The sequence below is a fragment of the Phasianus colchicus genome, chromosome 21, assembly GCF_987193195.1.
Source record: "Phasianus colchicus chromosome 21, bPhaCol1.hap1.1, whole genome shotgun sequence".
Lineage (NCBI taxonomy): Eukaryota > Metazoa > Chordata > Aves > Galliformes > Phasianidae > Phasianus > Phasianus colchicus.
The window spans coordinates 228,370-292,141 of NC_143456.1; the positions used below are offsets into that span (position 1 = coordinate 228,370).

The 63,772-nt window shown below is 48.6% G+C and overlaps 3 protein-coding genes, 1 long non-coding RNA gene and 2 pseudogenes across 9 annotated transcripts; 3 read left to right on the forward strand and 3 right to left on the reverse strand.

Annotated features, from left to right (window-relative positions):
- Nucleotides 1-10,315: 10,315 nt before the first annotated feature.
- Nucleotides 10,316-15,668, forward strand: LOC149915282 (borealin-like). The gene is made up of 10 exons (XM_090122339.1): nucleotides 10,316-10,498; nucleotides 10,543-10,671; nucleotides 10,949-10,989; nucleotides 12,814-12,889; nucleotides 13,073-13,209; nucleotides 13,885-13,964; nucleotides 14,210-14,308; nucleotides 14,479-14,605; nucleotides 15,061-15,147; nucleotides 15,480-15,668. The coding sequence occupies exons 1-10, from the start codon at nucleotides 10,411-10,413 to the stop codon at nucleotides 15,522-15,524; spliced, it is 909 nt and encodes a 302-aa protein (XP_089978465.1). The 5' UTR covers nucleotides 10,316-10,410; the 3' UTR covers nucleotides 15,525-15,668.
- On the reverse strand, nucleotides 15,546-24,809 carry LOC149915283 (uncharacterized). The gene is made up of 3 exons (XR_016459195.1): nucleotides 24,335-24,809; nucleotides 23,173-24,103; nucleotides 15,546-16,569 (listed from the first exon to the last, which is right to left on the reverse strand). It is a non-coding gene; the product is annotated as an uncharacterized LOC149915283 (long non-coding RNA).
- On the reverse strand, nucleotides 17,728-19,096 carry LOC149915284 (olfactory receptor 10A7-like; annotated as a pseudogene).
- LOC149915285 (von Willebrand factor A domain-containing protein 5A-like) lies at nucleotides 24,201-30,677 on the forward strand (annotated as a pseudogene). The gene is made up of 7 exons (XR_016459194.1): nucleotides 24,201-24,428; nucleotides 26,194-26,258; nucleotides 26,848-27,095; nucleotides 27,210-27,432; nucleotides 28,161-28,301; nucleotides 28,402-28,516; nucleotides 29,217-30,677. The product of XR_016459194.1 is annotated as a von Willebrand factor A domain-containing protein 5A-like (transcript).
- Nucleotides 30,678-30,819: 142 nt separating this feature from the next.
- LOC116233220 (olfactory receptor 14A16-like) lies at nucleotides 30,820-41,500 on the forward strand. 5 transcript variants are annotated; one of them, XM_090122334.1, is made up of 6 exons: nucleotides 30,820-31,140; nucleotides 33,563-33,786; nucleotides 34,432-34,552; nucleotides 34,724-35,702; nucleotides 39,947-40,044; nucleotides 40,131-41,500. In XM_090122334.1, exon 6 carries the CDS (start codon nucleotides 40,154-40,156, stop codon nucleotides 41,171-41,173), a length of 1,020 nt encoding a protein of 339 aa, XP_089978460.1. In that variant the 5' UTR covers nucleotides 30,820-31,140; nucleotides 33,563-33,786; nucleotides 34,432-34,552; nucleotides 34,724-35,702; nucleotides 39,947-40,044; nucleotides 40,131-40,153; the 3' UTR covers nucleotides 41,174-41,500. The 5 variants fall into 5 exon arrangements, with proteins under 5 accessions (XP_089978460.1, XP_031455853.2, XP_089978461.1 ...); XM_031599993.2 differs by lacking the exons at nucleotides 30,820-31,140; nucleotides 33,563-33,786; nucleotides 34,432-34,552 and having other exon boundaries at nucleotides 34,573-35,702; XM_090122335.1 differs by lacking the exons at nucleotides 30,820-31,140; nucleotides 33,563-33,786; nucleotides 34,432-34,552; nucleotides 34,724-35,702 and adding an exon at nucleotides 35,714-38,814.
- Nucleotides 41,501-49,826: 8,326 nt separating this feature from the next.
- Nucleotides 49,827-56,671, reverse strand: LOC149915286 (uncharacterized). The gene is made up of 2 exons (XM_090122506.1): nucleotides 54,326-56,671; nucleotides 49,827-51,437 (listed from the first exon to the last, which is right to left on the reverse strand). The coding sequence occupies exons 1-2, from the start codon at nucleotides 56,256-56,258 to the stop codon at nucleotides 50,062-50,064; spliced, it is 3,309 nt and encodes a 1,102-aa protein (XP_089978632.1). The 5' UTR covers nucleotides 56,259-56,671; the 3' UTR covers nucleotides 49,827-50,061.
- Between the last annotated feature and the right edge of the window lie 7,101 nt (nucleotides 56,672-63,772).

Consider the following 63,772-nt stretch of genomic DNA (forward strand, 5'->3'; position numbering starts at 1 on the left):
GCCTGCACGCGTGGTGCGGGAAGGCCTTTGGAAACTGCTGGCTACAGGCAGCGTGCTGGCCAAAGCTCCGCTCTCTTTTTCCGGTGACTTTGCAAGGCGCTGGCTCAGCCGTTTGCACTCAGGGGCTGACTCTTGTGCGCTGCGAGGCCCCGCACGGCTCGCCTCTGTTGGTCTGGGAGGAAGAAGTCACGTGGGAAGGGAATGTCAGGAGGCCAGGCGCCTAACTGCGCCTAACTGCTCCACAGGAGCTTGAAACGTGCAGCTGCTCAGGGGTGTGCTCTCTTCTGCTTTTCCTCCTAGGTTTCGTGGGCCACAGCCCCACCAAAGCCCGTGCCCCCGCATACACGTTTCGCGGGACCAAACCGCCTGCGGCCGAGAGCTGCGGGCCAGGTCCCTGCTACTTTGTGGAGCCCGCCATCACCAGGAACGGGAAGTACGTGGCTCCGGGCGCCCACCTTTGCGGACGACCCACGACGGAGACCACCGTCACCCCCGGACCCAGTGAGTACCACTTCTGCAGCGCTTCCCCCACACAGGACGAGCACGGGGCGTTTGCCCTGGGTCAGCTCGCGCCCTGATGGAGCTGTAGGTCTTTTGCGAGAGAACACAAACGGCTCTGAGCAGCGATAAACGCCCTCGGAGAAGGACCGCTGCCCAGCACCACGGGCTGAGGGCACAAGGACCCCGCGTCCGAAAAGAGCAAAGAGCCATGGGCTGACAGGAGGGACAGCACGGCAGGACATAGTGGCGGGGCACGGAAAAGCGTCCCCGCGTGCTGCCTGGGTCCCCCAGCAATCCTGCAGCTCTTCAGAAGACCCTTTCCTCGGGCCATTGTCTCTGCGGCTGCAGAGGGAGACCAGCGCTTCACAGCTTTCTTCCTCTTCTCCTCCGCCCCAGGTGACTACCGCACCGAGGCAGCCAACAGGCACATCTTCAAGTGCCCCCCGGTGCAGTCCATGGCCTTCCGGCGGGAGCCCCTGCGGACAGACCGCCCTCCAGGTACGCCGACCCTGGCAAAGGCAGACCCTTCAGCCTGAGCATCGTCCAGGGACGGGCTGCTGCTCTGCACCAGCAGCGGGCCTACTGCGCAGCCTGCGCAGCGCTGGGGCCGCAAGCTTTCTGGCATGACCAACACCTCTCGGCCCGCAGAGGCTCCGGCTGCTCGGGCTCAGAGCTGCCGGCACTGGCCCAGTGCCAGAGTAGAGGGAGGAACTGGCAGAGGGGCGAGACCTCCCAGCAGCAGGCTGGGCAGGCTGCCCCTCTCCGCTGCTTCCGTCTCCTCCAGCCCCTTGCGCACACGCTCTCTGCTGCTCCTCCTGCAGGTCCGGGCACCTACACACTGCCCAGGCTGATGGGCCCCAATACGGCCTACACGTTGGCCAGCCCCTGCTACTCCATGAGGGGAAGGAGCCAGCGCGGCCGCTTTGACGAAGACCTCGCCAAGGTGAGCTCTGCTGCTCCTCTTTTCCATGTTAGCATCCAAAGCTGGGCTGCTCTCCCTGTGCCACAGGGGCTTCCAAGCCTGCTGCACCTTTGCTTAACGCAGGCTTCCAGGGAAAGAGAGAGCCTTGAATGTGATCCCAGCCCCGTGCGCCCATGACTCTCTTGCAGACTCCGGGTCCTGCGGCGTTGCCCAAAGTAGCTGTGGATGCCTACAAGACCAGGGCGCCCGCGTACACCATGGCGGCCCGACCAAAACCCGCAGAGGGCAAAGCAGCGAAGCCCGGGCCGGCAGACTACAGCGTAGGCCGGGTAAGGCAGCTAGCTGCTCAGCTCTTCCCCTCTGTTTCACAAGCACAGCCTTCACGCCTCTCCCCCTTCCCCCGAGGCTTCCTCCGGCCAAAGAGCTTCTGGCCGCAGGGACCAAGTGCCGGACAGCAGGCCTGCTCCCTGCCCTCGTGCCACCTCCGAGCAGAGGAAGGGACAGACAGCACAGCATGCAGCTTTTCCTCCCTCTGCTCCCTTTCCCTTCACGGGGCGTGCTGGTCCTTCACAAGCTCTTCTGGGGGACGCAGCTCAGCAGGGCTCCAAGCGGCACGCCCCCAGCGTAGGAGAGTTAGCTGCGAGGTCCCAGGTGCACATCCAGCCCTCTCCGAGACAGGAGGTGCCCGTAAGCGCACCTCCTGTCAGGCCAGCCCAGCTCCCTGAGCCAGCTCTGCTCCAGCTGCAGTGGCCCTGCGCTGGCGCTCAGCCCTGCCCAGAGAGGCACCCGGGACTGTCTGGCATCGGGAGGGGTGCGGGACAGCAGGGTGCGAGGGCAGCAGAGAAGACAAGGGCCCTTGTGGATCTGCCTTTCCTTTTCGCCCTTCCAGGTGACGCTGATCAAGCCCCAGGCGCCTGCATCCACTTTTGGAATCCGGCACTCCCTCTACACAACCCCTCTGATTGTGGAATAAAACAGCCAAGTCTGGAAGGCCGCCTTTGCTTTCCTGGGACGGAAGGGGACGGGAAGACACCAATCAAATGCCGATTTCCACTTGATTCCATTTCTCTCTATCGACTTGGGCTTTTGCCCATTTTACTCTTGAACGTTAACAATTGGAGTAAGTCATCAATAAAATCAACTCAACACCTATATGTATGCTTTCCGGTTACTCCTTTTTCCTCGCCGCTGCACACAGGAATGCACCAGCGCTTCCTGAAGCCTTTCAAACTTCAGTGCGTTGGAAACCGCTGATGCTTGCTTGGTCAGCCGTTTGCATTACTGATGTCTGCCACGTGCTGAAGTAAAGACTAAACGAAGCAAATAGCAAAGGGAGGCTGGCCGTGGGCGGTGCATCCCTTCCAGCGCCGACAGGTAGATTTTAGGGAGATGCTCGGGGCTTACAGGACAATGGTTCCAATGTTGGTCCGACCAGTTTATTGCAGATCTTAATCAGGGAGATGGGGAAGGGGAGGACGGACACTATTATGAATGAGGGGAACGGGGAAGGGAAGGGGGGCGATAGGACAGATAGGAAAGAAGCAGCAAGGAGTCTCTATAGAAAGCAAGAAGGAGATAGTCACCAGCGTGGATGCAGCGTGGTTCATAGTTCAGTCATTGATCTTCAGTAGTGGTGGGTCGTCGGGCATTGTTGTTCTGTTGACGACGACGGTGACAGCACGGCGATGATGGCAACTCCTTTCCAGTGGTAGTACCAACTTATAAATTTATAAGTCCAAAGTGGTTGAGTCAGTTGTTTTTGGGGTGAGAGCTTCTGGCTTTTGGATCTCGGCAGGAACTCCTTTTGTTCCCATCTTCCGGGCCTTGCCAGCAGATAAGAGGGAGCAGGGAGGCGCCCACTTGTATCTTGCCTTCACAGGATAAAATGGGATCATCCCCCAGTCTCCTGTAGCAAGCTGGACTTCTTTGGTCACAGCCTAGATCTTCCACCAGTAAACAGTCCTGAGCACTCTCTTCCGAAGGCAAACAGCTAAAATTGTCCACACAGTGATGTTGATTGCCACACGGCAACACCCATCACTCATCTCCTAAACAAGTCAGTCAGTCTCATCACAAGAAATACCTCAGGAAGCAAGCTTTGAGCCCAAACAAGATTGCTTGAAACTGCTGTGCAAATGACCGTTCCTGGTGGTGGGGAGAGAGAGAAAAAAGAAAGAAAGAAAGAGAGAGAGAGAGAGAGAGAGAGAAAGAAAGAGAGAAAGAAAGAGAGAAAGAAAGAGAGAAAGAGAGAGAGAGAGAGAGAGAGAGAGAAAGAGAGAGAGAGAAGGAAAGAAAAAGTAAGCAGAGGGAAAAGAGGGGTGGGGAGTAAGGGGGGTTAAATGTTACACAGTTGTTAGAAGGGACTTCTTGGGCTTGGTTACAAAGGTTGCCCTGATCTGTTGGACTGGTTCATCATCAGTTGAAGTGGTTACAAAGTCCATGGAGGATACCGCTGGTTGTATAGGTTGAATCCACCATGGAACCACACAAGGAACAAACACAAGAGTTGCAACAGCACACAAAATAGGATGCGTTTCACCCGTGGGCAATTTGTTTAGCAACTTCTTCATTATCATTCAATTTTTAGACAACAATTAGAATCATTCATTTTGCCACAAACACCAGCCGGTGGCTCTTCAGCAGTGGTGACACCAATGTTTCCTAACGAAGAAAAGGTAGAAAGTGAAAAGAGACAACCATCCATTTGGCAACAGCCATACATTTAACAAGAACCAATAATGACAGATCAATAAGTAAAACAAATAGAGCTCTTTGTGTCAGCTGCGTAGCCCACCCAGGAACTCCCAGTGGAAGCCAGGATCCAGATGGGAATTCTTCAGTAGAGGTTGTGGTGTTTCTCAACGGCCATACAATAGGACACTTCAGTTAATTCACCAAAAGCGTATCTAGTCCAATTTGACAGTATGTGGACTTGCCATGGAATGTTTTCTAAGATGATTTAGTGTGATGAGAACTCTCCACTTGAGCATTTCCAAAGCAATTCAGGTGCTGAGAGATAGAGCTCCTAGTTTGGCAAGTTCAAGTACTGTTACAGTCTACAGAACTTTCCACAGGAAAGCGTGCGACAGTAGAAAGCGTCAAAGAGGAGTAATCCCAGAAACATACACATCTCTTATCAAAACTTAGGCACTTTCCAACAGCCGTGTTTGGGATGGAGCTCCTGGGCTGGTGTGACACTGGAAAGCATCGGTGCAAAAGGCTTTATGACAGATTTCTCTTGTGCCCACATCTGACAGATATTAGATGGGTCCCTTGATTCATTTCCCAGTTTGTTAGGAATTTGGAAACACTGTGGAGGACTTACGTGCAAATCATAATCAGTTTGATAAGAAGCGCTCAAAGGAAATGCTATCACTGTGCAGGGAGTATCAGGAAGCGAGGATGACCTCTAAGAACTCTGAACCCAGTTGTGAAGTTTATCAGATCTGAGCACTGATGTCAACCACCACCCACACCCACACCAACGCAAAACATAACACTATTGCAACCACAACATGTCATCAAGAGGTATATTCAGTATTCTAGCGTGATCAGATCTTCTGTCACAAAACACGAATCAGCTATCAGCCTTTCTGTGTCCAATCAAGGTCCTGCGGGGATCTTCTGTAAAATGAAACAAGACACCGACTGGCCCTTTTTGGGCTTTGTTAATATGGTTAAAAAATGAGGGAACAATCCAGCAAGTGTTGATTTTATATTCCTTTTTCGGGGTGTCTTTAGCCTCCCAAGCACATTCGTTAAGGGATTCCATTAGGGTTAGGGAAACCGGCCTCAGGTTAGCTGAGTCAATCGACACAGTCTGGCCAGGGAGATAAGAGGGTTTCCCTTAGCTTCTCAGCCACTGAACTGTGTGTGACTCACAGGGATAACTGGCAAGAGTGGTGAGGCCTTTGGACAGAAGGTGTTAAATCGAGGATCTCTTTGTTTCGCTTTGTGGTGAGCTTTCTAATGCATCCACTCTTCACCGCCCCCACCCCGCTCACTTGGGAGGGGTGAAGACATCAGGTTTCTAATGGCTTGGATAGCCGCTCAGGTTCCTCGGGAGAGGCCCTAGGACCTGGGCTCAAGATGGTGCTTGCCTCAAGATTCTTGAGCCTCTGTTCTGGCCACCAGTTAACTAATGTCTCTAACCTGACAGTGGCTAATCCATTCATCAGATCTCGTGGAACACCCTTGTGCCAGCCCTGTGTCCCGAGACAATTACCCTTATGATCAATATGTCGCCTACCTGTTTTTGCTGACAGTGAGACCCTTCCAGTCCCACTGAGCTTTGGCCTAGGAGGCCTAGGGGCAAGGCTGACCACTGCAAGCCTCACTGCCCTTGGCTCCAATTTCCTGGAGGAAGAAACCGCTGGAAGAAACCATATTTTCTCCCATAGTTAATTGACTCCTGGGCAACCTCCCCCCACGTCCGTCCTCTGTATCCTGACCGCAGATGGTTAGAGGTTACAGTTTCCTCTAACACTGCCCGGCTTCTTTCTGCCTGAGACGTAGCCTGTATCTTTCCTTGCAGTTGTGTGCCTATGGGTTTCAATGATCCTGGAAGCCCCCTAGTTAAAGTAGGCATTCTCTCAGGATCAACAGGCATCATCATAGATGATTCATGGTGTGGCTGCAGCTCTCTATCATAACACCATTTGGAGACAAGCAGCCTTTGGAACAGTCTCTACTAACTGATCAACTGTTCCAGTAATAGCAACTCCAGTAGCAATGGGGGGTTGTTGCTGGAGGGGGGAGAAGCTGAGAAGCGAGACGACTAACTCCTGGCTTCTCCATTGCGCTTGGCACAGCGTGCCTTTGTTCCGCACCTTTCCTGTGGATATGACAGTGCGGTGGTTGTTCTGAAGCCTTGACAAGACTGCCACGGCTCTATTACGGTGCAGAACCAGAACTGTAAAGATCAGGGTAAGGACTGACAAGGCAGACTTCCTGGTGGGTGTCTGCTACAGACCACCGAACCAGGATGAAGAGACAGGAGCAGCACTCTAGGAGGTTTCTGGAGTGTTTGGAGGATAACTTTCTGACGCAGCTGGTGAGAGAGCCGACGAGAGGAGCTGCCCCGCTTGACCTGCTTTTCGCAATCGGAGAATGTCTGGTGGGAGATGTGGAGGTCGGGGGCTGTCGTGGACAGAGTGACCATGAAATGGTAGAGTTCTCAATTCTTGGTGGAGCCAGGAGGGGGAACAGCAAAACTGCTACCTTGGACTTCCGGAGGGCGGGCTTTGAATTCAGAAGGCTAGCAGGGGGAATCCTCTGGGTTTCAGACTTAGAGAGTAAAGGGGTCCAAGACGGCTGGTCGCTCTTCAAGAAGGTAGTCCTAAAGGCGCAGGGCTGGCTGTCCCCCCGAGCCACAAAATGTGCCGGCAGGGAAGAAGACCAGCATGGATAAATAGGGAGCTATTCTTGAGGCTCCGGGAGAAAAGAGAATCTACCTCCTGTGGAAGAAGGGACGAGTGACTCAGAAAGAGTACAGAGAAGTTAAGATGTGTAGAGAGAAAATCAGAAAGGCAAAAGCCCAGCTTGAACTCAACCTGGCCGCTGGGGTTAAAAGGAACAAGAAACCCTTTTAAAAATACATCAACGATAAGAGGAGGACTCAGGAGAATCTTCATTCTTTACTGGATGAGGCTGGGAATGTGACCACTGAGGATAAGGAAAAGGCAGAGGTTCTGAATGCCTTCTTTACGTCTGTCTTTGAAGGTGACACCAGCTATCCTCAGGCTACTCCGCTCTCTGACCCGGTAGTCTGGACTGGAGTGTGGACAGAACCCCCCGCGATTCGGGAGGACGCAGTCAGAGACCTACTAGTCCAGCTGGACTGTCACAAGTCCATGGGGCCGGATGGGATTCACCCGAGAGTGCCGAGGGAACTGGCGCAGGTGATAGCCGAGCCGCTCGCCATTATCTATCAGCGCTCCTTGTTGACTGCTGAAGTCCAAGAAGACTGGAGGCTTGCCAATGTGACTCCCATCTATAAGAAGGGTTGAAAGGGGGATCCGGGGAACTACAGGCCTGCTAGCCTGACCTCCCGGTGCCAGGGAAGGTTATGGAGCAGATTGTCTTGAGGGAGATCACGTCGCATCTGTGGGACAACGGGGGATCAGGCCTAGCCAGTATGGGTTCATGAAGGGCAGGTCCTGTTTGACCAACCTGATCTCCTTCTATGATCTAGTGACCCGCCTGGTAGACGAGAGAAAGGCTGCTGATGTAATCTACCTAGACTTCAGCAAGGCCTTTGACACTGTCTCCCACAGCACTCTCCTGCAGAAGCTGACAGCCCGTGACTTGGACGGGTACGCTCTTGGCTGGATAAGGAACTGGCTGGAAGACTGGGCCCAGAGAGTGGTAGTGAATGGAGCTAAATGCAGCTGGTGACCGGTCACAAGCGGTGTTCCCCAGGGGTCGGTGCTGGGGCCTGTCCTCTTCAATAACTTTATTGATGACCTGGATGAGGGCACTGAGTGCACCCTCACTAAGTTTGGGGATGACGCCAAGTTGGCTGGAAGTGTCGATCTGCCTGGGGGTAGCGAGGCCCTACAGAGGGATCTGGACAGGCTGGATAGCTGGGCTGAAGCCAATGGGATGAGTCTCAACAAGACCAAATGCCGGGTCCTGCACTTTGGCTGCAACAACCCCAGGCAACGCTACATGCTTGGGGCGGAGTGGCTGGAAGACCACGTAGAGGAAATGGACCTGGGGGTGTTGATTGATGCTCGGCTGAACATGAGCCAGCAGTGTGCCCGGGTGGCCCAGAAGGCCAATGGCATCCTGGCCTGCATCAGGAACGGTGTTGCCAGCAGGAACAGGGAAGCGATTGTGCCCCTGCACTCAGCTCTGGTGAGGCCGCACCTCAAGTGCTGTGTCCAGTTTTGGGCCCCTCACTGCAAGAAAGACATTGAGGCCCTGGAGCGGGTTCAAAGAAGGGCAACAAAGCTGGTGAGGGGTCTGGAGCACAGGCCTTATGAGGAGCGGCTGAAGGAGCTGGGATTGTTCAGTCTGGAGAAGAGGAGGCTCAGAGGAGACCTTATTGCTCTCTGTAACTACCTGAAGGGAGGTTGTAGTGAGCTGGGGGTCGGCCTCCTCTCTCATGTAACTGGTGATAGGACTAGAGGGAATGGCTTCAAGCTGCGCCAGGGGAGATTTAGAATGGACGTTAGGAAATACTACTTTTCTGAAAGAGTGGTCAGGCACTGGAATGGGCTGCCTAGGGAGGTGGTGGAGTCACTGACCCTGGAGGTGTTCAAGGAACAGTTGGATTTTGTGTTGAGGGATATGGTTTAGTGAGTACTACTGGTGATAGGTGGATGGTTGGACTGGGTGATCTTGGAGGCCTTCTCCAACCTTGGTGATTCTGTGATTCTGTGAGGTGTGGGGGCATCCTTGGAATCCAGCACAGAAGGACCGAGCACGTGCAAGGACGCAGAACCCTCCGCTAGTGGAAAGTGAAAATGTTGTTTCTGCATTGAACATGGAAAAAGGGCAATTGATCTAAAGAATTAAGCTGTAACACATCCTTGGCAATAGCTGATGTGGAAAGTAAGAATACCATATACATATTAGTAACATATTTTAGAAACATAGTTACCGAATTACCTAACAAATTCTTTCTCACAAAGCTGCAATAGATTTTAAATGTTCTAAACAATGTGGGTAATAGTATTCTGAACTAGGAAACATACTGTAAGGTTGTTCATTGGACGGGCAGAAGTGAAATACACGCAACAAACTTTCAAGGAGTCAGGGCCTTTACACAAAGCAGAACTGTCCCACTCTGTGGGAATGTTAGGGTGCCACAGGCAGGCTCCAAGATACTCCCCTCTATCCTCCTTCCGAGCTTATCTCTATGCAAGGACAGATGAATGATCAGAACAATGACCCAGTGTAAAGGGCGCAAATGTTAGGGGGGTAATTAAACAATTAAGAGGCTATGTTTATGTTTATGTTGTAAAACAGACATCCGAAAGTTATGACCAAATGTTTGTTAAGAAAGCAATTGTTAGAAGGCAATTAACCAATTAAGATAGTTGTGTTTGGGCGGCAAAGATTTGTGTTTACTTGGTATTTGTATGATTAGTGAAGGGTGGCAAAAGAGTGTGAACCTGCAGTACTCAGCCAGTGAGGAACCAGGGGAGAAAGAGATAAGCGTTGGGCAATAGGGGATAAAAGACGTAACACTGTTTTCTCTGTGCACTCCTGCTTGCAGGAGGCCCGCCATTGCAATTGCGAATAAAATTTGCTTTATCAGAGAAACCGTCCTAGAAAATTATTTGGATATTTCCAACACGCTGGTGATCTCAGGGAAAGTACTGAGTACGTGCGCACCGTCTGGTTCTTAACGCTAGGATAGCGCACAGCGTTATTCGGAGAAACGGGACAGCCGCCGCCTGTACCAAGCGCCTAAGTCTGCAGAAAAGCATCTGCTCTCGGCAGCCAACGCCCGGCTTAGCAAGGTCAGCTCCGCAGCTGCGGATCCAGCAGCCCGCGAAAGCACGTCGCTTTTAACGCAGCTTGTTTCCCTTCATTCGATTCGCCTCCGAAAGCTCCTCCTTGCCCGCGCCCCCAGCCCCGCCCGGGGAGCCCCGCCACGGGAGGCTGCAGGCGCCGCTAGTAGTAACGCTCCGCGTCCCGCAGGCCCTCCGGCGCGTCGGCCAACGACGGGCAGCGCGGCCCGCGTGGCCCGCGCCGCAGCAGCTCGGCCAGGCCAGGCCCGGCTCCGCCGCTCGCTCCTCGTACGGCCGCAGCACAACGGCCGCGCCGGCCCGGCCCCGCCGCGCCCGCCATCGTCATCACGCCGCGCCGGGCGTCATCACGCCGCGCCGCGCTCCCATTGGCTGCGCCGCCGCTCGCGGAGCTCTGATTGGGCGGCGGGCGCGCGTTGGGCGGCGGTTGAACGCGGCGCGGGCGGGCGGTGCTGTCGCGCCGTGCGGGAGCGGGGCTCGGTGCGCTCGCGCCGCTCCTCGGCCCTCATGGCTCCTGCCCGCAGGAAGGCGGCCGCGGCCACGGGCGCGCGCGGCAGGAAGCTGAGCGCCTTCCTGAAGGACTTCGACCGGGAGGGTAGGCCGCTCGGGCCGCGTCCGACGCCGCGTCCGTCCCCGCAGCGAGGAGCCGGGTCGAGCAGCTGCGGGCGAGCGGGGAGCGCCTGGTCAAGGAGATGGAGAACCTGTACGACGTGGAGCTCCTCCGGCTGCCCGTGGCGCTCCGCGAGATGAACTGGCTGCAGTTCTTCGGTAGCGGCGGGGGGCGCGGGCTTCCCCTGGAGCGGCGCTCGGCGGCCGTCGCTGAGGAGCGGTGGGACGCGGCGTGCGGGGCTCGCGCGAACAGAACGCGAGTGGGCGCGGGCGGGTGCGCCGCCCCCTCTGCCCGGGGCCGCTCGCTCGCCGCCGGAACGCCTGCTGTGCGCCGCCCGCTCCTGCGGCGGCGTTGCGGCGCGGCTGCGGGTGTTGCGGGAGCTGTCCCGGCTGCGGACCGCAGCGACGCTTCCGAACGAGTGCGTCTTCTTTCTAGCTGAAGGGGGAAGCCGGAAAGTCCTGGAAGAGGCGGTGACGGTAGGTATCGGGCACGAATAGGAAACTTTCCGCGGCGCGTGGTGCGTTCCTGGAGGAGACGAAGGCTTTGTGTATCCGCAGGAGCGCTGCTGCGATAGCGCGGGTTACGCACGCGGATCTTAACTGCGTTGAGGCTTAGCGGGAGGAGATGCTGTGGTGTCCCCTGCAGGGTTTGCATGCTCGTGCTGCTCCTTGCCCGGCTTTGCGGGCCTGCTTAGTTTCACGCTAAGGGATCGCTGAGGTTGGAAAGGACCTCTCAGGCCGCTTCCAAAATTCCTGGATGATTGCGGTTTCCCCTCTGAGCCCGTTGTGTAATCACCGCAAGCCGCTTACTCCAAGTGGCATCAGAAGCACGTCATGTGGAGGGGGCCTTTCCTTGAAACGTCCAGTTTGAACTGGTAATCAAGGTGTTAAAGGGAGCCGCGCTTCAGTGCTGATTGTTGACGAAGCAGCTCCTCAAACTCGCTCATATGCTGTTGGGCTGTTGGGCCAGGCCCCAAATAAATTGTGCCTCCGTAGGTGTGCTGGGGCCGCAGCCTTCCCTCTCTTCAATACCTGCCTAACCTCTCAGGGTTCCACGGGAGTTTGGGAGGGGAGTTCCGTGACACCGGGAGTGTCTGCTTCTCTAAGTTTTCTCCTGAGTTCCTCCACACCCTCTGCCACTCAATGTTACCCGGCTTTGCAGAAGATCCCGCCGACCGATACTGATACTGAAAAGCACATTCCGAAAACATGACAGTGTGAACAATGTGATTGTGTTGGTTGGGACGTTCCAGAAATGTCCAGAGATGTTGAGGGGGAGAAAAGGAAAAGCGTGGGAGGAGGGAAGCTTGGAAACCTGTTGAAACATCTCTCTGCCCATCGACAGATTTGCTGGGAAGGCAGTGGGGGGCATACAAGCATTAGCAGCCTCGGGAGTGTAGCTTTTGAGGCTCAAACCGTGGCACGCTGTAAACAAAGGCCAGACGGGGGACCCAGCTGTGCTTTTGGGGCTGTTGTATGTATACACCCTACAGTGATGGGCACGCTCTGGGCAGCGTCTGCCAGTACGCCTCTCCCAATCCTCTTTGCATTTTAACATTCTTCAGGGATGGTCATAAAGAAAAAAAAAAGAACCAAACACGATATAATCACTCTCCATTGGCTGCTCCATCATCACACACAGAGATCACCGTTGTCTTCTCTCCTGCTAAGGTTGCTCTGCTCCCCTGGAGTCATAGAATCATAGAATCACAAGGCTGGAAACGACCTATAAGATCATCTAGTCCAACCGTCTTCACACTACCACTGCTACCACAAGCTACTAACCCGTATCTCGCAGCTCCTCGTCCAGACGCCTCTTGAACACTGCCAGAGATGGCGACTCCACCACCTCTCTTGGCAGGCCATTCCAGTGCCTGACTGCTTTCTGAGAGAAAAAGTTCTTCCTTAAGTCTAACCTAAACCTCTTCTGGTACAACTTGCGGCCATTTCCCCGGGTCATTTTGCAGAGCCCCGCGCTGTAGGGGTTTGCTCCTAGGTCTCTGGAAGAGCACGCGCCTCTCAGTAAGCTAAAGCGTTGCTGTGGTGGTTGAACAGCAGGGAGTAGGTGAAGCGTGCTCGCAGCTGCCCAGCAAGGCGTGCCGGCACTGAAGGGCACCGTGATCTGTTATGTCCAGAATAATGAGGAAGGAAAAGATTGAGCACAACAGAAGAACGTAAAGATACAGTTACGTTAAATAGTTATATATGTGAAATAGTTATAAAGATTTTGCCTGCAACCTTGACTTATCACAAACTCGCGCTACTGATCATCCTGACAATATTATGACTTCTTAATCCTAGGCAGACTTGGGAATAACAGAAATAAACAAGCTGACAGCAGAATTTATCCAGACTCCCTTGAAAATCATCACGAAAGGTCAGTAGTTAACATTCTGTGAATGCTGATTTGGTTCTTAGCTACAGCCTTCGCTACGTTTAAAGACAAGGACGTAATTCTACCTTTATCCCTGCGACCTGAAGTAGTTTTACTTGCTTTAATTATGTCACGTTAGGTTTTTTTTTTCCTGTCTACTTGAATAATGCTTTCTTCTTTTTGTAGGAAAATCTAAACAGGGTGTTGAAGCTACTGAAGCAGCAGCAGAGGTTCCTTCGCTTCCTCCAGCAAAGAAAGCAAAACACGATGACCAACTTCTTCTGGAGCAAGCAGCTGCAAGTGCTAGTCCAAGAAACGGAAAGGTAGGTAGCTGCTCTTTGTGATGGCTTTTATTCCCAGGATATAAACTATGTACCGAGACGATGCTGATGCCTATGATGGGACAGCTGTGCAGGATGCTGTAAGGGTGACTTTGAAAAAGCTGTTGCTTCCTGATCATCCCAGTGATGCTGGAAGCTGGCTTTCGTTGGCAGGTAGTGCTGGTACTTGTGGCAAGCAAAGTGACTGTGCTGCAGGTTACCTCTGCTTTTATTCCTGTTGTACTTCTGCGCGTGAGAGTCTCATCCTTCTCATCTGAGCGGGTGTCTTCAGCGTTGCTGTATGTAGGGAGTGATACTCCCTAGAGCAGAACGGTCTGGGTCACGTTGAAAATATTTACCAATAATGGTTTTCGGTTTTGTAGTATATGAGTTCTGCTGTGGGCAATGGTAAATACATGAACCGTCCTAAGTCAGAGTAGAAGTTAACGTGGTCCGTTATCCTCCTGAAGTTCTACAGCTGAGCTTCGGGGAAAGGATGTGAGAAGTAATACTCAAATGGGGAAGGTCTCAGAAGTTTGTCCCGTGGCTTGTTTCAGACTCTTGTGCTGCAGGAAGGAGCCTGCTGAGCCAAGCGTTTCGTATGGGAGCATTTGCTCGATGCGGACTTGGCTGTCACAGGAGAAGGAAATGACTGACTTGGCAGCTAATGTGTTTCAGGTGAGGACGTCCACTAAAAAAGCACCAGTGTCCAGGAGCAGAAGACCTCCTTCAGCAAGAGTGAAACGCAAGAGTAAAAGGTAACGGCGATGAGTTTTGTGGCAGGATTTCAGAAACAGAGAGTAAAGGTGCGGTGCTAACGTAGCTGCTGACTGGGGTGGTGCGTGGCCTAGCAGGCTGGGTGATGTAGGCATGCCGTGCTGTAGGGCGATCTGTGAGAACCTTGGGTTGTCTCATCTAAGTCTTTGGTAAGACAGTGCTTACGTGTCTGTTAAAATTATTCTTCCGAGAGCAGGGCTCTACTTACATGCTTCCTTTTAAGCAGATCAAGCAAAAGCAGCTTTATCACTCCAGCTACTGGCAGAAATCTTGATCTCTGTGCTCGAGGAGGCGCTTCCATCGTCACACCCAGGTCTGATTCCAGGTTTGTATTCTATTGCATTTCTCTGTAAGTGCCTTGCTGCTTGCTCCTTACGTCTCGGTTGTCTATATGCGGGATATTTTCCAGCAGCGCTTTGAACCTGCAGTGGAAGACTTTTGGTCCAAGTGCTTTAAGCAATTCCAGTAAAATTCCTCACCTGTTGCTTTTTCCAGATTTTTCAAGACGCCGGGTTTGCGCACACCCACAGTAAATGAACGTGTTTACACCATCTCTGCTAATGGCAGCCCCCTTGCTGATGGCAATGATGTCTTCATTACCGTTCCTGTTGGAGGAGGGGAGGTAAAATCAAATTTGAGTCTGTAAAATCCATGCAGCAAGGAGAGCCTGTGCCTTCTTGGAGGCCTTATCAGTTTCAAGGGACTCCCTCCTGTTCATCCATTTTCGCCCGCTTACTTGTGCCACCGCAGCTTATCAGGAGGTAAATGTTGCTTAAAAAGAACCTGAAGAAATTATTAGTCACAAGCAGGAGCTGTCTAGGAATTCTGGTCTAAGCAGAATGCAGACTGTTGCTTTCCTGCGCTTTTGAGTAATGCTGAAAGTACCTTCTGTTCACGGCGGTACATCGGGATGAGCTGGTCATCCAGGTACAGGATGAGCTGGTCAAGCTGGATGCGGCTCTTGGCACGTACGCGGCCTCCCCGTGTGCATGGAGTTGTTTTTTTTTTTGCTGCTTCTAGCTGCTGCAGCTAAACAACCGTGAAACCTGAGATTTGGTGGTGTTTGGCTTCTTACAGAGTATTCGTTTAACAGCAAGTGGTCTGACCAAGAAGAATCTTCTTCGTCTCAATCCAGGGGCACAAGGCATTATGAAGAATCTGTCTGTAAGTCTTTCCTTTTTTTTTTTTTCTGTTCGGGACCTGAAGCTGTAATGCAGCATTGTCTCTGTCCTTAATTGTTGTCCTTAACTGTTGAGGTACTGAGCTGTAACAGAAGATTCTTATTTCAAGTCTTGTATCTTAACTCCTACCGTTGGTGAAGAAGCATGAACTGGGAAGGGAAAGAAGGATAAAACCTCATACTTGTAGAAAAATAACTGTTGTCAGCATTTTGAGAAACTGAATCGAAACTAAAGGTGTCTTCTGCTTCGAGTGGAAAGCGGAAGTGGCTGTGGGTTATAATCTCTTTGGCTATTGATGAATTTCTTTCTTTCTAGGTTCGTCTTGCACGAGCTTGTAGCAGTGCAAAAACCCATAGGTGAAGAGCAACAAATGTCAACACCTTTTGTAAATGTGGAACTACTATAAGCTACAAGTACATTTTATTTGGTGTCTTATAATTCTGTGAGCATTCATTTAAACAAAAGGAAATAAAAAGAAAACAAACAGCAAAGCAGTTAAAACCAGTGCTGTGTAACTGACAACGCTGTTAATATTCAAACGTCCTTTTCCAGCTGTCAGAGTGATTTGGTTGTAGCTGGCATGAATCACAGTTACCTGGCAGCTAATAGCTAACCACATTCATCACCCAAATCCATTTCCCATTTTGTCTGAGCCCCGTGTGCCTCCAGGGAGTGGCTAAACAATAGTTCTTTTCTCTGCAGTGTATTGCTTGTGCACACTACTAGAATCCCTTCTGCCCCTTCTGCAGCCCACGTGGCAGTAGCGTTTGGTTTAACCAAATTGGAATTTCCCTCTGCTATTCAGTTCAAGTGTTTCAGGCAATGCAGGGAAGCTGATTCCCTTCCTGGAACAGAATCTCTGAGTGTAATGCAAAAGCGCCAGCGCTTCTTCATTAAGATTTTCTGGTCCTGAAGGAAATATACAGAGGCAAATTATGATGAATTCATCCAGTGGAGAGTCACTGGTATTACTGCGGGCAGCTGCCCTACAGAAGCAAGGTCGTTCACATGAGGCAAGGAGACTGGGGTACAGCTGCAGACCAGTTTCTCCCGAACAAGGTTCTTCTAGCTATGTGCAGAAGCTCAGGCTGAGGCAGTTTACTTGTGTTCCCAAGTAAGCAGGAGGCCTTTTTTGCAGGTCAGTCGCCTGTTCAGGCTGTGCTCTGTATTTGCCCACATATTCCATGACCGCAGCTTGTGGTGGGAAGATGGCCATGGCACAGAAGAGGTGATAAAGGTTTGGTGGAGAATTATTAAGGTATCAGGATATTGCGTTAAGCATCTGGAGACCTAGGCAGTCTATATGTCGGGGTTAAACTGACAGGCAGCTCAGCACCACACTACCTGTGCATTCCTGCCCTGCCACAGTAGGATGGAGGAGGGAGTTGGGAAGGAAAAGTAAAACCTGTGGGTAGAGATAAAGAGGGTTTATTAGGAAAATAAAAATGGGGGAAAAAAAAGAGTACACAAAACAAGTGACACACAAGGCAATCTCTCAGTACCAGCAGACAGAAGCCCAGCCAGTCCCTAAGAACTGCACTCCCCCTGGCTAACTTCCCCCAGTTTCATTGTTCATCAAGACATCTCCTAGCGCAGAATTTCCTTCAGTTTAGCTATCTGTCCTGGTTCTGCCCCTTTCCATGTTCCCGAGCACTCTCAGTCTTCTCTCCAGCAGAGCAGTCTGAGAAGCCAAAATGTTGACTTGGTTCCCTTGTCATATATCAGCCTTAATTTTCACCATGTGAAGGTTAAGTTTCCTAGTAGCCCAAGTAGACTGGTAAAACCCGTCTTTGGTCGCCTGAGAACCTTTGTATTTTTCAGAGGTGTCACTAGAAGGAATGGCTTCAGCAAAATTTTTATCACGAAAGGAACTCTTGAGACCCAAGCACAGATGTGCAGAACCTTCTCTTAAGTTTAATGGGTTGTGGGCGATGTTTTCCAAAGCACTGCCTGGCACCAAAGTGAACAGTGAACAAACCAACCATAAACACCTCTAAGAGGGAAGCAGATGACCACAGTGCAGACTTAATAGCAACTGTTAGTAAATGTTAGTAAAACTGTTAAAGAAATGTTCACAAAAGAAAGTAAATGCTTTCAGCATCTACAGGAATTTACTACAAGAAGGTTTCCACTTATTAATCCAAAGAGTCTTTGCTAATTACAGGTATTAAATGCAGTCAGCTTCACTTTCCTTTTTCTTTGTTTGTTAGCTTTGTTTTGTTGGTTGCTGTTGAAAACTTTTTTAGCTCTCCTGGTTCTCTGAATTGAAATATAAATAATAATGATTTCCAGAAAGAAAGAAATGACAGAGAAACATTCACGCGGAATTTACATCACGGAGTCATGGTACTTTAGATCTGAAAGAAAGGATGAGAGATGCAAAATACTAATTATTCTGTCTCAGGTCCCAAGATACCTTCCTGGTGACTGTGCTATATGAAATGCTTAAGTCTATCTGGAAGCAAGGAATGAGCATCAGTTCCTCTGCCTTGTTAGAGCACCTCTGGTATGAGGAAAGGCTGAGAGAGCTGAGCTTGTTCAGCCTGGAGAAAAGAAGGCTGTGGGGAGGCTGGATTCTTTCAGTACATACAGAGAGCTTACAAACAAGATAAGGACCAAGTTTTCACACAGTAAAATAATATTTCTTAAGTGAGCGCGTCAGCTGAATCTCCTGCAATGAAAGCAAGACCTTCAGACCCAAGTGCCCAAATAAGCTGTGGCATTGAGGTGATTTTGACTGGCATTGAGCTGATTTTGACTGGTTTGATCTAAAGGAAATGTCTAGTTACATTTCTTCCTCACAAGGAAGAATGAGAAACTAAAATTTTAAATGACTTACTACTGAAGGCAAGAATAAAGACAAAACATTCACATCTATAAAACACCTATTTTTTTTAGTGAGCTAGCAACCTTACACAATGACCTATGCCAGAAATAGCATTTTAAAGCTCCACATTCATGTACAATAAAAGATTTTCTTCCTCAGGTCAGCTATAGTTTTAATTAGTACTCCTTTCACTTCTTTATTCCTCAGGCTGTAAATCAGGGGATTTAGTGCTGGAATTATAGCTGTGTATATGAGAGAAAAAAATTTCTTAATGTCTTGAGAGTAATTGAGAGTAATTGACTTTGGGCCGTAAGTAAATCAAGCTCCCACTGCCATAATAAAGAGTTACAACAATAAGATGTGAAGAACAGGTGGAGAAGGTCTTTCGCCTGCCCTCTGCAGAAGAAATCTTCAGGATGTTGGAGATGATGCAGGCATAAGATACCAGGATGAGACAAAATGGTGCAAAGATGACCAGCACTGCGGTGGTAAGTGTCTGCTTTTCATACAAAGAGGTGTCAGTGCAGGAGAGCATAATGAGTGGAGGAATGTCACAGAAGAAGTAGTTAATCTTGTTGGGTCCACAGAACCACAAGGTGAACACCCAAGCTGTCTGCACCACGGATACTACATTACCACTGCAGCATGACAGCAGGACTAGGGAAAGCCTGGCTTTGTTGTTCATGATGATGGCATATCTAAGGGGGTTGCATATGGCCACATAGCGGTCATAGGCCATAGCTGCCAAAATGTAGCATTCGGTGGCCCCCAAGAAAATGACAAAGTAGAGCTGTGTGGCACAGCCCACATAGGAAATTCTCCTGCCCTCTGACAGGAAGCTTACCAACATCTTGGGAACGACAGTGGATGCTGTGGAAATATCCAGGAAGGACAGGACCCGGAGGAAGAAGTACATGCGCATGTGGAGGGTAGGATGCGCTGTGACCAGGAAGATGAGAGGGTTCCCAGTGAGGGTGAAGGTATAAATCAAACTGAATGAGAAGAACAGCCAGTTCTGCTGCTCTGGGTGGCTGGACAATCCAGAGAGGACAAATTCTGTCAGAAGAGTATGGTTTTCTGGTTCTGGTCCTTCTGCTGGCTTCATGTGGGAGGAATCAAATGGATGGAGCACTGGAGGGCCGGTCAGACCAGAGTGCTTCAGTGCAGCTGGCAACCAAAACATCTACAGTCCAAAGATTGTTACCTCCAGTCCCATTCCTCTGGGTTTTTACATGAGACTGATCAGTTTGCTGGGGCAGTCCTAAAATACACATCTGTGTTTGGCCAGGGGATCTAAAATATTTTTTTCAGTGAGGAGATTCACAGACTCCTGTGTATGATTTTATTTATCTTCAGTAAGATAACCTCATCAAGGAAAGCCATAAACATCATACAACAGAAAGTTCCAGGCCCTATAGACATCCATATGTCTTTCCACAATGAAACTCACATGTACTGTATGGAGAAAATGTAACAGTGCAGCAGTAATAAACCTCTCAGACACGCTTGTGTTTGAGGCATTTAATGTAAATGCAGAATAAATGATTCAGCATATCCAAAGCTATATATTAACAGTGTACAAACACATTAATCTTTAAATAAATACCATAAAAAAAAAAACAAAACAAACAAAAAAAAACACACACACAAAAAAACCCACAATATAACGATTATCTAAACTTAGGGAAAATAATGCTGAGTTGAATTCCATTTACAGGTAGAAATACAAATATTCATATTCAGGTGTTTACTCCCACTGTTCATTCTCATATGCCAGCTGGACTCCCCATGCTGCACAAGTTTCCAGATGATTCTTTGTCATGTTATGTCAGTGTGTGTGTCCTTGAAGCAATCTGAATTGCATGGCTGGGCTCAAGGAACTCCACCCCACCCTAAAAGCTTTCCTTTTAGGAGGAGGTTGTCTCATTCAGACAGTTCACTTCTTCACCTAGTTTGATAGTGTTGATGATGTCTCAGGAAAGTCCAATCGTTTTTACTCCTTAGAGCCACTTGACTTGTTTTTCAGCAACACTGGCAGAGCGTTCAGAGTTTTTTATAGGACTAGTCTGCCTGCACACAGAAGTCTGGATGGGATTCTGAAGTTTCATTCAAGTTTGCCCTGATCTGAAAAGAAAGTCTGTCCTTGCTTGCAAACATATCTGCTAGGGTCAGCAATCTAGCTCCTAAGAGGTTTTCTACCACAGTTTTGTTGATGTTTCTTACTTGTTGGGTCATATGAGAACTTGATATGATAATCCATGCTGTAAAGGAATTCAGGAGATCTTTTAGGACAACCTCTTACTCAATTCAGAGTCAGTTATGAGGTCTGACCAGGTTGCTTAGGGCTTTGTCTAGGAGTATTTTGAAAATCGCCAGGGATGTAGACTACAACTATTTAGTGTCTGACTTCCAATGCAGTGCGTGGAACCTCTTTTTTTCATCAAATCATAGAACAGCTTTGGTTGGAAGAGACATCAAAGATCATCTAGTTGCCACCCAATAAAGCAGATTGCCTTGGGCTCCATCCAACCTGATCTTGATCACTTTCAGGGATGAGGTGTCGGCAGCTTCTCTGTTCCAGTGCCTCACCACGCTCTTTTCAACTTGTGTCCACTATCTCTTTCTCCTGCTATGCACTACTGTGAGGTTGGAAGGGATCTCTGGAGGTGGCTTGGTCCACTCTTTCTGCTCAAGCAGGGACATCTGGAGCAGGTTGCCCAAATCATGTCCAGGTGACTTCTGAAGATCACCCAGGAAAGAGATTCCACATCTCTGGGCAACCAGTCCCAGAGCTCCATCTCCTGCACAGTAAAGAACTGTTACCTGATGTTTAGATGGAACCTCTTGTGTTCCAGTTTCTGCCTGTTGCCTGTTGTCCTGGCACTGGCGCTACTGAAAACAGCCTGGCTCTGTCTTCTTTGCATCCTCACTTCAGGTACTGTTAGACATTGACAAGATCCTCCCTGAGCCTCCTCTTCTCCAGACTGAATAATCCCAACTCTCTGTCCTCATAGAAGGGGTGCTCCAATCCCAAGATCACCTCCACAGCCCTACACTGAAGTCTTTCAAGTATGTCCAGATCTCTCTTGTACTGAAAGGTTCAGAACAAGACACAGTACTCCAGCTGTGTCCTAACCAGTTCTGGGTAGAGGAGAAGGATCACCTTTCTTGAAATGCCGGCAATATTTTGCCTAATGCAGCCAAGAATTTCATTAGTTTTCTAAGTGGCGAGGAACCATTGCTGACTTTTGTTCAGCTTGGTGTCTACCAGAACTTTTCTGCAGTGCTGCCTTCCAGCTGAGTGGCCCCATTATGCACTTGTGCCTGGGGTTGTTCATTGCCAGCTGCAGGACTTTGCACTTCGTGCTGAACTTGTCAGATACTCGTCAGCCCACCCTTCCAGCATGTCAAGGTCCCTCTGAATGGCTGCACAGCCCCCTGGTGAGTCAGGTCAGCCACTCCCCACATAGTTCTGTGTAATCTGTAGATTTTCTGAAGGTGTACTTTACTCCAATGTCCAGATCCAGTACTGCCCCCTGGGCTACTCCACTCCACTCATTACTGGTCTTCAGTCTGACTCTGCAGCACTGACCACAACCCTCTGGGTTTGGCCATACAGCCAGTTTTTGACCCAAATAACCGTCTGCTCCAAAAACTCATAGTTTTATTCTCCGTAAACTCTCCTTCCTGGAGATTTGGTAACTACTGCCCACATTCCCAAAGCATTTGCACTCCTCGCAGGGATCAGCGAAACTGTCTGCTTCACCAGCTCCATTCTACAGATCTGTGTTATTTTCTGCCTGGGCTGCAGTGAATATTTCATGCAGTCTGTCAGAGTTTATGACTGCTAGTTAGCTGTATGCTTCCCACTGCACTAAGCATTTGCGTGAGCAGCATTCTCTCTACTCAGCTAGCCCTTTGCTCATGGGTTTGTGGTTTTCCAGCCATTCCTCTTCCAGTCATTCTGGTTAGCACTTTGTCTTTCTTTGGCTGTAATTTCAGTCACGTTTTTTGAAGCACTGGTTCTTTGACTGCTCTTGCCTTCAATTCCACCTCTATGGTTGACATGACAGCTTTCATCACCTTTATTTTTCTTATTCTTGGATCATGTTCATTTTCCCTTATCACCTACACTTACAACTTACTTTACCAATGCAGCTACTGTGTCTTAAAGGTCTCTGTGCGAGACAGTTGTCTGCACTGTTGCAGTAAATGGAGTAGGCTGACTTTTAGCTCATAGAGTAGATGGCTAGAGAGTTCCTCACTGGGAACCTTCTCATCTTCCTGGTCACAGCGCATCCTACCCTCCACATGCGCATGTACTTCTTCCTCCGGGTCCTGTCCTTCCTGGATATTTCCACAGCATCCACTGTCGTTCCCAAGATGTTGGTAAGCTTCCTGTCAGAGGGCAGGAGAATTTCCTATGAGGGCTGTGCCACACAGCTCTACTTTGTCATTTTCTTGGGGGCCACCGAATGCTACATTTTGGCAGCTATGGCCTATGACCGCTATGTGGCCATATGCAACCCCCTTAGATATGCCATCATCATGAACAACAAAGCCAGGCTTTCTCTAGTCCTGCTGTCATGCTGCAGTGGTAATGTAGTGTATTTTTATCTTTTACCTTGACTGTTTTTAATTGCCCTGATAAACTGAAACAAATCAGGAAATCAGATGTATCTCAGAGTGTACTTCATAACTTTGTGCTTTGTCTGTCCACTTTTTGTGGACACTTTTTTTTTTATGAATTACTAATTAGTAACTCAGCATTCATGATACATCACCTTGTATCACTCTGGGGATGGAGGTTTTTTCCTTTTGTGAATTTTTAACCTTGCTGCATGGAAGAAATATGCATTATTTCATTGAGAAAGATACTTTCTCCACCCTGACCCACAACATCTTTTAATAGATGAGCATCTCGTTATTTGACAGGGGCGGAAAGGCAAGAGAAAAACTACATTCCAGTCTTTGTTTCCAAGGAAAGAAGCAAACAAACAAAGAAGCAAACAAAAACAAAGACATCTTTATACAGTAAAGTCATTGCAGCAGAGATTGCAGTTGTCTTGGACAGAAACCTCATCACCCAGGAGATAATGTCATTGGTATTCTACATCTCTCTTCCACTAGTTCCTTTTGCCACGAATAACAGTTTTTGGCAAAGTGACTGAAAGCACTTACCTGTAAGAGATGCCAGGACACAGGAGTATTCATTTAGGTAGAGGGAGGAAAATCCATGTTTTCATCGAGCACGCAGACACAACTTGGAGCAAACTCATCATTTAGTCTTCCCAGAGAGGGTAGGAACAATATGCGTTGTTTGGTGGATTTACCTCAACAGAAATAAAATATCACAATGAGCATGAAAATACCTCTCTTGGGTTTCATTTTCACTGAGCTTCCTTGCTGCCTTCTAGGGACAAATATAGAAACAAGTACGATTGCAAATGTACGAACTGCCTGCTTTAGAAGTAGAGATCTTGCTGAGCCCTTGGTCCTGACTAAGAATTCTAACTTCCTGGGGCGCAGTGGGTAGGTTGACACGCCAGAGCTTCCCATGTTCGTGAGAAGACATCACAGAGTGTCACTGTTGTGGCAGCTGACAGAAATTCCAAGTGGGAGAGAATCTGACAGGCTTCTCTCAAATGGGTTCCATCTTTGAATTATCTTACATCTTATCCTCTCGTTCCACCAGTTTTGTTTTTTTCCTCATTGCCTCTCATCCTGTCATGGGGTGTGAATGAGCAGAGTCTGGCTCCATCTGTTTGGACTCATTTCCTTTCCTCCTTTATTATTTAGGTGAGTGCACTCAGAATATTCTAGTTAATCCTGATCACGGGTGAGCTGTTGGCATCCACACATACATCATGCACCTGCAAATCCAGCAGCAGAACTTCTGTACATTGCATCCAGGGCACAAGGCAGCTCTCTGTGATAAGTCCCCTAGTTATTTAGCTAAAATACAGGTTTATCTGTCTTGTCTCTTTGGAAGACACCAGGAGGAGCTTCCAGGCCACCACACATAGATACACAGAGATTTCCTTCAGACTTGCAGTCCCTGTAGCTGGCTATGCCTGGAATGCTGCCAGGGTCTTCTCTCAGCCATCAGATGCTGAAATAAAAAGCACTGTGAAAGAATATTTTAAAATACAGGGACTGCCGAGACTCCGATGGAAACACATTCTCCAGCCCTCAGCCCATCTCAGCAGGAAGGCACGGCCGCAGCCCTGCTTCGCAGCCCTTCGTCCCTGAACGAGCATTTGGCTGCATCCCTTCCCAGGCAGCCGCCCAGGCGCTGCAGCAGGCAGCTCCCCCTCTGCCCGCAGCTTCCTGCAGAGCTCACCCCTCCTCCTCTGTGTTACAGCAGGGAGGATTCCGCTCCTGAGCCGCTCCTGTGCCCGTCTGCTCACTGCTCCTGCTGCAGGCTGCGTTCTCTGGTGAGTTCCTGTCTGCATCCATCCTTCCAGCCGTGTGCTGTTTCCATGTGCACGATCCTTTCTCTGTGCTTGCCACACCGCGGCAACAGGCTCACTGGCTTCTGTCTGTGCCTCTCTGTCTTCTGTGCCGCCGTGTCCTGCCAGGCCAAGGGGTGCAGGAACAATGTGACTGTGCATTTATGCTTCTCTGGGCAGTGCGTGTGTGTGCATGTCTGTCCCTTGCTGCTCTCAGGGCTTCTGCACGTGACTAAGGAACAAGTGTGCCCTCAGAGAGAGTGCAAAAATGGAATTGGTTTGAGGTGATCAGTTCCAATGGTGCCTGCATGTCTGGGGCCTCCACAGCTGACGACAAAGATATGCAAGTTAAGGTCCAAATTCTCCTTGAGACATATACACAGAGGTGGTGATATTCAACAATTCAGAATTATACAGAACCAGAGTGTACAGGCTTATCTATTTTCTTAATGGATTCCTTAAAGTTGATCATTGGTAAATCAATAATGAGCAAGGAATCATATGCTTTGTCAGTGGTAACATTCACCAGTTTATTCTTATGACTTGGGCCATTCAGGCACTTCCTCCTCCTTTTCCAATTCCCCCAGAAGGTCCTCTGATTGAATACCTTGCAGCTGCCCCCGCAGCAAGGAGCTCAGACTGTGTCTTCAACAGTATTCCTTTTCCATACAGGCATTTCTCACTGGGACCTGCTGACTGCAGTGCTGGGAGCTGCTTATCCCAGTAAGGACACTCATATGCTTTAGAGCATCATTTATAAATGACTTTTCCTATAGCTAGCACAGTAAAGAAATTGGGTATATAAAAAGGATGATAGAACCATAAAATTGCTGAAGGATAGCATGAAACATGGATGTTTGGACATCCTGTCATTTCCAAGATAGACACATGGTGCCAACATGTATAGCACAGGACCTATGGGAGACAGTCATCATTCTGCAGAGGCAGTCAGACTGGATTTCCTTATTTCTGTGAGGCCACTCACCTGCTGTATGGCTCCACGATACAAAGCTATGACCACTGAGCTAAGGCTCTGAGCAGTTTAGATCAGTGATATGTGCAAGGACTAGCTGTCTCTAGATACCCATCTTTAGGTGCTGAATTGACCTATCAATCACGAATTTGGCAGTATTTAGCATCCTTTCCCTCGCATTCTACATTTGCTTATCAGCTCCTTCAGTGCTTGCTTATCTGCCTTCCGCTTCCCTGGATGGCCATCCGTGTATCCAGCTACAAATTTATTCATCCGTTCTCCTGCCCAGTTTCCTATATCTTCACATTTCCTACCATTCAGTCCTACTGCCACCAAATACAGCCCTCCCCAGCCAGCCAGCAGTGCCACCTTCCTCACACCCAGACCATGCTTCATCTGTTCTGCCTGTCCAGCCCTCTGTCCATTTCATCCTGTCAGCACTGGTGCTGGTTTTGTCTAGGTGCAACTGTCAGTGCTCAGGCCCAAGCTCATGCTCTTGCCTCGTGTCTCAGCCTGTGACCCATCATTTATGCCACTTTCCCTGTGATCTCACATGAATTAAGCACCGCCACAGCCTAGAAACAAGAGAGATTTTTGGCACCTGCAATTCCCATTCCACTAGTTAGTCTCCTATTAATCTGCTCAAAGGCTCTTGAGAGAGGGACAAAATGGTATGTGATGGCGAAGAGCCATCTTGGCTGTGATGTATATTGGTGGAAGGGGCCCACTTTTTGTCATTAGATCCTCGTAACTCAATGTATGCCCTTTTCCACACAGAAACTGTCTTCAACCAGTCAGGATGAGAGTAAGTGGCACCCTGAGCAAGCAGAGGAGGTACAGAGGTGAGCTGGGGTCAGGAGGGTGGTATCTGTGAAGAGTGGGGAAGATTTTTTCTGGAAAAATGATGTGGAAAGGAACTCTTTTCTTGGATGGCTGAGAGGGAAGCACACCTTACCATGTTCTGGAAACTTGAGGATGTGGCCTGTAAGCAGCCTTCACTGATTCTGAGTTGCATAGCAAAAGAAGTGTGGCTCATTTCACCCATAGTGCTGAGGGCTTTCCAGAGAAGCCATCAAGAAGTGGGAGGATGTTACAGATTTTCTGTGACTCTGCCTTTGATGCTATGCTAAGCGCCCCTGATACGGTCCCCCCTTCCTTTCCAGCAGTGCAAAATGAGTAGTACATCTGATTAAGTTAATCTCACCAGAACATTAGTCTCAAAGAAGGTGGTGGCTTAGATAGATGAGGATCTGTGGTCCCAGGGAAACATGTTGGCTGCCTTGGGGACTTTCTGTTGCTATTTGTCAGCTCTGCAACAGCATTTCTGTGGCAGGTTTGAGCACACAGCTGTAGACCATTACAAGCAGACACCTGAAAGTTAAATTCTCTACAGGCATTCAGGGAGTCTTACAACTGCTGTGTCTTCCTCAGGCTTGTTCTCGAGAGGAACATGGTTCTTTTCTTCCTATCCCGAAATGGAGCTTGAATCTGTGACAGTAAATGTAACCATCCAGGACTTTGTGGCCGATGTGGTGTCTGAGATGTTCTTCTGCAATAAGCAGCAAATCTCTAGGGAGATCATGTTCATCTTTCCTGTGGACTCTGACACTGTTGTACACACCTTCCATGCCACCACGGGGGACACTTGTGTTGAAGCAGTGCTCTGGGACAAGAAGGAGGTACTCCAATGGAGTCAGGAGGAGGTGGGGTGGACCTGGAGTTAAGTTTGGAGAAAAGAGAATGAAATCCATGTGAGACCTCAGCGACATGTTTTTCTCCATTTTTTGTGGCAGGCACAGCAGCTGTACAAAGCCACTCCAGGCATGGAGAATTTGAGATATCTGAAGGATCAGTGGGCTTTTTGGGGTCCAGTGTTTGCTTGTTTCTTGGGGACTGTGCCTCCTAACAGAGAGGTGGCCATCAGCTTGTGCTATGTCCAGGAGCTTCCACTGAATCCCGATGGAGCTGCCAAGTTTTGCTGGCCAAAGAAGCTATTTCCCCAACAAAAATTCATCAGTGAGTGATCCAACAAGTGTATCCATGAGGGAGAAGCACACTTCTCTCAAGTATCCCTCTGGGAAGGATCCTATTCCTACATACATGGCACAGTTAGAGAACCTAAAAATTCTCCCCCATGTGTGCCAGACAGAAGTCCTCCAATTCTCCCCATATATCCCCAGGCAGGAGATCCCTGCAGATATCTATGCACAGCCCCCCATGACAGATCATAGAATCATAAAATCATATCATGGACTGGGTCAGAAGGGACCTCAAAGATCATCTAGTTCCAACCCCTGGCCATTTGCTGATTCTCACCCACCAGCTCAGGCTGCCCAGGGCCCCATCCCACCTGGCCTTGAGTGCCTGCAGGGATGGGGCACCCACAGCTCTGGGCAGCAGTGCCAGCGCCTCACCGCCCTCTGAGGAAAGAACTTAAATGAGTATTGTTACCCAGGCCATCATTGGGAATGAGGGAATCCTGCTCCTGTCCCCCAACATGGTGAATCTCCTTGTCAATCTTCCAAACATTCTCCCAAATCCTTGCCTTTTCCAGTTCTTCTCTTTGCCTTGATAGGATTTCATCAATGACCTCCACACACGTCTCACCTCACTAAGACTACCTATATTCTTCCCCTCGTAGACCTCTCTTACCATTTGTCCAGGCTTCTCTCATCACCCCACAGTCACTGTCTGCTGCCATAGGTTCTTGCCTTTCAACTTCTCACACCTCTTTGTCCCTACAGGACGGCACCTATCCGAAGAGGAGATCAGAAGACCTGCACTTCAGAATCTGTCTGCAGTCAGCCCGTGGTGTGTCACATATCAGTGTTAACAGCAGCTGCACCCCACTGCAGTACACAGCTCCAGATCAGACATCTGCTGAGGTATGGCCCTGAAAGATGCCAGTCCCAAAGGAGGAAATAAATGAAGGATCTGCAGTCTGCTGATGATTCTTTTTCCTCCACACACCCCACTCGTTCTCAGGTTTCATTGAAATCATCACCCTGTCTCTCTGATAAGTTGGAATTGTTGGTGTATCATGGAGGGCCTCACAATCTCAGCGCTGTGGTGGAGAGCAGAGACCCCAAAGCTGCACCTGGTGAGTGTGGAGGTCAGAATTGAGCACCAGGTGTTGGGGAGACTTGAAGAGTCTGAGGAACATTTGGGCAAGAACTTTATCAAATTATAGAATCACAGAGTATCCAGAATTGGAAGGGGTCCACACTCATGTCCAACTCATGCTCCCACACAGGACTACCTAAAATTAAACCACACGCCTGTGAGCATTGTCCAAATGGTTCTTGAACTCTGGCAGCTTGGTGCTGTGACCATTGCCCTGCAGAGCCTGATCCATGCCCACCACCCTGTGGTGTAGAACTTGTTCCTAACCCCCAGCCCGACCCTTCCCTGACGCAGCTCCATGCTGCACCCCAGTCTACAACTGGCCCTTTTGGCAGCCAGGGCATACTGCACAGCTGATCATCAGCTTGTCACTGACCAGAATCACCAGATCCTTTTCTATGGGGCTGTTCTCCATCTTCTCGTCTGTAAGTCTGTGCATCCATCTAAGATGATCCTATCCCAGTTGCAGAATTCAGCAGCCTGCTGCTTAAATTTCATACAGTTGGTGGTTGCCCACCGCTCTAGTTTATCACGGTGCCTCTCCAAGGTCTCTCTAGGATGAAGGGAGTCAACAGCTCTTTCTCATTCAGTATCATAAGCTGGAGCTGAGGGAAATGTGTGTGACAAAAGCGAAGAGACAAGGAAAAGTGTTGCAACCTAAGAATCTTCCTCCTAAGAATCTTTCCTCCTGTTGGGGGACCCTGTGGTGATGGTGACACTGAAACCCAGCATTCCTGAAGTGATGCCCAGCCCTGGCCATCTTGGGGAATTCATCTTTGTCATGGACCGCAGCCTCTACCAGGATGCACAGGTACCATCTGAGGATATCATCACTATGGACTTATTTCTCACGCCCAGGTAGTGGGCAGTCAAGCTGCTTTACAGGGGCAGAGGTTCTGCCTTGCTTCCTCAACTGAGCTCTGCCCATCCCTCTTCCTGTCCCCAGAACACACTGCTCTTCCTCCTCAAGAGTTTGCCTCTGGGTTGCTACTTCAACATCTACAGTTTTGGGGCCACTTTTGAAGGCTTCTGTCTGTGAGTTGGGGGTGATGATAGGGCAAGGGCAAACGCAGCATGACTTTTCTAAGTGAAAGTATGGGACAAACACTTTCTAGATGGCAGCTATAGTGCAGGATCATTTAGATGCAGTGATAGAGTAGTTCTCCTTTCAGGTTGCTTCTAGAATACTGGTAGTGAGGTAGGGAATGGTCATATGGGGATAGCTGTGGACCAGATCCTTCCTCTCAAACACACTGCATGCTCTCCTGTAGGCAAAGTGTGGAATACACACAGAAAACCATGGACAATGCTGTGGGATGCATATCTTCCATCTGCCCTGATCTTGGGGGCTGTGATCTCTTGGGTCTCCTAAGATCTATCTACAGCACCCCCTTCCTTTATGGACTTCCTCGCCAGGTAGCAAGGGACAGAGGGTTGTCGGAGTGAATGGGTGTAAACAGTGGGGCAAGGGCAGATTTTAGAGCTCAACATGAGTCATTCTGCTAACTTTTGTATTGAGAGTTGCCACTGGGACATTCTCATGGCAAAAAGTGACACCATCTTTGGGTGGGCAGCTTTGGAGAGTTTCTGTGGAATTTACCTGCACCTGGGGAAGATGGGTCTTACTTGTGGGGGGCTACTTTGTGCTGAGAGATGTCCTGATTGATGTTAATGACAGGAGATATACAATCTCTTTCTCTCCCTGTTTCAAGGCGAGTACTAAGGGAGAGAGTAAGGGAGTGAGTTGGGGAAGTCTGCCTGCATTTTAGAAGGGTGTCTTTCCCCTGTGGGGAGCCGTGAAATCTTTGATCCCCTCTTCTCTACCTCAGCTCTTCATCTTCATCCAAAGGAAGGTCTCCAGTGAAGAGCAAGCTATCATGGCTGAGGTTCACCGTTACCGGGACTACCATCGGTAATGAGGGAGCCCTGTTCCTGTCCCCCAGCATGGTGACTCCTCCTTTCAGTCTTCCAAACATTCTCCCAGATCCTCATCTGTCACGGTTCTTCTCTTTGCCTTGATGGGATTTCATCAGTGACATCCACACACACATCTGTCTTACCTCCCTAAGACCATCTATACTCTTCCTCTAGTAGACCTTCTCTCAGAATTTGTCAGGCTCTTCTCAGCATTTTTCCTCTTCCCTTTCTAACCTTCCTCTCATTTTCTTTACAGGCGTTTCTGTTTTCCTACAGACAAGTGTGAGAGCTTTTATATTTCCCAGGCCATTGCTCTGGAGACCAAAGGCAAATGTGTGTGCATCCACTCCAAGATGACTATGATATCCGAGTTAATGATCCACTGCCTTCAGTGCTCCCCCTGTTCTATTGAACGCTTCCTACAGCTCTCCTAGATGTGCAAGGAAATCCAAATACCATCATCCACCCCAATTCAGAGACTCTCTCCATTGGTATGTTCTCTTTGCATCCTCTCATCAGGCAGTGAAGTGCCTGCAGCAGGCCCTGCAGCCCCTGGCAAGTGAGATCTCACTACACTGGGACCTTCCACCAGGCTTGGAGGTGACAGTGATCAGAAGAGCTCCTGAGACAATCTTCCAGGGACATCACAGCATCATCTATGCCCAGAATCATGGGCAAGCACAGGTAAAGTGACTGCTCGGATCCAGGAATCATATGTTCCCGGGCAGAACTAAAAAACCCACTCCCTGTTTCACCTCCTCAACACTGAGACTCCTTCACCTCTGCTAGACGGGGGGAAACCAGTATCATGTCTCTGTGAGTTCCTTTCTTTCCCTCAGAGATGTTACTGCCTCTGCTCCTACAGTGGATATCTACTAATTTAGTGAATCAGTGAGTGAACCTAAGTAGCCAGTCCCCCAGTGCCCTGCAGATGAACTTTTCTGTGGTTCTTTTACTTGTGCCACCAGGATCCAGAGGTGGATGTGGCAACTGTGACTCTTCAGTATCGTGTGGGCAGCCAGCCTTTCATTACACACTCAGGTTCTCAATGTCCCCGTCAGCAGATTACAGGTAAGAGGGTAATACCATTGCCCACAAGGCAGAGGGATATTGTCTAGGGCTGGAAGAGGGAAAGCAAATATCATTTGCATGCACACCCTGAAAAGAGAAGACACTCTGGATACCCAGTGCTCACACCTTATCCCCTCTGCCTTGACCAGGGAGAGGACCTGGGTGACCACTGCCCCACTGCCCCCTGCTCTTTACTCCATGTCTCATCCATGTCTCACTTCCCTCCTCAACATGGAAACAAAGACTAATTCCCTTCCCTAGCAGGTTTCCTGTGCACTGCATAGCCATGATGCATCTGCTATGGAAACTGGCCTGGCAGGGGACAAGCAAGTCAGAGATGGAGGACGTCTGGCACAGTGCAGTTAAGCTCAGCCTCAGCCTGGGGGTCCCATCTGCCTTCACATCAGTTGTGGCAGTACGCATGGAACGGAGGGATACTGGGCACCGTGGTAAGGCCAGAAAAAGCAGGGATAGGACTGGGAGGGGAAAGTGAGACTTGCTGGTCTGATGACTCCTCACCATCAGCAGCCCCCTATCCTGTGGGCCTGACCAGCTTTTTGCCTCTCTAAAATGCCCCTCTTCAGAGACTGTCAAGGTTCTTCTGGCTCATGGGCCTGTCACTGCTCTTTCATGTGGACAGCAATGACACTACCAGGGATAAACTGGAGCCCTGGTGGAGAGGCTGAAAACCATCAGAGCTTACATTACTTCTGCAAATAGGTTTGCTCTTCTAATGAAGAAGAATGCAAAGTAAGTGCACTGGGGAAGACCAGAAGAAAATTGAGGGCACAAGGGATAGAGCAGATGTTTAGGAGACAGAGGAGGTTTTCACGTTTCCCCTGAAAAAGCTATGTGATATTGGAGGCATCTCAAATGTTTGTAGAGAAATGCACAGAGAATGGGGAATAGATAGAAGGAAAACTGTACTGCTGCAGAAACATGATCTCTTCAAAATTAAAGAAATCTGGCGGGTAGTTCTCTGGATTGGATTTTTTCTGTGGATTGACAAAATAAGGCGGATGGATTGAGAAAATATAAGGTGGGAAGCTAAGAAGAATGGGTCACACTTGATGCAAATGAGTGGCTAGAATCACAGAATGGTTGAGGTTGGAAGGGACATCTGGAGGTCATCCAGTCCTAACTCCGTACTCATACGGGGTCACTGAATCTGATTGCCCATGACCACGTCTGGAAGACTTTCAAGTACTCCGACAGAGGGAGACTCCACAGCCTCTCTGAATACCTGTTCCAGCGCTCTGTAGCCTACGCAGCAAAGAAATGTTTCCTCTTGTTCGGATGGAAGCTCCCGTGTTCCAGTTTGTATTCCTGTAATCTTCCTGGGATCCACAACTCACTATCTACACATTTCCTTTTTTTTTTTTTTTTTTTTTTTTTTAATTTTAGCTTCATGAGGAAGTCCTGACTCAGTCACATTGGTCTTTCTTTTCCATTGTCCAATTTCTTGCATGTTGGAATTGAGAGCTCTTGTATCCTAAGAAAAATATTTTTAAATATATCCAAGATCTCTTCTTCTTTATTGCTGAAAGTGATTTCCCAGGAGATTCCATCCATCAATGCTTCAAACAACTGAAAGTTTGCCTACCTGAGGCTCAGTGTCTTGCCTTTTAGCCTGGCCTATACTCAAAATCATCACTTCTCCTGGGGCGTGATGAATGCAGCCCATGCTACATCTAGCCCTCTTCACTGAGTTCTCTGTATTGTTGTAACACAGTAACATGTCTCTTCTTGCTGACTGTGCTTTCTATCCTCTGGATTAGGAATCTATCCTCAACACAACCCAGGAGTGTGAGTCCCAGGGGTCTCTAGACTGCTTGCAACTTGCTGTACTTCTTTCTTCCAGAAGACGTCTAGGTAGTTGAAATTTCCTACCAGGATCAGGGTCCACTGGCATGATGCTTCCTGTGGGTGAAGACATCCTCCCCCTGTAACAAACATCAACCACGAAGTTTCCTTTATTGAATTGACTAGCCAGTGCTTATCTCAAAGGGACTATGTGAATATTTCTGTTTTCCAGAGCAGGAGTCTTCTCCTGAAGAGCAGATGATGGAAGAACCAACAGCTTTTAACACCAGTTGGGACTGGACAATTTCACCACTGTCAACAGAACTGTGTAACTTCTCCAGTATCAGGGTAGTAGTGGCACTCCAGAAAGCAAACGGGTCCTGGGCCCTCACCTCAGCCCTGATCTCTGCCTTGGGGCTCAGGAAGGCTGATGTTGAGGGACAAAGTCTCAGTAAGGTAAGTAGATCAGTGTCAAGTGTGGGAAATGTCACAAGCTGAACTTTTCTTAGCTCCAAGTTTACAGTCTGAGTTGAACAGGAGATGAAAACCTTCAGTATATAGAGCCTCCCTACTTGTGGAAAGGAAAGATTGAATCAGCACAGATGTCTCTTTCATGGTCTGATAGTAATAGGACAAGAGGCAATGGTTTTAAACTAAAAGAGGGGAGATTTAGATAAGGTGTTAGGAGGAAACGTTTTACTCAGATGGTGATGAAGCTCTGGCACAGGCTTCCCATAGAAGCTTTGGAAGCCCCGTCCCTAGAGGCATTCAAAGTCAGATTGGATGGGATCCTGGGCAGCCTGATCTGGTGGGTGGGAGCCTTGCCCATGGCCAGGGGATTGGAAGTAGATGATCTTTAATGTCCTTTCCAACCCAAGCCATTCTATGATTCTGTGATTCTATAAATCCAGGTCTAAATCTATGAGACTATGAGTGTATGATTCTATGATCTGGAAACTTCCTGGCTTTGATGGTTTTAGAAGCCTAGAGAAATTTTTGTGTGTGGAGGTCTTTTTTTCAGACAAAGCTTTGTCCAAAGGTTTATTTTTCTTTCTTCCCACTAATTGTTCAATCTCTTCTCTCCTCCTTCCCCCTCAGTAGGATGTGAAGCCAATTTTGGCCACAGTTTTGGCCTTAGTGTGGTTGCACCAGTATAAATGGAGGGTATCCTGGTCAGAACTTCTGGAGGCCAAAGCTCGTAGGTGGCTGTAGGACAGAGCTGGTAAGATTTTGCTTGGAAAATTCATACTATGGGCCTTTCCCAGAAAATGCACAACCAATTTCCGTGTTCCTCTTTCCCCTGCTCCTGTGTGGCAGTCTATGGGATAGTCAGTACACACTATCTTCCCTTTCTGAGTAGTGTACCTTCTCAACATTTTCTTTCTACTTGCAGAGTTACATCTGGATGAATGTCTGGAAGCAGCAAATTCCCTCCTAGGCTGTTTTGTAGAGCCCACCATCTTCAGGATCTCAACTTCCCCATGCTACAGGGGGTGGGCAAGGGATACAGCTGGGACAACTGATGAAGAGAAGGGAGGGGGGAGAGGAGGGGAAGAACTTGGGCAAGTTGGGGGTGGGGTCAGGGGATGTTGTCTTCCAAGGTAAAAGCTGCTTAGAAATTGACTGGATGATTTCTTGTGGAAGATGGTGATCATCTTTACATCAGAAGTTATTGCCTATTCATAATTTGTGTTTGTTTTTTTTTTTTTTTTCCTCTTTCCTCACTTACTAAACTGTCTTTATCTCAACATGAGTTCTTTTGCTTTTGATCTTCTTATTCTCTTCTCCGTGCTGCTGTGGGAGTGAGGAAACTGAAACATATATGTTCTGTGTAAACCTAAGGAAAGATTTATGCAAAGTATGTGAATATGCACGCTCTTCTATGCTATGTCAGCCCTGGCCATTATGAAGCTATGTAGAGATCCTCAGTTTACAGTCTGAATCAAGGATCAGCGCAGTCCACACAGCACTACCCCAAAACTAGGAAATAAATAGTAAAGAGGTGCATTCCTTAAACATGGGGCCAAGTAAAAAGTTTTCGTAACTAGTAAGCTGCTACAAAATGTCCAGAGCAAGACATCCATATGCAGACAGCTTCACGAGAATGAAAACTGACCTGGGCTAACTCCTTGTATGATAACCGCTGAGTCACAGCCTGAACCATTGATTGAGCACCTGGGCAAAAGACCCAGTCTACCTGGGAGCACAGGTGAAGGCAGTTTACCTGTGTGACAGGAAGGGGTGGAGCCTGGCTGCACCTCTCTTAGACCTCATTTAAGGGCTGACTGTGACTGACTGCTGGCTGTTGTCTCTTCTTGGAGATCCCTCCTTGGTGAAGCTTTCATTTGCAAACCTAGATTCTTCAGGTACAGGTGAGCAATCTTCTTCCCTTCCTTTCCCTTATAGTACCTCTCTTTTGTGCCAGCCCTTTTGTCATCATACCTTTGTTGTAACCCCTTTCCTATTGCACTGATCTGTCAAATTGCTACATTCCCTGGTACCTTTTCTTTGAATTGTTTGCTAGTGCAAACTGGCACAAGTAAAAGTGACTACAGAATATCAGTTTGTTTTACAGAATCACAGAATTGTAGGGGTTGGAAGGGACCTCCAGAGATCATTGAGTCCAACCCCCCTGCCAAAGCAGGTTCCCTATACCAGGTCGCACAAGTAGGTGTCCAGGTGGGTCTTGAATATCTCCAGAGAAGGAGACTCCACAACCTCCCTGGGCAGCCTGTTCCAGTGCTCCGTCACCTCACCGTAAAGAAGTTCTTGTGCACATTTGTGTGGAACTTCCTATGCTCCAGTTTTTGTCCATTTCCCCTTGTCCTGTCTCCACATACCGCTGAAAACAGTATGGCCTTGCCACTCTGCCCTCCACACCTTAGATATTTATAGACCTGGATCAGGTCTCCTCTCAGTCTTCTCTTTTCAAGGCTAAACAGGCCCAGCTCCCTCGGCATTTCCTCATAGTAGAAACACTCCAGCCCTTCACCATCTTTGTGGCCCTCCACTGGACTCTTTCCAAGAGATCCCTGTCTTTTTTGTACTGGGGAGCCCAGAACTGGACACAGTACTCCAGATGAGGCCTTACCAGGGCAGAGTAGAGGGGGAGGATCACCTCCCTCGACCTGCTGGCCACGCTCCTTTTAATGCACCCCAGAATGCCATTGGCCTTTTTGGCCACAAGGGCACACTGCTGGCTCATGGCCGACCTGTCATCCACCAGGACACCCAGGTCCCTCTCCGCAGAGCTCCTCTCCAGCAGCTCATCTCCCAACCTGTAGCGGTGCATGCGATTGTTCCTCCCCAGATGCAAGACTCTACACTTGCTTTTGTTAAACCTCATCAGGTTTCTTTCTGCCCAGCTCTCCAGCCTGTCCAGGTCTCGCTGAATGGCAGCACAGCCTTCAGGTCTGTCAGCCAATCCTCCCAACTTTGTATCATCAGCAAACTTGCTGAGGGTGGCCACTATCCCCTCATCAAGGTCATTGATGAAGATGTTGAACAAGACCGGACCCAGCACTGACCCCTGAGGAACACTGCTGGTTACAGGCCTCCAACCAGACTCTGCACCGCCAACAACAACCCTCTGCGCTCTGCCAGTCAGCCAGTTCTCAGCCCACCTCACTGTTGAAGGCTGTTTTGAGCATGGCAGTCACAAACTAATAGTTTTTGATCCCTGAAAAAGTGAAGAGGGAAGTTAGCAGAACTGCCTCGTTGGATTCCTGGAGAGCAAACTTCCTCCTGTTTAGGAGACTGGTTGACAGAGTCCTTTGGGTATTTTCCTGATGGTCAAAGGTCTTCAGGAAGGCTGGACACCCCCCAAGAAGGAAATGCTAAGGTTCAGGAACAGGCCATTCCCATGCACCAAAAGGTGAGCTGGCAGGGAAGAAGACCAGCCTAGCTGAATAGAGAGCTAAAACTGAGGAAGAAATGGAGAGTTCATGGTTTTTGGAAGAAGGGGCAAGCCACTCAGGAGGACTACAAAGAGATCATGAGTCTATGCAGTGAGAAAATCATAGTATCACCAAGATTGGTAAAGATCTCTAAGATCATCTAGTCCCACCATCCATGTATCATCAATATTTCTCACTAACTCATGTCCCTCAGTACATCTAAAATGAGAAGGGACAAAACCCTGCTGGAGCTTTATCTGGCTGCTGCATTTAAGACCACAAAAATGCTTCTGTAATTACATCGGCAACTGCAGAAGAATCTCTATCCTTTATTGGTTGTGGGGGTAAATACAGTGATGAAGGATGAGATAGTTAATGCCACCTTTGCCTCAGTCCTTAGTAGAAAGACCAGTTGTTCTCTGGATACCCAGCATTCTGAGCTAGAAAATAGGCACAAGAATCAGGAACAGCCATTGTATTCCAAGAAGAAATGGATAGCGACTTGCAACAACTCTTAGATGCACACAGGTTTATGAAACCAGATGGGATCCATCCAAGAGTACCAAAGAAGGTGGCTAACGTGCTCATCAAGCCACTTTCTCTCATTTGTCAGCCATCCTGGCTATCTGGGGAGGTCCCAGTTGACTAGAGGTCAGCTAAGGAGGTGCTCATCTACAAGCAGGGCTACAAGCAGGTAACTACAAGCCTGTCAGTCTGATTTCAGTGCTGGGGGAGGTTATGGCATTGGTTGTCTCGTGCCATCACACAGAACAAGCAGGTGGACAGGCCCAGGCAGCATGGATTTATGACAGGTAGATCCTGCTTGTCTAGCCTGGTTTCCTGCTATGAAAGACGATCTGTTTAGTGGGAATGGCTGTGGATGTTGTCTACCTATATTTTAGTAAAGCTGCTCCTGGAGAAGCTCCACATACTCCTGCATAAACTGCCTGTGGCTTCTATAGGCATAAGCTTTGCTGGATAAAAATCTGTCTGGGTCGCAGGCCCAGATAGCTGTAGTGAAGGGAGTTCAGTAGTGAGGCCAGTTCTTTTATATCTATGAATGATCTGAACAGGCTGCCCAGGGAAGTAGCTGTATCATCGCTCCTGGGAGTATTTACAAGATGTGCAGTGTAGTGCTTAGGGGGACTTGGTATAGTGGTGGACTTTGCAGTGTTATGTTATCTGTTGGAGTTGATGGTCTTGGAGGCATTTTCCAACCTAAATAATTCTATGACCAGGATCTGCTTTCATTTCACTTGACCAAAAGGATTTCCCAACAGGCTCCAAGAGGATGTTCCCAGATGTCACCCCTACTCCCAGAATTATTACATTACAGCGTGCAGACACCTTGGGCCAGGTCTGGCAATGAAGTGTCACCAGGAGTTTTTGTATTTGTACAGCTCACTGCTATTCCCTATCTCTGTTATTTACCATGGAATCCCAGGAGCAGCTCCTATGTGGCATGCAGCAGGGCAGGGCCACTGCAAGTGGTGTGGAGAGAGGAGAGATGGGAGAGGTGTTAAAGGCTGTGTGGAGTGCAACAATAGAGAACAGCTCTGAACAGGATGAACCTTTGGATCCTAGCACAGTGAGTCTTGGGTTGAAGGACAATGTATAGGGGGTTATCGAAGGGCAAAGCTGGCACGTCCAGTGACTATTATCTGTCAGGATGGCTTTCCCTCTTCCTCTAACTTAGATTAGAAGGTATTGTAGAGAACTGCATTTATGAGGGTATGTTTAAAGAAGAAGATGAAGGCGTGAGATACTTGAAGGGGAAGGCATTTTCTGAAGCCTGTGACTTCAAATTCCTGCTGCAGAGGGAAGGCAGGTGTTGTGGGTATGGAATATCAATCTACAGGAGAATGTGATTCCTAGAACATTGCACTGACAGATCAATATTGTTGGTGATGAACTGCAAAAATTTCCTGTTCCCTCCCCCTCCGCTTTGACCTACAGACTGCACTAGCATCACCTTCATTATGCCATTGAGGTTCTTCTGAAGTGATCTTTAGGATCTCTGGCACTGCACTCTGGTGCTCACAAGGATCTGTTCCTTCCTTCAGGATACCCCGTCTCCAAGACATTCCCTTGTCATTCCCTGGAATTCTTGTTAAGATGCAGGTTGCCCTCCAGAAGGGCTCACCTCTCTTGTAGTATCTGCGTGTTCTCTCTTAGCCCTATATAGGAGTCACCTTGCTGCTAAAGCCATGGATGGCTCTATATGGGAATTTACAGTGAGTCCTCTCTGTCTCTGCCTAAATGAGGAGCGCTGAGACCCTCCTCAGCTAAAATGAGGCTGGATGAAGGTTTTGTTCCTCTGCTTTTGGAACCTGGATTTGTCTGCTCTCAGCAGTGTGCAGGTTTTTCTCAAGGAAGCGCACAAGAGTAATCATCCTCCTTCTCAAAGAGGTGTCAGCACAGCTGAGACCAGGGCTGATAGACAGAGTGGCTCTCTTCACTTTGCAGTAAGGAATAGTCCCTTTGCCTATTGGGACCCAAAAGCTTTCACTTGGAGTGCAAAAGCAATGCCAATGCTTTCTGCCTTAGCACTCCTCTGGTGTGGTGGGGCAATTAAACAAATGAAATCCAACCTTATGGTGCTGTCCTGTAGTTGGGTGAATTGGTAGGGACAATGCTGGAAAGATTTTTGATATCGTGAGGGTATTATGAGTGGATGTGTTCTGAGGTCACTGCGTGTTCCTATTTACCTACTGCTGTAGGCTGAACAGACTCCTGCAGTGCTCCTGTTCCCTGTGATGACCTTAGTGCCAACCAGAGCTTAATCAAGAGAGAGACACAATATTCTCTGAAAGACAAGGTACGCTGGGGGTCTTCTGTGAGAAGAGTTACAGGATTTGAGCAGAGAAGCATCTCCTAATTTATGGCCTTTTCCTCCCTGGACAGGTCCCTGTGCCCAGGCAGAGCAGATGTCCAACAGCAGCTCCACCACTGAGTTCCTACTCCTGGCATTCACAGACACACGGGAGCTGCAGCTCCTGCACTTCTGGCTCTCCCTGGGCATCTACCTGGCTGCCTTCCTGAGCAATGGCCTCGTCATCACAGCTGTAGTCTGTGATCATCATATGCACACTCCCATGTACTACTTCCTCCTTAACCTTGCCTTCTGTGATCTGGGCTCTATCTCCACCACTCTCCCCAAAGCCATGGCCAATTTCCTTTGGGACAGTGGGGCCATCTCATACACAGGATGTGCTGCACAAGTATTTTTTCTCTTTTTCTGTACTACAGCTGAGTGTGCTTTTCTTACTGTCATGTCCTATGACCGCTACATTGCCATCTGCAAGCCCCTGCACTGCGGGACCCTGCTGGGCAGCAGAGTTTGTGCCACCATAGCAGCAGCTGCCTGGGGCTCTGGGCTCCTCAATGCTCTGCTGCACACTGCCAGTACATTCTCACTGCCACTCTGCCAAGGCAATGCTGTGGACCAGTTCTTCTGCGAAGTTCCCCAGATTCTCAAGCTCTCCTGCTCCAGCTCCTATCTCAGGGAAGTTGCTCTTCTTGTGGTTAGTCTCTCTTCAGCATCTGGGTGCTTGGTTTTCATTGTGCTCTCCTACGTGCAGATCTTCAGGGCTGTGCTGAGGATGCCCTCTGAGCAGGGCCGGCACAAAGCCTTCTCCATGTGCCTCCCTCATCCGGCTGTGGTCTCCCTGTTTGTCAGCACTGGCACCTTTGCCTACCTGAAGCCATTCTCTGTCTCCTCCCCATCCCTGGACCTGGCTATGGCAGTGCTGTACTCGGTGGTGCCCCCAGCAGTGAACCCTCTCATCTACAGCATGAGGAACCAGGAGCTCAAGGGTGCCCTGCACAGACTTTTCAGAAGTAAACATCTGTCTTTCTTCTTCTGCAAATCATTCATAGTAAAACTTTTGATTGTCAGAACCTGTCATTTGCTCATGTTGGCTTTCTTCCCCTTTGGTTTTCTGTGAAAACATTCTTCACAGAGAAATGCCACTTGTCATTCCTCCTCAGTACCTAAACAAAATAAAGGGCCTTACAACAACCTGAATAGAGTTGATTCTTTTCCTAGTAGCTGCTTCCTATTCCCAGTCTCACACATATGATAGAAATGCATAGAATTCCCCCCACCCCATGTGTCACCATGTGGTTTTACCTGTGTTACCATGAGGAGAACATGAGAAAATGTGATGGCAAATTTACCTCAAATCTAGACACATGTACTGTGAAGAAAAAAAGAGCAGTGGAGGATTTCCAGGATAATTATTGCTCCCTCTCTATTGGACAGTCCCACAGAGAAAAGATATTATTTTAAATCGGATCTGCTCATAATTAAATGACTTCTGGTTTGTATTTACATTATTTAAGGAATGGTTTTCCTCTATTCCTCCCATAGAAGAAAATAATATTAGAGGAAACAAGTGTACGCTGCTGATCAGTTTGTGACTCTCAGGCTGGTGTCAGTGGCAACATTTTGGTTTTCTTCCATCCTGGGATGATCGGCACAACACCAGGCCAAGCACTGGGATGCTACAGGGGTGTGGGACACTGCTTGGCAGGGGGGTTGCACCCACCAGCATTATCAAAAACCTGGTGTTTTTGTAAAATCAAGCAGCTACAAGTCCGAGACTTAGACCAGAACCTTCACTTAACGACCAGGTCCATGATTCCCCTGTGGCCAGGGGTACTTCCACTGCTGCCTTCTTCCTCTGAGGACTGAGTGAATAGCTCATGTTCTATTAAGACAGTCTGAGCCCGGGCTGTGGATGTCCTGCATGCTGACGAGTAAGAATTGTATGCCATCTGCAGAGGGTCCAGGTGGCTGAAAAAATTATGCAACTGAGAATTCTAAAAATGGTTTGCAGCTACATAAAGTGCTAGAAATTGTAGTTCATAAGCGACACTGATCATTAAATATATATATATTCACACACATACATAATAACTCTCTAATTACAACTATGCCACTGTGGCCAATCCTCCTGCCAAGGATCCCTAAGAGAACTCAGCTGACCTCTGCAGCACTGGGTGACAAAAACAAACATCATTAGAGACAGCTTGGATTTGGCACAGAGCTGAGGACCGTGCTTTCTTCTTCTCATAGACCTTATCAGTTTTACTTTAAATGAATAAATAAAACCTTTCTGTGGCTGTCTGCAGCCAATTCTCTAAGGAAAGCAGGCAAAAGTTGGTGCAAAAGAGCTGTAACATCCAGCTTTAACAACAGCAAAGAAATCAGAGGTAAAGAAAAGTGAAGCAAGTCTCAGGTGACCAATGAGAGAAATGGCACACCTGTGGAGGTGAGCAATCAGATTGTCTATACAGTGTCCATCCTCCAGTGACTGTTTTTCCCACCTGCCCAGATCTCCTTACGAGACAACCTGGATCAATATCAGTTGGGGAATGTTGCTATCACTATTTGTCTAAAATGAAAACCAAGGAAAAACACCTGGAAAAATAAAACATTCTTTTTTAGTGTGTACTCATTTTAACTGCACTCTTGAAATCTAATTAACCATGCATCTCTAAGACTAGATGAAAATGGCTTGTCAAGGCATTCTGCACCTTAATGAGTCCCATGGTGACAAATCAATGAGCCTCAGGTATTGAGAGGAAACTGATGCCACCACTCCAGAAGATAGTCAGAAGGAAATGCTAAAGTGTCTTGAAGTATTAATGGGACCCAGAGAGGGCCATTACTGACATAGCCTCCCCATGGACTCGTTAGAAAAGATAACTGGAGGCCATGATTACAGGTAGGCAAGGGCACTTGATACACGGCTCTGATGCTGAGAAAGCCTTTGGTTTATTTGATGAAGCAAAAAACCTGAGGTTTGCCCCCCAGACCTTGGGAAGGGAGATTTCTGTTCCTCATCAGGGCCCTTCCTGGGCAGTGGGATGTAGGATGTGCAATACTGAATGAAGGATAATCAAACAACACCTCCAGTATCACCAGGAAACAACAAGGTCTCAGTGCCATGTGGACTACGCGTCTCCTCATAGGCTTCAATAACAGAGACAGGTGCCAGAGCAAAGGGGGCAAAGATCTTGGTGCTGTCAGGGCCTTCCAGCCTCACCAGTGCACTTCACCGTAACCACTGCTGTCCTACACTGTTCCACACATGCCCACATTCCCTGCAGGATGTAGCCATCCACCCCACTTTTCCAACTTGCTCTCAGTGTCATTTCCATACCCTCACCACTATCCTCACCAACTGGTCACTGAAACACAAAGGCATGGGTTGATCACAGACTCCTTGTGTGACTTCTGACACCACAGCATCACCCTTTGAGGGACATTTCTTCTATCTCCTCATGCACAGTCTTCACCTTCAAAGTTGCACTTCTGTTTCCTATTGCAAGGAAAGGTCCACCATCTCAGAAACCACACCTCAAGCAGATGTCCCAACCCATCAACTTTCTTGCCGTCTGTCTGCTGACCCAAAAGCAGTTGTTTCGCCATCATCTCCCAAGCCATATACCTGTCGCTGGCCTTTCATATGCTCAGATAGACATGATCAAGACATACATCTGTCCTGTTGCATGGCAGTTAGCATGGGTGCATTCCCTGCAAAGGGGAAGAAACTAAGCTAGCTTCCAACCCTGAGGTGACAGACTATAGTAAACTACAAGAAAAGGGAGGCTGGACTCTTTTCTGTGCTCAGAGAGAAGTGCCTTTATACAAGGGACATGAGGCTCTGGGGGTGGAAAAAGGAGAGGTTAAGTGGAAAGGACAAGGAAAGGACAACCACATTAAACTTGACCAACCAATTAGTACCTGTAATAGAATCAGTGACACCAGAAAAGTGTGAAGGGTGTAAGTAATTGGAGAGTGCTTAATGAAAGGACCGAAGCACCTGTTTGCCACTGGGAGGAACTATGGGTGTTGCAACAGCGTCAGCTCTGCCAGATGCAGCTGACCAAAGACATCTGTTGCCGGGTCCTCCTCCTGGGGGATCTGAGCACCCCAAAATTCCATACTCCCCCCCTCACAAAAAGCTGCATTTCATCACGGGGAGAACTTTTTTCCCCACTTTTCCCCCCAAAAAGCCAACCTCACGCCACCGCCTTCTTTTTGGCAACGACCTACTGTGGGGTTGGAGTGACACCAGTGGTCTCGCCCCACCCCCCAATTTTTGGTGTGGGGGACATGGGAGGGACACGACACGAGTGTGGGTTTAGTGGGAAGGGGTTTGGGAGTGAAAGCACCTGGCAGATCCACCTGAGGTCCCACCAGGTGAACGGCCCTATGGCTATAATATCTGTGGCAACCGGTTCACCACGCATGGCAATCTGAAGATATTCACTACCACCAGCACAGACAGAAAGTCTCCTGCCTAGCCATGAGCCCCTAGACCACCAAAAGGGGCCATCTGGCCTCCAGCAACACCCAGCTGGCCTCCGGCAACAACCAGTTGGCCACCAGCAACAACCAGTTAGCATCCAACAGCATGCAGTCACTTGTCAACACTCATTTGGCCTCCAACAGCACCCAGCTGGTATTTGGAAACACCCAGTCGGCCTCCAGCAACAATCAGTTGGCATCCAACAGCATGCAGTCACTTGTCAACACTCAAGTGGCCTCCAACAATACCCGGTTGGTCTCTGGAAACATCCAGGTGGCCTCCAACAGCACCCAGTTGGCCTCCAGCAACATCCAGGTGGCCTCCAGCAACATCCAGTTGGCCTCCAGCAGTGTGCAACTGCTTGTCAACACCCAGTTGGCCTCCAGCAACACCCAGGTGGCCTCCAGCAACATCTAGTTGGCCTCCAGCAACACCAAGTTGGCTTCCAGCAACACCCAGCTGGCCTCCAGCAGTGTGCAAGAACTTGTCAACACCCAGTTGGTCTCCAGCAACAACCAGTTGGCCACCAACAGCACCCAGTTGGCCTCCAGCAGCACCCAGTTGGCCTCCAGCAGCACCCAGTTGGCTTCCAGCAACACCCAGTTGGCCTCCAATAGCGTGCAACCACTTATCAACACTCAACTAGCCTCCAGCAACAGTTGGCCTCCAACAGCACCCAGTTGGCCTCCAGCAACAACAGGTTGGCCTCCAACAACACCCAGCTGGCCTCCAGCAACACCCAGGTGGTTTCTAGCAACACCCAGGTGGCCTCCAGCAACACCCAGGTGGCCTCCAGCAACACCCAGGTGGTTTCTAGCAACACCCAGGTGGCCTCCAACAGTGTGCAACTGCTTGTCTACACCCAGTTGGCCTCCAGCAACACTCAGCTGGTCTCCAGCAGCACCTAGTTGGCCTCCAGCAACAACCAGTTGGCCTCCAACAGTGTGACGCCACTCATCAACACCCAGCTGGCCTCTAGCAACAATCATTTGGCTTGCAGTAACAACCAGCTGGCCTCCAAGAGTGTGCAACTGCTTGTCAACACCCAGCTGGCCTCCAGCAACAATCAGCTGGCCTTCCAAAACATACAATTGGCTTCCAGTAATACCCAACTGCTCATCAGCACACGCAATTGCATTCAAACTGGGTAGTGTACAACAGCCCTGACTTATGAATTAAACTAGAGAGGAAGGTGGAACAGCCACAGGCATTTGAAACACATCTTTACTGCATCGTCTTTTCACATTAAGCATGAGGTTAAGGGCTACGACAGCATAGAACAGTTGCACAAACAGCACCAGGGAGAGGTGCAGCTGATTCTTCAGCGACATTTGTTTCTTTATTTAAGGTCAGAGATTAGCAATGGGAGAGGCAACAAACAGGGCCACAGATCTGATTTTGGTTCACCACTGTAGGTCCCTGTTTGACGTGTGTTTGCACGAGGGGAAGAGCAGGCTGAAGGGTGGGAGGGAATGCTGTGAGCACAGCCCCAAACCAGCTCACGCAGCACACCAACTGCTCAGCAGAAATCCTTGAACTCTACATTTGACTCTTAGGATACTCACATGGGAGTAAAGTCCATTCTCTGAGCAAGGCCAGACACCAACATCACAAATGATCCCCCTAAACCTTCCAAGTTTAAATTCACAGTCCCAGCCTCAGTATGTTTTCTCATACAGTGGGGGTAGCACACTGCATTCTCCATGCTGCCATCAACCAAAGTGCATTTGCTCTTACCATACATACACAAGCTGTCTTTATCAGAGCACAATACCACTGAAAAATTTTCCAATGAAAGGCAGAGAATTCAGAATGCCTCTCCCTACATTTCCAAGTTTCTCCTACAGTTCAACCTCTGCTTTCTTTCTCATCCCACTCCTCCTGCTCTCTCCCATGTTAGATCACAGCCCTGCTGGTATCACTTTTCCTTGCCATCCTGTTCAGATGCTAACCTGCAGACTGGCCTAACATCCTGCACCTGCACCCACACATGCTGCTCGGGGACACGTGCTTTCCCATTTGGATACCAACCCATCTGCTCCCTGATCCTCCTGCTCCAGCATTCTGTCACTGCATACACACTCCAATGTAATCACAGTCAGCAGAGCATGCAACTTGCATAGCCTCTTCTGCAAATGAAACTTCCTCTCTGCTCCAATCTCCCGCCATCCTGTTCCTGTACAGTTCCAAGAATGCAGGTGAAAACAATTCCATTAAGCGTGCAATACTGCATGCTTTTAAAATGAAGACAAAATTAAATACAGCATTCCCCTGGAGTGTATTAGAACAATAGAATAAATACACTCTACCCGGTAGATTCAGAAAACAGATTTAAAAACAAATAAAATTAATCTCTGTCTTTACCCAGAAATTTAAGATGCTGTATTCAGAACAGAAAGCATGTTACAGATATCTTTAAAAAATTATAAGTAATGAGCAAATCCTTTGTGTTTCATAGTGTCAAAGATAACAAAAGCAACCCAGTCCCATTGAAAACAGATAATTGGCTCAATTCCTAAGTTTGTGGTAGCCTTTTTTCCCAAAAGTGCAAGTTTTTCCTTGAAGGTATCTTCTCTACAAAGCACCTTCAAGCTGCTTCTCCATGGTGCATGCTGCTTCACTCAAGATTCAGTGCATTTCACAGTTAATTGTCTTTCAAGTACTTTCTTCTTTTCCCATTCCTTTTGGTTTAAAAAGGAAAAGCAAGAACAACAAAAAAGCAACTGTAAGATCTGTTGTCCAAAAAAAATAACCCTAGAATAAAGTGAACACCATTTAAACAGATAAAGATCAAAGAAATGGGGAGTAAAGCTGGATTTTTCACATGCCAGACTACAACCTGGAACAGAACCTGATATTGTAACTTCTTTTTATTTTCCATTTTTGTCTTTTCTGGTATAATAGGTAGGGAGCAGCAGAGATAATATGTTTGTAGGTGGTGCTAGATGTCCCAGCTGGTTCTAAACCAATAGGTTCTACGCAGGCAGAGCAGATACCTGGCTCTGAGAACTGAAAGCAGATGACGTATCCTTACAGCAGGAAGCTTGCAGAGTAAAATCACTGCATGGAAATCTTTATTAGTGGATCTTACAAGCACAGTCTTTCAGAAAGGAAACAGAAGAAAGCTTAGACAGCTGTCCCAGTTTGTCAATTGGTTTTGTTACCCAGGAGTGTTGCTAGCCTCCCATTTTTCTCTTGGTTTGTTTTGATCTTCGGGATTTCAGAATAGTATAGTTTGCATACTGTGTGTACCTTTCTGAGAGGACAGGGACATAGAACGCACGCAGCAGCTTTGAAGACCTGAAACCAGAAAGGAAAAGATAAATCATTCTTAAAGCATTCATTAGATAATATATTCAAAGCAACACAAAAGAAGGTTTGCAAAAGATCTTGCTGGTGAGTCAGTGATGCATGGAATGCCATTGGAACAAGCATACAAAGACCAGTCCCTTTTTCTTCTAATCCGTGGGACCAAAGCTGGTTTGTGCCAGCATCACCAGCTTGAGGGCATCAGCTTGCCTGCTAGCCATTCCAGTGGGATGTTAGAGTTAGGTATTTATCAAAAGAAGGGTATTTATCAAAAGCAGCTTAGCTCCAGGATATCAGGGTCCAAAGAGCAGACAGTACAGCCCTGTGGGCCTTCAGAATCATACAGCTGCCTCCCACTGATCAGGGCACATCCCGAAGGCGAAAGATAGCAAGGCTGTGTTTAACTCCTGGCATTGCCTTTTCTCTCTCAATCTTTCTGATCATTTATTCTTCTGCAAGTGCCTGAAGGGCAGACAAACTTTGATGAGCACAGGAATTTTGGAGTTTTGCTCTTCTCATAGAATCATAGAATCACAAGGTTGGAAAGGACCTACAAGGTCTAGTCCAACCATCCTCCCATCACCATTGCTACCACAAGCACTGAACCAGATCTCATAGCTCCTCATCCAGACGCCTCTTGAACACTGCCAGAGATGGTGACTCCACCACCTTCCTGGGCAGCCACTCCAGTGCCTGACCACTCTCTGAGAGAAGAAGTTCTTCCTTAAGTCTAACCTAAACCTTCTCTGGTACAACTTGCAGCCATTTCCACAGGTCCTGTTCGTTGCCTGGGCACAGAGGCCAAACTCCTCATCACAACCTCCCCTCAGGTAGTTGTAGAGTGCAATGAGCTCTCCCCTGAGCCTCCTCTTCTCCAGACTGAACAATCCCAGCTCCCTCAGCCGCTCCTCATAAGGCCTGTGCTCCAGACCTCTCACCAGTTTCGTTGCCCTTCTCTGGACACGCTCCAGGGCCTCAATGTCTTTTTTGTAGTGAGGGGCCTGGAACTGAAATATAAAAATATGAATCCCTGAAAATGGCATGGCAAATGGTATCACACAACAGTGATAAGCCCAGTCTTTGTGCTTGCTAAGCAACAACTTTCTCGATAAAACGAAGACTCCAGCATGGATAAAGGCAAGGTAGTGCTCTCTGCAGCTGATAACAAAGGAGCAGAGTCCTGGAGGCCTTGCTTCTAGTAAGAAGTTCACAGTTGATGATGCTTCTGCAGCTCAAGAAACCATGAGACAATTCCGAAGTCAGACAAATCTTTACCTCTTGCCATCTCACTTCATCAGATAGACAGCACATGGAAGGGGTGAAGATGACAGATGACATCTATACAAAAATGACAGTTAACATATATAATGTTTTATTCGCATTTGCTTCTAAATTTGGCCCCTGGAGATCATGAGTGCGTAGCCTTAATCAGCACACTGCTCATAAGCAACGTGTTGGTAGCAAGATGAAGTCCACAGTCACTCCAAGCTACATGGAACACTGCTGCAGAAAGGCTGGCTCCGGGTCAGAGCCTGGCAACAGGCAAATTCTGCTCAGGTCTTGGAGTGCCTCAAAGATGGCAGGGTCAGGTTATTTGTTTCTAGAGAAACAACAGCTGCATCACCCAGAGCAGTTTCCAGTTGGGACAGAGGTGCACTGCAGACAATAGGCCCAGCAGAACTGGGACCACAGTGCTACTTAGTGCTGAGCAGACTTCTGCAAATTACCTGTTGGCCTCAACAGCCCTGTTCTACTAACACCAGTGGAAGCAAGGATAAAGTGAAGATGTTCATGTCACTACTCCCAAATACAAAGACTGACATGGAGTGGAAGCAGTTGGAAACACAGGAGGGTGGGGGGTTTGTTGTAGTAGTCTCTCATTGTTCGTCCTCTGCCGACCGAGGGCGCCACTTGCCAGCGAAACCGACCCCAACCGGGCCGGGGCCAAATGCTCACACAGACCCCAGAGTGCGTGAGGCAAAATGGCGTTTATTAAAATGTGGTAGGCACTTAAATATTCTTGTCCCGCTTTGTCCACACCCCTTGCTTACCTGCTGTCCTATTGTGGGGCAGCGTTTGGCAAGCCCTGAGCATAGGAAACCTGACCCCGTCACATACCGTTTCCTCGCCACGCCTACTACATCTCCCCCTCCCTATGCTCAGGAATATCCCGTAACAGCGCGATCGCAACGCGAGTACATCTCTCACAACTGTTCCTTCGTTTTGTGATACAGAATCCGTTGGTCCATAACTTGCCACATGATCCTTGTGAGGCAATTCTGGAAACACATGATTATGCACGGCAAAATGGCCGCAATACAAATTATTGCGAGCAATACTAGCGCAACTACCTTAATAATTTTCGCAACCCATCCTCCAAAGCTGCCAAACACACTTCTCAGCCAGTCCCCGATGGGGTCGTCCTCCACTTGGATCTTCTCCGTATGGTCTCGCAGGGCTTTCAGCGCTTTATGGATGGATACACTGTGGTCGCTAAGATTGAAGCAACACATTCCTTCTAGGTCTTCACATCCATGCCCCTGTGCCAGGAGCAAGAAGTCGATGGCTGCTCTGTTTTGCAGCACCGCATGCCGAATGCTGTTTGTGTCTTCTAGCATCGCATTCAATATTAATGTTGTTAAATTCGCCTGCTTAGCTGACCAACATGCTAGGCGTTCTATCTGAGCCAAGCTCTGTGCTGCAGCAACCCCAGGGGCGAAAAATGATGCGAATATCCGTGCTGTGGCACTCCATAACTCTACCTCATCGTTACAATTCTCCGGGAGAGGGCTCGAACGCTTTCGGCGACGATGGTGACCCGTGATGCTCGGGCCATACTGCATCCATGTCGTGAAATTCGGAGACAGTAATGTCAGTTCCCCTAGGTAACAGGGTCCTCCTAAGGCATTGTGCGGGATGCCCTGCCAGGCTCTATCCCCACAGATCAAGAAGATTCCAGGGGGCAACGCCTTAGCCGTTTTGTTATTCCATAGCACCTCGTTGACCCCCCGTTTGAAAGTGAACCCATACCCATAAAAGTCCCAAACTGCCGTACAATTAAATGAGGATCTACCGCTAGATTTAGAAAGGACCCCACCCTTTGACAAGCAGGTTGTATTGCGCCCTGTGAAGACCCGTGTTTCATTTTTGGTATACCCGCAATAACCCGAAGTAATGGAGAAAGCCTCCGTGTTCACAGGACTGACCACAGTCCAAGAGGTCTCGTTGTATGGCTTCAGCCGCGGATCTGTGCCTGCCCACCGGGCAATTAAGGCCTGCAGTTGTCCTTTCAATCCCTCGGAGCTGTCGAATACCCCATCAAACAAGTCGCAGGTAATAAAGTTACTTTCCTTCCAGCACACTGACCCAAAGGTAATACAGGTACGCGTGCCATTATGCGACCCATTTCGTACCTTCTGCGACCCCAAGATATCTAATTCTTGTGGATCCCATGGGAGAGACACATTCAGAGATTTTATCAAACATGCCGTTTGGCTTGCTAGATCGGTGTCGTTACGGCAAGCAGAATGGTTTGTGGTGTACCTCGCAAAGGCTTCTAACGTGTATTGAGGGATACCTACTAGGCAGGTGCGAAAAGGCGATGTTGCCGATTGTAAACTAAGGCAAAAGTCATTTTGGCCCGTCTTATTTGCCCAAGTAACCCATAAATTCCCTGGCTGCGATATGAGGTGAGCACACTCCGACCCCTGCACCGAAAGAACGACCACAAGGCTTATACTGAGAAGGAAGACACAATTTCTCGTTGGCTGCATCCTCGGTTGCGTCCTTACCCTGGCCGACATTCTTCCTTCCGACTGACCAAGTTTCCCTCCGGATGGCTCCATAACACTCCGTTCCTGCAAGAAACTCAGTGTCCCCCGTTACTGGTCCTTCTCAGACAAGTCAGGTTTTACCTTCCTAGCTGGCACCCAGATGACGCTCCCAGTGTCTGCATTCCGCACTGCTGCGTACCCCCTACCCCAGACTAAAACTTTCCAGCCTGACTCCCATGTCCCCGTCTCTGTCTTAACTTTCACTGGGGGGCCCTCTTCTAGGACAGTAGGCCGCCAGTGGCTCTCCACCGGGGTCCGTCTGGCATTTCCCCGTTCAAAGTGATTAAGGGAAAACAAAGCTTTCGCTAGTATCTCTGGGTGTCTTGATACAGGGATCTTGTTCTTGTATCCCTCCCCCTCCCTAAGAACCGCAATCTTCTCTTTGAGCAAACGGTTGGCTCTCTCCACGATGGCTTGCCCTTGTGAATTCCCTGGAATACCTGTAACGTGTCTGATCTCCCAGGACGCAAGCCAGCGCTGTGTGGAGTGCGATGTGAAGCAGGACCCATTGTCCGTTTTGATCTGCTCTGGTAGCCCAAGGGTTGCGATTGCCACCGCCCAATGGGATTGGGCTGCAGTAGAGCTAGTCTTCGCGTGTTGCGTGGCCACAATCATGGTCGATGCCGTGTCCACAGTGACTGCTAACCATGGCCTTGGGGAAAGACTCGGCTCCCAGGTGAAGTCTGTCTGCCAAATCTGCCGCGGTTCTAGGCCTCGAGGGTTTACTCCAGCCCCTATAGCTGGGGCCGTGTTGCAGTGAGGACAGGCCCTCACCACATCCCTCGCAGATGCAACAGGAATGTCGCAGGCGCGAGCCAGTGCTCTCGCCCCGATATGGAGCCTAGTATGGAGGTCTTTCGCCTTTCTCAATGTGAAGACTCGAATACCTGCCGCGGCATCTGCCTTGGCGTTACCCTCCGTGAAGAATCCTGGTACCTCCGAATGACTTCTCACATGTAAAATTGCTATAGGCTCCACTCGGGTGCTCAGAGCATCTTCTAAAATAAGCGCTGCTTCCGTACTAGGGATACCTTCTTGGCCCATTTTCAAAGCGAGCTTAGCCGCAAAAGCTGAATCTGTGACTATGTTGCAGGGAAGGGAAGGCCAATAAGCGATTGCCATCGCAACAGCCCTGACCTCAAGCATCTGGACACTGGCACTAGGATCTGTGAAGATTGTGGACTCCCAGCGGCCATTTGTTTCCCACACCACCGCCCCTTGGCCTGTTGATGATGACGCATCAGTAAACAGGGTAGGCCCTTCCACGGGCGAGTCTTGCACCCTACACCGCAGGGACAAGCTTAAAGGCCTGGCCAGTTCGAAGATGGGGAGGGAGGTGCAATACCTAATGGACGCCCCTGTCCCCTCCAGGGCGAGCACAATTGCATCCGGGAATGGCTGAGTATCCCGGAAGGACGATGGAAGGAAGATGGTTGCCGGCTCCTTGCCGAAGACATGAACGACGGTATTCCGGCTCTTTCGCAAAAGCCGAGCCAGTATTTCTAGCCACTCAGAGAAGGCTCGAGATGGCTGGACAGAGAAATGCCACCACAGTGGTTTTGGCCTTGCGTCAAGGTCGTGGCCTATAACTGCCGCCGCCCCTTTTTCGCATCGGCACACGGCCACTTCCAGCCCTTCATCTGGATTGTATCGCGACAGAGCGGATTGCATGCAGGAACCAATTATCTCTTTCCACGCCTCCTCCATTTCTGGTGTGAATGACCGCGGGTCATTCGGGTCAGAGCCCTTAAGCTGCTCATAGAAGGGCTGCATGAGGCGCGGGGGAATCGCCAAGGCTCCCCGCACCCATTGGAGGGCTCCAACGAGCTTCTGCACGTCCCACAGGTTACGCACTCGGGGCGCGATATTGATACCAGCTGGGGTAGTTGTCGTTGACCCCAACCGATACCCTAAAAACTGCACTCCACTCCCCCTCTGAATTTTTTCCCCTGCAATCGAGAAGCCCGCGGATGTCAGGGAAGCTATCACCTGTGTTTCTAGAGCTTGGAGTTCCTGCGAGGTTGCAGAGGCTAGCAGCAGGTCGCCCATATAATGCATCAAAAGGGACCGTTCCAATGTCTGCCGGACAGGGTTTAAGACCCTATCCACTACTAGCTGGCAAATCGTGGGAGAGCAGGCCATACCCTGCGGAAGAACCTTCCATTGATACCGCTGGGTTGGGCCTTGGTTGTTGGGAGCTGGGACCGAAAATGCGAAGGCTTCCCGGTCCTCTTTGGCAAGGGGTATAGAGAAAAAGCAGTCCTTCAGGTCGATAACCACCACCCCCCAACCCTCTGGGACAGCCGACAAAACAGGGGCTCCTTGTTGGACTGTACCGAAGGGTATTAGCTGGGAATTGACTGCACGCAAGTCATGTAACAAGCGGTATCGACCCGATCGTTTTTTTATGACGAACACCGGGGTGTTCCACGGGCTAAGCGAGGGTTCTATATGCCCCAAACGGAGCTCTTGTGAAACTAATGCTTTAAGCGCTTCAAGCTTTTCAACCGGCAAGGGCCACTGATCTACCCAGACAGGTCGCACGTCCTGCCTCCAGCGCAGCGGGATTGCATAGCGCGCTGATAACCGGCAGACAGTGGCCCCCTCTATAAATTTGTTATCCGAGCAGACACACTCCGCAGGTAATCTCGCCCCAACAGGGTTCCCGGTACCTGCGCTACCAGCGGGGTCAGCAGGACGGGCTTCTCCAGGGAACCGTCTCTGTTGACCACGATTATCTCGATCTGCTTGGCTGACCTCCGCGTTGGAGCAGTTCCCCCCACTCCCGCTATAGTTTGAGTGGCCCCCGTTGGCCACGTGGGCGGCCAGTCGGACTCCGCAAAAACCGTCACATCTGCTCCTGAGTCCACCAGGGCGGTAAGGAAAATAGATCGCGGCCCTGGGGAGCCAGCGGGAAGCTCCGTAATTGCGGCTGTAATCTTCACCAAGGGGCGCTCCCCACAGCTCAACGATAGCGCAGCTAGTGGCAGGCCTAGATCCAAAGCCCGCCTTTCCTGAGAATCCCGTGAATCGTAAGAGGGACCCTCATCCCCCCTACCTCGAGATCGCAGCCCACGAGCTCTACATTGCGGTGCAGTGTGACCTCTCCTCCCGCACATTTGGCACACTATACCCCCGTTGCTCTTACACTGTGCCTTGAAATGACCTAATTGACCGCACCTGAAGCATGGCCCAGGCGGGCGATCTGGACTCTGCCGCCCGGCAACCCCATGCGCTAGCATCACCTCAGCTACCGCTGCAGCAACCTCGCTTGCCACTGATGATTGAGACTTTTGCTTGTCCATCACATACTTAAGGACCTCACCGGGGGTGTGGAACCTGTCTGGCGCCGCCCGTAATAGAGCCCGTACGTCCGAGCTCGACTTTTGATAGAGGCAATCCAGGATCACGGGGCCGTGCACTGCCCTAGGCAGCTCCGATCCCTCCACTGCCTTGATCAACCTATCCGCAAAATCCTGGAAGGATTCAGTGGGACCTTGTGCAATCTCCGTCCACGGAGTAGACGGCTCAGCATTTCTTGCGAGCCTTCTGAACGCCTCAAGGGCAGCGTCTGTAGTGGCTATTAGTTCCCCGGGCCTCAGCTCCGCAAGCTGGGCATGTGCAGTGATCATACCCGGCGTACTACCCGTCAGTCTCTGCAGGTTAGACGCGTGAAGCGGATTCCCCTGATCGTTCTGGGCTGTAACCAGCATTTGTCTAAGTCTAGCCTGCCATTCCTCCTTCCAAAGCGTATACTGCACCGGTTTCAAAATCATGCGCATCAGATTCTCAATATCGTATGGTAACAGGGGTCCCGGCAATATTAATGTCTCCAAGGCGTTCATTGTCAGGGGGGACTTCAATCCTTTCTTTTCAACTGCCTCAAGCACCCTCGCTATCGCTTTCGGGTCCAGCGGGACCCAGATCGGGTTATCATCATCGGAAATCACTACCGGAAATGCCTCCGGGTTCGCAAGGCCCCGGTCTTGTGCCTCCTCCTTTACTTTAGCCCAATCAGTCAGCAGACGCCCGTCCCTCCCCCCTTTGGGACGAAGCCCCGCCCTTGCCTTTTCTTCCTCCAAAGAAGGATATAGCGACCGCGGAGGGTAGGGCGGGGGCGGAGCGGGCGGAGTGGGCGGAGTGGGCGGAGCGGTTGGTAGACATGCGGTCGGGAGTTCCTCTTCCCCGCCCTTCGCCGCGGCGACCGTCGCCATCTTGTCCGCCACGCTTTGGTCGTCAGTACTGCAAGGTAGCAAAGACCCGCCCCCCGGAGCCCTTTCCACCCCTTTTTCCACCTTAAGCTTACCCTCCTCTTTAGCCGCCTTAAGGGCTCCAAGTATCAAGCCCCAGGTCTTAAGTTCAGCAGCCTTTTGGTTATTCATGGCGCGTTGGCATAAAGCCGAGGTGAGCGAATCCCACCTACCCGAATCCAGCACTTGCTGAGGGGAGTCCAGCTCCCCTCCCTTTTTTAAAACCGAAAGCACCGCGGCTACCTCCTTCTTTGAAGGGGTATTTTTGCCGCAGTAGTCCTTACAAAACTGCAAAAGTACCTTAATAATCTGTTCCATGGTTACACACGCGACCTGCCGCCACTTCACAGGCTCTTCTCCGCGATGTGTCTTCCGTGAGCGACCTGCCGCCACTCCGCAGGCTCTTCTCCGCTTCACGGGCACGCCGGGTGGTTAACCCTCGATAGGCAGATCACGTCGGGGTCACCACTTGTTGTAGTAGTCTCTCATTGTTCGTCCTCTGCCGACCGAGGGCGCCACTTGCCAGCGAAACCGACCCCAACCGGGCCGGGGCCAAATGCTCACACAGACCCCAGAGTGCGTGAGGCAAAATGGCGTTTATTAAAATGTGGTAGGCACTTAAATATTCTTGTCCCGCTTTGTCCACACCCCTTGCTTACCTGCTGTCCTATTGTGGGGCAGCGTTTGGCAAGCCCTGAGCATAGGAAACCTGACCCCGTCACATACCGTTTCCTCGCCACGCCTACTACAGGGGTTCTTCCTAACTGCGTCTTGCAACCTGAACTTCTCACTCCAGACAATTTAGAATGAAGCTTGACAAGGAAGAAGTGAAGGAAATGCCAGAAAGAACAGGCAGTAAGAAGCCACACAAGTCAGACCTCACACCTTCAGGACATGGGCGTGCAACAGAAGCTCATGATCAAAGCTCTCTGAGAATCTCTATGCCCCAGATGAGTGACCTAGCTACTTGTAACATAAAAGCATGGAAACCATTTCATGATACAAGGAAAGCATCACTGAGGGGAATGAGAAGGTCACCTATCAAACCATCTAGCATAATGTGACTGAATCATTAATCTTACACTAAGAATATGTATTTTTTTTTTGTGATGGAAAATCTATGCGTTGAAAGCACAAGTGTTTGGAGTGAGCAGGCAGCTCAGCCTAAAAAGCTGGAAAATGGGCTCCTCTGCAGGGAGCTGTCAGCTATTCCCCCTTTCCTGTGGCAGGACTGGAGTGCTCAGACAATATAGAATTAAATGGACCTGGACAAAGCAGTTTCCCGAGGAGCGTAATTGCAGCTTGGAGTGCTCTCTAATTCAGTTAACAGCATCATTTATCAGAGCCAGCTGAGATTTACACTTGCTGACATCAACGTGAGACAGTGGGTTCCAGAAGCCTCCAGTTCAGCAGGGGCACATTTATTTTCAGAGAACAAGATCTGCAGGGATTTGTGTTTTATTTCTAAATGTTTCTTGCTCTGCAGCCACTGAGCTGCAGACCTGAAATCTCCACCGGCTGCTTCCCTCGCAGCTCAGTTTGAAGTAACACTCTTCTATTCCTTCCTCCCTTTCATCAAAAAAGCTGCATTTTCACAGTGCTTTTACACTTACTTCCTAGATAGTAAGGGGCACTTCCCACTCACTGCAGGGAAGCAGGTGCCAGCTTTAAGAATTGTATCATTCCACTAAGCTGGCAGGGGGAGGTACACATTCAGAGACACACACAGCCTGGTTCATTGCACGAAGCTCCTGATGCATTTCCACTGACCCTTCCCTCAAACCTTCACGTCACACTTGGGGTAGACCTCTCCCCACAGACCCATTGGCTCTGGGATCCTTCCAGCACATCAATTTCCAACACCTAGTGTGCTTTCTGCCCTTTCATCTCATTGCTTCCTCAGTCAGAATGCTCTGCAGTTTGAGCATCTAAGACTCCTTGCAGCAAGCTGCTGCCCCACAATGAGATTCTACTTTTGCTACAAGAACCCAAACTGTTACTTAAATCAAAATGATCATACAAGTTTCTGCTGCTTTGCTTAAAAATAAGTTACTATCAAGAAGCACTCAGTATTTCCCCCAGAAGTGCCAAGCTGAACACTCCCTCTACTTGTGGATTCAGCCACAATCCTGAGCAGTCAGCCAGACATTTATGCTTGGCAGTGTGCTGGTGTTTGGCTGTAAATAGGGCAATTATTTAATTTTATACATTTTCCCTGATAAGAAGAGGAATTTAAAAAAAAAAAAAAAGAGAGAGAGAGAAAGAAAGGAAGAAAAATTTCGTAGAACAACTCATGGAAATAGCATTACAGCAGGGAATAATGACAAAGACTTGCTTCAGTACCAAGCTATGTACTTCTCTCCAATGTAACTCCTTGCACTGATCCTAGGCAGCAATGCAAAAGCATCTGAATGTGTCTTTAAAGCAGAAATGCACAGAGCTTCAGACATTTGGGGGTGAAGCGCTGCAAAAGGAGTCCTCTGCAATACTCTTGTGCAGATGCTTCTGTTGCCTCAATAGTGACAGTCATTGGCACCTCATTCTTCTTTCCTGAAGTCCTGCTCTAACATAGCAGCAGGTCAAAAACAAAAAGCCATGCCAAGGAAACTCATTCATGTCAGCAAGCCAGGAACATGAGAGTAACCCCTGGAAAAAGCATATCATCACTATTTCTCACTGTCTAACTGCTTTCACCAGCCCTACTCCCTGGAGGGATCTATTAAGAGGAAGTAATAATGTCTCATATAGAATACCAGAGGGCATTGAGCCCTGTGCTGCCCTGATATGATAGCTGCATGGCCAAAGCTTTAAATGGCTAAAAACCCATCCCCAAAGAGCTGAGAGTTTCTGTCTTTGTAGGAATGTATTAGAAATACTCCCAGTCTGACAAACTGGATTCCACAGTTAGCCTGGAGGATAGCAATTTCAGCCCCTGCTTCTCAAAATAATTCCTCATCAAATACACAAAGTTATTCAGTGAGCAGCAGGACTAACAAAGAGCTGATTCTGACAGGGGTCTGCTACAGCAGCTCTCCAATGTCTAATAAAGGTGTCATCTTGGTCACTTGCACTCACTGTGGCTGCCTCCTCTCTTCATCTGCCAGCTTTCATAAAACATCTAGGAGTTCACTCTGAGACTGATTTACATCTATCTATCGAATTTGGCTGAAACAAGACTGCAGATTCAAAAGTCTGCTGGGAAAAGATGATGTACATCTTACTTTTTTAGAAAGGAAAAGAAGAAACATTACATCAGCAAGAAGCACAAAGGAAGGACTCCTTTTAAAAATAATCCTTATTCCCCCCCTCTTCCTGGCTTGCTTCACCCTCTAAAGCAACCTAGGTAATTAACACTGCACATACAAGTTTGACAAAGGTTCTACTGTAGCCAGCAAGCTGCCTTTACAGGAAACTGGATTTCAAGCTGGCATTTGCCAATGTATCTTTCTTTCCTGTATACAGCCGTTGTAAGCAGATTATTGCACAAAATCAGTTCACAGATCTGTCAATCTCTCACTAATTTCAAACAATAAAACGTACCTGGAAGCATCTAGGAATGGCTTGTAGGCAATGGTAACTCACTCCTCTTTGTTGGAGGAGTATGTTGGCTCTCTTGGGGTTTCAGCTGCTGATTCCAAGTCCACTAGACAGTAGCATTTGGAAATGTTGATTTGTAAAAAGAAAGACTCTTGCTGTTTATTTTCTCCTGATTGCATGCATTCATACAGGAATTGTTACTCATACAAGCTGTTACACACCTATAAGAAAGGGTTTAAATTTTTAGCAACATGAGAAATACTTTACAGTAAAAGATTCTTAGTGTCTTCAAGTAAAACTTTTATTGAGGAATAAAAGCTCTCACTACTGCTACCACAGGAGGAGAAGCCTGGGCTGTCTGTATGAGGAAGTACCACTGCTAGATACATGAGGAACCACCAAGTCACAGAGGGAGAATTTGAGGCAGTAGAAGCAATTCTGCTGGTGTTTGACTTGAGGCTGTCTAACAAACTCTTAAAGACTTCTCATAATGCTGACTCAATGGGCTCCCCAGACAAAAGACATTATCTTTATTGCTGGAAAGGTTTCCTGGTGTCTAAACTGAATTTTATTTTATTTTTTTGTCTCAGTTTTTACTCATTCCTACTTGTTTTACACCACAAACAAGGAAAACAAACCCAATAAATGATTACACAAACTCCATAACTAGTTAACTCTGCAAGTCCCACCGTACTGACCAAGTCATGGAAAGCAAGCAATCGCAAAACAGCAAGCATGTTATCTAGTGCAAATCATGCTGGGTTTGTGCAGGAATAACCTAGTCTGTAGCACTGGTGACCCTCACCATCTCTCTTGCAGTAGATGGACATCACATTGCACCTCTCAGACCACATGCACTTGCTATCAGCGCAGTCATGCTTTTGTCAGCTGCCTTTAACGCAATTAACTGCTTTAGCCAGACCAAAATGTTTGGGAATACTTGGTTAAATTATGAAAATGTATTCAAGGTAGCAATGTCATAAGTGATTTATGTGTGTGTGATCTCCCCATTAAGTGAGCTGTGGGCAGTGTCCTCAGTGTCCTCGCATTGTGCAATCTGTTTTCTTCCAGTGGGGGAAGAGTGCTCTTGGGTATGAGCAGGGAATATTGTTTATTCATACACAGCACTGTCCTTTTTAGGCAACAGCTCCCTCCTCCTGCCCCTGTTTTCCTCACTCCTTCCAGGTTCCCCTGCAGAAATACATGCAAGCTGCTGAGACAAATATCAACTATCAGATATAGAGATTTGAGCTCCTATCAGGACAAACTCCCTTTTAACAATAAGCATGAGATGTAGGATAAGTTTTGTACAAGGCAGCTCAACACAAGGCTGCACTGTACAGAAACTACTGCAATAAGCACAAAAGATCTAGAGAATAAGACAGGTACATATGAGTAAAGGCTCATATTCTCCTCTTGAACATCTAACTGTCTCTAAGTGACACCGTAAATCATTTTCAAAAATGAATTGAGAACTCTAGAGCCTGAGGCCATGTTTACATTGCATCAGGGTGGCTGTGCAATTGCAATGCACCACTGAATGGAACCTCTCACAGGTACAGCAGCAAGGCTGAGCTTCTGGTGGCATCATGACTCAGCCACTGGAGCAAAGCAACTCCTAGCACTTATTGCCTCTGTACTTGCAGATTGTGCTGGCACTAGGTTTTGCAAACCATGAGTCACTCATTCTCACATTTGGCACACAGACTGACCTTTCTGGCAAAAGTTCACAGTAGTGACCTCAGAGGCAGTCATGCCCCCCCAGATCTGCCCATCCTGGATGTCCCATCTTTAGTGTTTCTTTCTGTCAGCTGAGGATGCCTAGAATTCCTGGATGCTTCTTCTGGTTTTCCTGGCCTGTTACCCCCATCCTTGCAACATGTCAGTGCTCTCATATAACAAAGGGTCTAACAGTTCCCATTCTGCCACTGTATGTCACTGAGCATTGTACATTAAAACATAGTGGTGTTTTGAAATTTCTGAAAAAAAGACACCAGTGGAATACAGAACAACCTGGTAACCATAGGCTGCATCCTCCACTGATCAGGATATTTTGATCTGGGAAACATCACAGAACTAGAATACATACATTTAGATACAGAAAATGACCCAATCAGAATCTTTACTCAGGTTAAGTGGAACAGAAGATAGTTTATAATTCCTAGTCAGTAAACAATAATGAGGCTGCACACTAACAGCCTCATTAGCCACATTGATGTTTCATCCTTGTGAAATGCAAGGGAGAGAAGAAAGACTGATTTTCTGACTGCCCAAAATATAACTAGATTTTTTTTGCCACCAGATGGCTCTATGGCATCACAACTGAACAGTAAATGAAACGACAACATGGGAAACTCAGCTAATGAGAATGTTGAATCCATTTCTTGCACTGCATCAGAAGAACATTCCAGGCCCTGGGAGAGGACACCCAAACCACTAACCAATATATAAATATGTATATATATATATTTCATATAAGTTACATAGAATCTCTTGGAGAAACAAAAGTAACTGCTTTGAGCACTAAGGCAGATCTCACTTCTTTTACTCCAAATGCTGCACCTCCAATGTTTATGAATTATCTGCCACATAGAGAGACTTCCATTTCTACCAAACTTCTTCCATTTCATGTAGAACACAGTGTTCTCTTACAAGTCACACTGAAGCAATAACAACATTCATCCTGGTCAGAGGACCAGCACAACTATGCATTTATTTGAGGATTTACACTAGATTTTAGTGGTGTACAGATCCTGAAGTGTTTCTCTGCAGAAAATCAGTCTTAGTGAACTGAATGAGAAACAAACTTCTAATTACATCCTACTTTGTTGTGTTCTTCTTTCCTTTTTCTCCTCCCAGTCTTTTTATTTGATGGAACTAAGTGATGGAGAGCTAGGTTCGGTTACATTCCAAACAACAGGGGAGAAGACTGAAGATTTTACTCTTCAATTTTCAAGCAGAGCAGTAATAGATGCTCACAGATGAAACACTGAAATCAGTCTCACTCCTGCAGACATTAATTGGCTTTAAGCTGCCCATTACTCAGGCCATTCTTCTGAACTGTTGTGGTTTTTTTGTTTTCCTCCGTTTTAAAGGGCCAGCAGACACATGCTATCTAGATCTATCTGCTAGGATGGTCCTTTGCCTTCAAGTTCCTATTGACTTTTTTGTTTTGTTTTGTTTCTAAATCTTGGTATGCCTACAGTCCTTGAGGAAAAATCCTGTTTCTCCTGGTATTAACGGCTCAGAAGCAAAAGTTTTAAAACCCTGTTTAAAATTCACATGAAGTAGCTAATTTCTAAACATGTTCCGGGCCCTTTTGCTTTCTTGAGAAATAGTAAAGGATGATATTATGAAACAACCACGAAACAAAAGCATCTCTCATTCCATTAGTAACAGGGTATGTGCCAGCCAGCTGTCTGCACTATAAATATGTCACAGTTGAAGATTTCCTAAATTAAATGCAGCATAGCAGAGAACTTTTCTCAGGTGGGAATTTGCTTCCTTCCATTTCCAGTACCTATCTAACAAATCCCAAAATAAAAGAGCTTTCACTCAGCAGATTTCTACCCACATGTGTAGAAATCCTGTGTTACAGTGCTGCCTTCCATTCACTCCTCTGAGGGGATCACAAGTGCTCATGAAATGCTTAACTGGCCAGAGTAATGAGCCACAAAAAGAAGTGCATGTCCACTATCCTCAACAAGGATACATTGCTCATGTAAAGGAGAGACCTGATCCATTACAGGAGTGCTCCTAATGTACTGACAGAATATCACAGAATCACGGAATGGCCTGGGTTGCAAAGGAGCACAGTGCTCATCCAGTTCCAACCCCCTGCTGTGTGCAGGTCGCCAACCAGCAGACCAGGCTGCCCAGAGCCACATCCAGCCTGGCCTTGGATGCCTGCAGGGATGGGGCATCCACAGCCTCCTTGGGCAACCTGTTCCAGTGCCTCACCACCCTCTGTGTGAAAAACTTCCTCCTAATATCCAATCTAAACCTCCCCTGTCTCATTTTAAAACGATTCCCTCTTGTCCTACCACTATCCACCCTCATGAACAGCCACTCCCCCTCCTGTTTATACGCTCCCTACAAATATTGGAAGGCCACAATGAGGTCTCCCCAGAGCCTTCTCTTCTCCAAGCTAAACAAGCCCAGTTCCCTCAACCATTCCTCACAGGAGAGGTGCTCCAGCCCTCTGATCATCTTAGTGGCCCTCCTGTGGACCTGTTCAAAGAGTTTCACATCTCTCTTGTGCTGGGGGCCCCAGGCCCGGATGCAGTACTGCAGAT

Excerpts from the sequence above, each read along its gene's own strand:
- LOC149915282 (XM_090122339.1), top strand. The coding sequence starts at position 10,411 with ATGGCTCCTGCCCGCAGGAAGGCGGCCGCGGCCACGGGCGCGCGCGGC. Across the intron at positions 13,965-14,209 it reads GTGAAACGCAAGAGTAAAAG|ATCAAGCAAAAGCAGCTTTA; the intron begins GTAACGGCGATG and ends CCTTTTAAGCAG. Across the intron at positions 15,148-15,479 it reads GCATTATGAAGAATCTGTCT|GTTCGTCTTGCACGAGCTTG; the intron begins GTAAGTCTTTCC and ends CTTTCTTTCTAG.
- LOC116233220 (XM_090122334.1), top strand. The coding sequence starts at position 40,154 with ATGTCCAACAGCAGCTCCACCACTGAGTTCCTACTCCTGGCATTCACA.
- LOC149915286 (XM_090122506.1), bottom strand. The coding sequence starts at position 56,258 with ATGGAACAGATTATTAAGGTACTTTTGCAGTTTTGTAAGGACTACTGC. Across the intron at positions 51,438-54,325 it reads GGGGCGAGATTACCTGCGGA|TAGGTATCCCTCAATACACG; the intron begins GTGTGTCTGCTC and ends GCACCTGCCTAG.